Here is a 72,089-nt window from a genome sequence, read left to right on the forward strand (position 1 = left end):
AAAATTGTTACTAATATAAGGAGCCGATAGCATGGTAGCTAAGTCCTTCGCTATGTAAGGTCACTCCTTGGACACACTCATCGCGGATCAAATTCCTTGTAGCGCGTTCCATTTCCACCAAACAACAAAAAAATTACGGACTTCATTGAAACCTTAAATAATAAATCTACTAATTTTCACAACAAACCAGACACTTTGTGAGTGTCTACGATTTGACATTTATCAAATTCTTAATTTTTCATAACCTACTTTAGGCTAAGCTAACTTTATTAAACTAAGCAAAAAATGAGGATACATTGATGAAAAATATGGCTAGTTGTTAAAGTACCTAACTTTTTTTATTATCCAACATAAGCAAAGCCTAGGGCTATAGTTGGGTTTTAATTTCAGTATTTTATAAATGCTGGAGTATTCCACAGGCTGTTGCGAAGTTTAAGAAAAAACACAGTTTGATTGGTTCACTCGGTATACAATGACAGCTTACCTGTCTAGCAACAATATTATTACAGCGATATTGGTAAATACTAAGGCTATATTAAAAAAATCATTTAAATCGGAAAACAGGTTTAGGAAATTCGGAACATCAAAAATGACCAATTTTTAAGGTAGTGCGTTAATTTTTTGGAGAAGTTTAGATCAAAAGTATCCACCATAAATTACCTACACAGAAAACTAACAGGTAGGAAATGGAATGCATGCCTTGGTGTCTTAGAACAATGGCAGAGGCAGTATGCTACTTAACCATTGGAGTAGATCTGCTCACACCATACATGTAGACGTGGCCCTCAATGAGACCTTTAGTATAGTGACGAGGTGCATGAAATCCTGATATCCATGAAACAATTACAAATCTCTACAAAGCAGCAAGTTTTGAAGATCACACAACTCGTAGAAGAGCAACAGGACATGTTAAAAAATTAAACTAATCGCAGATGACCGGCACATCCTTCATAAAGCTCGTAAACTGAAATTTCTAGGAAGTATCCTTAAAACAATGCAGGCTGCACCACATGAAAATATCCTCATTCCACAGGCTTGATCACCGGCCAAACATCGACTATTTAAATAAAATATAATTAAATTGGGGAAAATGAGCCAATATTTTGTAAACTACGATTGTGGAAAAATGCAAAATATGGAACTCCTCAAATGTCAAACTGTAGATATACAGTGTGTCTGCGTAACTTGGAACCATATGAGAAACGTTTTTATTAATAATCATACGACTAAAAGTTGTTCTTTATAAAATGCTCTCTATGGTCTAAAACCTAAGATGCAGTCATAACTGTTATAAGATAACAAATTTTATCAATAGTATAAGAGATATGTCAAAAAATATGAATTTAGCTCAAGCGTAAAGATACTTTATATTTCACACTATCGAAAATTGTTATTAAAAAAAGTTTATTGAAATTAAAAATTGTGTTAAAATATGCAATTACATATTTTTTTTCAAATTACGAATACCCAACATTATATTATTTAGAATAACTCCGTTATTATTAATTTTACGAAAAGAGTTATTGTTTATAAAAAGTTTTTCATGGTCTAAAAACCAAGATGCAATCATAAGATATCAAATTTTATCAATTTTATGAGGTACCTATGTCAAAAATATGAATTTCATTCAAGAGTAAAATAACTTTTACAAGTTCACAATATTTCAATTAGAACAATGTAGTTGCATATTTAAACATAGTTTTAATTCCGAACAATTTTTTATGATAATAATTTTCAATATTGTGAAAAATAAAGATACTTTACTCTTGGCGAAATTCATATTTTTTGACATACCTCGTATACTAATAATAATAATAATAGAGTCGGTATTTAGGAGGAAGAGGACTTATGGATATAGGTGAGCAATTAGATAAACATATTGCTAATTTAAGAACTTATTTTCAGATGCAGGCTGAGACATCTACTCTACACCACGCTATTTGCGCAGTAGATGACACAACACCGATCAAACTGAGGGAACCAGAAATCCGCATAAACCACCTTACTAAGGACGAAAAACTGCGCACCTGGATGGGCAAACCTCTGCACGGGCGACACCCCAATGAGGTCAGCCAAGACTATGTCGACAATACAGCATCGAAATATTGGTTGACTTCGGATAAGATGTTCCCTGAAACAGAAGGTTCAATACTAGCCATTCAGGATCAGGTTATACCAACTAAAAATTACCTGAAACACATCGTCAAAGACCCTCAGATCCAGAACGAAAAATGCCGATATGGATGCCGAACCCAAGAAACCAGCCAACACCTTACAGGGGGCTGCCAGGCATTTGCTGCAACTGAATACAAGGAACGGCATGACGCAGTGGGAAAAATTCTTCATCAAGAGATAGCTATCAAGCTGGGACTTCTCCAAACGGACCATCTCCCATATTATCAATACGTCCCTGAGAGTATGCTTGAGGATGGCAACTACAAGCTATACTGGGACCGTACTGTGCTCACAGACCAAACAGTGCCACATAATAAACCAGATCTCGTACTAGTTAATAAATTAACAAGACAAACAACACCGACTGATGTGGCGATACATAACAACAATAATCTACGTAGTAAATTTACTGAAAAGATCGCCAAGTACAGAGATCTGGAAATTCAAATACGATGACAATGGAGAATGCAAAGTACCCAGACGATACCTATTATTATGTCTACTACTGGAGTCATTCCGAAGAACCTCCTCGAAAACATAAAAAAGCTGGGTCTAAATGAACAACTTTATAAGACCATGCAGAAAGCTGTACTACTCGCGACGGCCAGATGTGTACGACAATTTCTGGGAGATACTCCAGCATACCAAGTCACCTAGGGCTCGATAACACGGAAAGATTCCCACCATAGCTCAACCCTTTTGATACCGTAGTTATCTGGGATGAGTCAATTTTCCCCTTAGAGGGAGTGTGAGCCGTATGGCTAAATCTGGATAGAGTTTATTTGTAGCAAATAATAACATTATAAATAAACCCAGTTTCTCACTGAAGTTGTTTGTCACATGGACTGCAACTTGTGCGTGAGGGTTAAATTTTGATTATGTTAAACTACATTAATTTGTCTTAAAGTTTACAAAAAGGAATCAAATATTTTTGCTCATCTGTCTTCAAATTTGGGCTACTCTTCTCACTAATTCATGTACTGTTAAATTTTGTTTATGGGACTTACGAAACTCTCATAAAATTCAAGAACGGATTCCGAAACATTTCTGATGGGATTCTTCTGGCGGACTTCGTTTTCTATGAGAATTATCATGACTTTTTGAAAGTGTTTTATCCATTTTTACAATAATTTTTACAATTTAAACATTTATAATATACTACTAATACAATTTGATATCTGATTGCATCTTAGGTTCAAGACCATTCAGAGCATTTTATAAAAAATGACTTTTTCGTAAAATTCATAATAAAACAGTTTCCCATATGGTTCCAAGTTATTCAGACACACTGTATATATTTCTGTACATTTTCTACTGTATGTAGTGTACTAAACTGTACTTTTAAATATTAATTTTCGTCTTCGTATTATCAATCAACTCCCAAAGTTTTCTATTCGACGTTCACATCAATTCTCTTTTTAATTTGTTCAAAGATAATTTGTATATTATTTATTATCTTTCATTTAGAGTTTATATTCATTTGTATAAAAACTAGAGTAACATGTTGGGCTACTTTGAATTTTTTCTACTATTATAAATATTTTTAAAAACCTAAAAAAATCACAATTTTATATACCGCCTCATACTCATTATCAAATTAATACATTCATCTAATAAAAAATTTATTTCAAATAACGCAAACACTATTTAAATTCAAACAATAATACATATACTGACATTGGTCAATTTTATAAGAATTTAATTTAAACCATTTGGAATTTTTGTGGTCCCACAAAAAGAAAGGAATTTTGTGATCTGTTTTGGTTCAAACAGCAATGGCTAGGCCTAGGGCGTAACCTCCTCTGTCTCCGTTTGAACCAAAGGATCTGTCTTTGTTAGATGACGAAGAAAAATCCATCGGCTGATCTTGGAGTCCAATATTTGCTCCATATCTCGTAGCGTTTAATATCACTGAGGGATGTTTGATGGTGGAGTAAAGAATTCTCTCTGGATTAGGTGATATTACTGTAGACCTAAAAAATATTAAGTTTTAGTGGAAAACGAAACAATTGCAGGACACAAGATTGTTCAAAAGTTTAACTTCCTCTTTCGTGTTTAACCATATTGTAAAGACGAAATAATAGGAAATAATTACACTTTTATGAAAAAGAACTTTTTGAAATACCACGTTTTATTATTTATAGGACACAATATAAAATTATAAACTATTTTGTTGTTTCAGTTCCTATGTCATGAAAGAATTTTGTAATCGATTTTAAACTCAAATAAATCAAAGAAAATGTTTAAAATGGTAAAAAAATAATGAAACATGTTTCGAAAGAATAATTATTGTGATATACCTTAATATAGCTAATATTATATTAACTTAACAAAATATGAAATATTAAAAGTAAACTTAAAAAAAGTAAAAAAATAGGGAACTATATAGAATAGTCCCCGGGTTTGAACCGGAAACTTGTCTCTCAGCAGTCGAATGCTCTGCGTGCTATATCCGCTGTTGACTAACATACTTTATAACAGGATCTAAATGTCATTTCATTATTTCTATTTAAGCTGGCTTCAAATTCAAAATAAGACTTAATGTATCCATGTAAAATCTGTTGAGTATTGCATTGTCATCGAGTTATGAGCTACTCTAAAAATTTCAGATGTCTAGCTTGTCGAGATGTATATTTAAAATCGATTACAAGATTTTTCGGACACAGTGGCAAAGACACAGACAAAGCACAAATGAAGTATATAAAAACGTTTTAAAATAGAAAAAAGAACCAAAAACTACAGCTCATCTACTAGCTTTTAAACTGTGGAACCGTTTATTATTATTCTATCTATCTGAATATTTTTGAACAATCATTGATTTGGGAATAAAAATAAAAACACAAAAACTTGTTTGAGGTTTAATATTTTTATATTATACAGGGTATTTCATTGGGAAACGGAAATACTTTAACGGTGAATAGAGGTCACCGAGCCGGTTTTAGATATACTACATTTTTTGCCCTACCGACTTTTATAACCGAGTTACAGGGTGTTTTATCGATTCTGCCCATTTCTTTCCTAAGCCATAACTTTAGAACCACCCTGTATATTTTTTTTGATATTTGGTACACATATCTCTCATTCAAAACCCAAACGATCGACATACGACCCATAAGAAATTCCAGGTCGGGATTAGCAAAAAATTATAAAGTAATTGTGACCTTAAAACAACACCCTGTATATTCAAATTTTCAAAATCTGGTTGCATATTTGAAAATAGCACAAAAAACTAAATTTAATGGTTCGCTTCAATTTTTCGGCCAGACAATTTTGTGACTTTAATTTTGAAATTATATCGAATTTTTTAAGAACTCTGACATTTAAAAGCAGATATTATTAACTTTTAGTTATAAATTATTAAAGTTAATGAATAAATACTCATTTTAAAAATAATCAATAATTATTTACCACATTGGAACGACCTAATTACTAATGACAAGGAAAATCCAGGTCCGGATTAACAAAAAAATATAAAGTAATTGTAACCTTGAACCAACACCCTGTATATTGAAATTTTGAAAATTTGTCTGCGCATTTTAAAAGAGCCTCAAAAACTGTGATTAAAGATTTATTTTAATTTTTTTTTCGCCGTTGATTTAATTACATCAATTTTGAAATTGTTTTAAAATTTTAAAGAATTCTGAGATTAAAAACCAGGTGTTATTAACTTTTAATAATTTAATGTTAATGAATCAATACTTATTTTAAAAATACTTAATACTTATTTACAACGCTGGCTTCATGGATTCTCTGGATTTGTAGCTGTATGCACATCATTAAAAATTAGAATTGAGAGAATTGGGATATTTTAATGATTTAGTAAATTATTAAAAAAACAGCTATATCTAATAAAAAAATTCGCTTAAACAATTCAACAATTTAACATAAATTAAAAATATTTGAACTATAACAGTTACTCAGAATGTCGGCCATTTTGTTCGATGCATTTCCTTGCTCGTTTTAAAAGATCTCGAATCGATTTTCTAATTACATTGGGATTGTTCTTAATTTTTCTGGCAGCTTCTTGTCACCTTGACAGAATTAATCAATATGATTTCAAAATTGCCGTAATTAAATTATCTGCGCAAATATTTGACATGCACATTTTAACGCAGTGTTTTATGTTCTTTTATAATGCGCAAACAAATTTTCAAAATTTCAATATACAGGGTGTTGTTCCAAGGGCACAATTACTTTATATTTTTTTGGTAAATCCGGACCTGGATTTTTCTTGTGATTACTAATTCGGTCGTTCCAATGTGGTAAATAAGTATTTATTATTTTTAAAATGAGTATTTATTCATTATCTTTATTAATTTATAACTAAAAGTTAATAATATCTGCTTTTTAATGTCAGAGTTCTTAAAAAATTCAATATAATTTCAAAATTAAAGTCATAAAATTGTCTGGCCGAAAAATTGAAGCGAACTATTAAACTTAATTTTTTGTGCTCTTTTCAAATATGCAAACATATTTTCAAAATTTGAATATACAGGGTGTTGTTTTAAGATCACAATTACTTTATAATTTTTTGTTAATCCGGACCTGGATTTTTCTTATGGTTAGTATGTCGGTCGTTTGGGTTTTGAATGAGACATATGTGTACCAAATATCAAAAAAATATACAGGGTGGTTCTAAAGTTACGGCTTAGGAAAGAAATGGGCAAAATCGGTAAAACACCCTGTAACTCGGTTATAAAAGTCGGTAGGGAAAAAAATGTAGTATATCTAGAACCGGCTCGGTGACCTCTATTCACCGTTAAAGTATTTCCGTTTCCCAATGAAACACCCTGTATATTAGTCCACAGTATGTACCTACTGTGAACTATATCTGGCGGTCTGATAAGTAACCTCCTTTATCGATTGGGGCGCAACGATTCCCCAAACGTTGCCATAGGAATTGGATGCAAGAGGCCAAAGATCGAAACAGATAGAAAATTTTGAGGCAGATCTATGCTCAGCAGTCGACAAGCGAATATTGAATGATGATGTCAAATTTAAGCGCGATGCAGCAGTTTATTTTTGACAGCCTCATAAAGTTGGCGTGTTTGGAAAAATGATGCATATGGAGACAAACGATTTTCGATCTCTTATTAAATATCACTATAAGGTAAATAAAGTGATTAAGCAAACAAAGAAAAGTAAAGACTGAAATAGTTTTGTACACACTTATGACTACAGGTAAACAGGGAGAAGCGTACTTTTGAAGTGTGTAAAATAAATAATTCCTAGCTGAGCGCTTTCGGCTTATAAAGCCATCTCCAGAGCTATGGTCAAAAAGTTCAAAATACCATTATGAAGAGAGATGGATCCCATGTACGATATAAAAATACTTCTATTTCTTATGCAGTTTTTTTAAATTACGGAAAAAACCTTGTCTGTCTGTTGAAAAAATTTCTCAATTTTGCTGTTGATTTTTGTAGGAGGAAAAGTTAAAAACATGAAATAAGAGCACATATACTCTGCATGCTGACACCGTACACTTCAGATGTTAGGGTTTCTTGAGCTTACCATGATCAAATATTCGTTATATTGTAATGTAATTTTTTGTGTGAAAGTCCCTGTGCTTGTATTTGATGTTTTTAACTTTTCCGGCTACAAAAACCAACAGCAAAATTGAACAATTTTTTCAACAGACAGACAGTTTTTTCGATCATTTAAAAAAAACTGCATAAGAAATAGAAGTATTTTTATATCGTATATGGGATCTATCTCTCTTCATAGTGGTATTTTGATCTGTTTGACCATAGCTCTCAAGATGGCTTTATAAGCCGAAAGCGCTCAGCTAGGAATTATTTATTTTACACACTTCAAAAGTACACTTAGTCCATTCTTTCACGGTTTTTGCTCTAAATTTTAAAGAACCGCTTGGATTGACATTAAATTTGGATACGCATAGCTTACATGTCAAAGAAAAAAAGTGGTATTGTGCCGACGTGTGCTTTTGCCCTGGGGGTGACTTTCACCCCCTCTTGGGGGTGAAAAAATATATGTCCAAAACAACTCCGGAAATGGGTAAACTGACTAATTTTAAGTAACTTTTGTTCTATAGAGCTTTTTCGCCAAGTCAACACTTTTCGAGTTATTTGCGAGTGAATATGTTCATTTTTCAACAAAATAACCACATTTTTAGACGGTTTTTCGCAAATAACTCAAAAAGTAAGTATTTTGTCGAAAAAACCGTTCTTAGCAAAAATATAGTCTATAAAAAGTAAAAAAAATGGTGTACGCGTTAGATCTCTGGATCTCGTAGAACCAGAGTTATAGCCAATGAAATATAGATTCATATTCACCAAATTTCAAATAGAATATTTCGACGTGAAATATCCAAAAAATTAAGCACTTTTTGGGGAAAACCCATTTTAACTTTTTTAAAGTGTTTAAAAAAAGCTTTATTTCTGCTTTTACGAAAAGTTTCTAGCATTAAATTTAAGCAAGTTACGCTCAAAATAAAGTTGGTCCCTTTTGTTTTTGCAAAAAAAAATCGGGAAGACCACCCCCTAATTAGCAACTGAAATGAAATTAATCGTTACCGCTCCATAAATTATTTTACTTATATTGTGTTTATATGATCTGTAAGTTTCATCGATTCAAAGTGTTTATTTTGAAAAAATTTGGTTTCAAAGTAAAATTTTTAAGAATTTTAATTTTGAAAAATATGCTTTTTTTCAAAATAACTTAAAAATTGTTAGAGATACCAAAAGTCTCGAAATACAAAAAAAGTCAGATTTGCTTTTCTGAATATCATGTATTTTTTTGTTTTTCTGTTAGACAAAAATTGATCAAGATTTGGTGTTTCTAAATTTGCATACATTTGTGATCAGTGACTCGTTCAACCCCTTTTAACTACAGCCGTTTCAATAATAAGGACTTTGAACCGATGAAACTTACAGATCATATAAACAATATATACACGAGTCAAGAAACTTGTGAAGTCGTTACGATTAAGTTCATTTAAGATACTAATTAGGGGGTGATTTTCTCGATTTTTTTACCAAAACCAAAAGGGACTAACTTTATTTTGAGCGTAACTTGTTTAATTTTGATGCTAGAAATTTTTTTTATAAAACAAAAATGAAGCTTTTTTTAAACACTTTAAATTAGTTTAAATGAGTTTTCCCCGAAATGTGCTTCATTTTTGGTTATTTAACGTTAAAATATTCCACTTGGAATTTGACGAATATGAACCTATATTTCATTAGCTATAACTCTGCATCTACTAAATAAAAAAACGTGATATATTCACTATTTTTTTAAATTTTTTATAGGCTATATTTTTGCTAAGAATGCTTTTTCGACAAAATACTTACAATTTGAGTTAGTTGCGAAAAACCGTCTAAAAGCGTGGTTATTTTGTTGAAAAAATGAACATATTCACTGCCAAATAACTCGAAAAGTATTGACTTAGTGAAAAAACTCTATAGAACAAATGTTACTTTAAATTAGCCAGTTTACCCATTTCCTGAGTTTGTTTGGACGAATATTTTTTAACCCCCAAGAGGGGGTGAAAACCACCCCCAGGGCAAAAGCACATATCGGCACAATATCACTTTTTTTCTTTGACTTGTTAGCTGTGTGTATGCCAAATTTCATATCAATCCAAGCGGTTCTTTAAAATTTAAAGGTTTTGCAATATTTTACCGTTAATGAATGGACTAACTTCTCCCTGTTTACCTGTAAACAAATAAAAAGCTAAATAAATATTATGGAAATAATGCTTTGTCAAACTACACTGTCAAATTTTGGTTCCATGAATTTCGTAATCGTGGTAAAGGATGAACCATGTACTGGACGGCCCACCAATGTAGTGTAGTTATGGTTAATTGTAAAGTAAAGGTGCGGGAATTGACATATTTTGAAGTTTTGAATATGAAAAAATTATCCTGCTTTGGGTGCCGCGTTTGCTGACCATTGACCAAAAACATGATCGTGTGACCACTTCTTCGCAGTGGTGGACCTTATGAAGCGCAATCTGTTGGACTGTTGACATTGATTGGTAACAGCTGATGAAACTTGGATCGACTACTACACACCAGAGAACAGAATAAATACACAGCAGTGGACTAAATCCGGCAAAATTGCTCCGAAGAGGCCAAGAGTCGGTCGATGGTTCGGAAAGGTCATCGCCTCTGTTGACTATTTTGAAAAAAGTCATCATCATCATTCTATTTGCCTTATCCCTATGTGGGGTCGGCTTCTCTAATTGCATTTCTCCACACAATTCTATCTTGGATCGTATCAATATTAATTCCCTTTACCAACATATCCTGCCTAATCGTCTCCCCCCACGTCTTCTTTGGTCTTCCTCTCCTACTCCTTCCAGGAATCTGCACTTCAGCAATTCTTCGTATTGGGTGATTAACGTCTCGACGTTGAACATGACCAAACCATCTCAACCTATGCTCTCTCATTTTGGCATCAATTGGCACCACTCATCCATCTAAGCATTCTCATTTCCGTCACATGCATTCGTTGTTCCTCTTTCTTTTTCACTGCCCAACATTCAGTTCCGTACATCATAGCCGGCCTTATGGCTGTTTTATAGAATTTTCCCTTCAACTTCATTGGAACTTTTCTGTCACACAGCACACCACTCGTTTCCTTCCACTTCATCCATCCAGCCATAATTCTACTGCATGCATCTCCATCTATTTCTCCATTATTCTGTAATACCGATCCCAGGTACTTAAAACTATTGCTTTTTACAGTCAGTTCACCATCAAAAGATAACCATTTTATTTGTAGTAACTCCATTTTTAAATGAGCATTCCAAATACTCTGTCTTTGTCCTACTAAGTTTTAAACCTTTTTCCTCAAGAGCTTGTCTCCACTGTTCCAGTTTTTGTTCTAGGTCTCTTTCACTATTTCCTACTAACACGACATCATCAGCATAGATTAAACACCATGGAATGTTACCCTGTAGTTTCGCTGTTATCTGGTCCAAAACTAATGAGAATAAATCCGGACTAAGCACCGAGCCTTGGTGCAATCCTACTTCCACATGAAATTTATCAGTCTCTCCCACACCTGTTTTAACACTAGTCGTTACTCCCTCATACATATCCCTCACAATATTTACATATTCACCAGGGACTTATTTCTTATTGAGTGCTGACCACAGAATCTCTCGAGGAACTCTATCATATGCTTTCTCAAGATCAATGAATACCATATGAGCATTTGTTTCTTTACTCCTGTATTTTTCCTTTATTATCTTGAAAAAAGTAAAATGATCAATATTATTGTGCGTTGTTAAACAAACTGGAGCAGCAACTAAGTGAGAAGCGGCCTCATATGCAGAAGAAAAGTGTTGATTTTCCAAGTCAATGAAAGAACTCAAAAGAACCTTATGACAATGACAAAAATTCATGAGTTAGGCTTCAAATTCATTTATCATGCTGCTTATGCTCCTGATTTGGCTCCCTTCGATTTATGTTATTCTAAATCTGAAGGCATTGCACGTAAATAAAAAATCAGCTCGAACGAAGAGATAATTGACGAAACATACAGTCGTTCAGGGTAACTTAATCTTTCAAGGTAACATTACCCCACTCGTCATTATTGGATATTTTAATATTTTTTAATATTTTACTGTCAAATTTCAGATGTTTTTTCAGAGTTTTCCAAAAATCAGATGTGATACCACTGAAGAATGCAAATCGGTTGGTATTAAATGAATTTGACAAACCGTTAAATGAATAAAATAATTTTTGTTGGAGCAGAATTGGTAATCACGTTGAGAGCAGAATTGGAAGTGTCTAAAAGTGACAAAGTTATCCAAATACTTAAAACACCGAATACACATGAAAAATGACATAGAAAAGAAGGATATAGCAAAGTTACCCTTTATTCCAGTTAGAACGTTGACAACAGCAGGGTCAAAGTTACCCATATACTTAAAACACCGAATAAATATAAAAAATTACATAGAAAAGAAGCATATGGCAAGTCACATCTGCTTCTAGGCACAAGTGAGATTTGTTTCAAAAAAATAAATAGAAAAAATCAACAAAAGTGGGTCAATGTTACTCCGATTGACTGTAAATGTATTTTGCAAAGCTTCTTGAATCATATTATTTGGACGTTGGTATAAAGAAGTTGTAAAATCGCAGGAATTATTGTATTAAGCTAAAATTAAATAATTTTTTGGATAAACATGTTTCATTTGAAAGGAGGTTACTTGTCGATCATCTAGTACAACTTAAATGTTTTTAATATTGATATAGTATGTTATTATCAGATAAATTGAATAGAAAACTGTACATATCTCACCTGTACAGCATAGGAGTCCTTATTACATTGGGTCCCTTGATCACCGAGTCCGAAATCCTCTGAGACAAAGATACAATGACCGGCGTCGGCGAAGATGTAGACAACATTTTGTCTGGAGTTGCTTCCCTGGAACTGTGTCTAGCTCCATTCATTCTCATGCAAGATGATTCTTCATGCTTATATAGATATGATTTAAGGGCAAAGGCTTTGCCGCATCTGCCGCAAATATGCGGTTTCGTGTTGGAATGGGTTTGGATGTGGGCTCTGAGATTGGACTTGTCCGCGAATGCTTTGTGGCAGATGGTGCACTTAAATGGTTTCTCGCCTAGAAGTAAAGAGGATATTTATACATTTTTAAATGTTGAATTTTATTATCCCAATTTTGAATAAAAAATTTATTGGTGATATCAAAAAATGACATATAAAAATGAGAAATTGTTGATCAGGATAGGAGCAAATTATATTTCATCATGCAACAGTGTATTAAAGGCTTCATGCAACAGTGTCTTTTACTTCATTCAAAATGAACTCTCATATGCAACCCATTCAAGATTATTTATTTATTTAATTATTAACTAGGTAGGGGTTTTAAGATATCTTCCAAAAATGTGCAAAAAGATAGACATCATGCCTAAAATTCTGATGTTAAAGAAATTGAAACATACAAAGCAAAATCATATAAACCAATATTAATATTTAAAGGGTGTCGAAGGCGAATAAGAATATTTTTAACTAAAATTTATAAAAACTCATTTTAAATTACCTGTATGTGTTCGGATATGGCCTTGAAGCAACCAAGGCCTCGAGAAACACTTGCCGCAATACTGACATTTGCAACCTTGGTTATGGGTTCTTACGTGCATCGAAAAAGCTGGCATACTGACATAGATCTTATCACAATGCGGACATCGTCTTGCCTTTTTGTCGGCTGGACTTCGATGTGTTTGACGATGTCTGGCCAAATTGCTGGAGGTACTGTAGCGTTTGCCGCACTCAGAACACTCATGTTCATGATGCTCCGACGATGATGAAGTAGATGACACCAGGATGTTTTGTGGTGACTCTGAGTTTGATGGTTCTGGTGGCGAAGGTGAAATGGATTGTTGGGGTTTGGAAGAAAGATCGAATATAGTGGGTTTGGAATCTTCATCAGTCTAAAAATAATTCTTTGATATAATAATACAAAAGACATATTTGTTTCAGAATATTTTTTAACCCTGTATAGTTTTCTTTAATATCGAAATACATGGGATTAAGAGGAAACAGTAGCGATCAACAGGTAGCGAAAACGCGTTCCAAAATTGCGGCTGTAATTTTGAATATTTTTTCGAGATATTTGGCACACGTATTCGTAATATAATAAAGAACGGCGGTACAGAGCCCAATTTGAAAAATATATGAATATGTGGAAATTACTCTGTAATTAAATACAATATTAAAAAAACGAGCCTGTACCGCCATTAAGAAGAACAAAAAATACACTTTCTTCAAATAAAGTTTTTTATCCGATGCCTAGATTTTGTGTCATTTTGGAATTACTAATGAAATAAAAATATTTAGTAGTTCCAAAATGACACAAAATCTAGGCATCGGATAAAAAAGTTTATTTGAAGAAAGTGTATTTTTTTGTTCTTCTTAATGGCGGTACAGGCTCGTTTTTTAAATACAGTAGAACCCCGCAAATCCGAACTAATTGGGGGGACAGCCTGTTCGGATTCCGAAAAGTTCGGATTATCCGAAAGTTAGCCTTAACTAGTAGTTCAAAGTTTTCATTGTGATTTTGAGTATCCAAACGTTCTCGCAAAAGTGTGGACAATATTTTTGGACTCAAGTTGACTACGAGAGAACCAAAGTAAGTTTGTGTTTAACCTTTATAAACACTTTATAAACCTATATATTAAAGTATAATATTTATTTTTAAGAAATTTTAAATGTCAAAGTCCTAGTAATCCTACATTGTCCAATTTTCTGGCTTTACTATGTATAATAAACATGTTTTTAAGTTTTTGTCTTGAATTTTTAAATTTTTTTCACTTTCCGTTGGTTCGGATTTGCCGAAAGTTCGGATTCGCGGGGTTCTACTGTATTGTATTTAATTACAGAGTAATTTCCACATATTAATATATTTTTCAAATTGGGCTCTGTACCGCCATTCTTTATTATATTACGAATACGTGTGCCAAATATCTCGAAAAAATATCAAAATTACAGCCGCAATCTTGGAACGCGTTTTTGCTACCTGTTGATCGCTACTGTTTCCTCTTAAAAATGTAAATGCAAAAAACTGAATAGGTACCTACTTTACAATTGCTTACTACCTATGATATTCACTACTCACCTTAGTTAGGTGTGGTCTTGGTATTCGAGATGACTTGTCGAATAATTTGTGGGTGTATATATAGGACGGCGGCTCCTCTTCAGTACCAGGTGAGGAATTAAGTCTTCTTTGTTCCAGTATTTGGCCGGTAGCAACGGCAACTTCTGCTAATTTAGTCAAGTTGTAAAGTTCGTCTGGACATTCTGAGCTATTTTCTGTTGATTGCATGTCACTCAGTGATTCGGCGGTGCTGACGTTGTGTTCAGGACTTTGACCTGCAAAGAGAGGTTTAGATTGATAGAAACGTTTCTGAATAATATGAAATCGGGAGTTTATCCTTATACTCCCAATGAGATGACTGAACTGCTGATATGAAAATTAAAATTGTTCTGATGCTATTTCTTTGTGGCATTTAATTAATTTAGTATTCTAAATGGGAAATAAGCCACAATTTAACTTAATACATTATTTTATTGACTTTTCGACATCCACCTCGGACGTCGTTATCAAAATACAAAATATTACTAAATTAAACAAATATGTTGTTGCTTAGGAAAATTAAAATTGTCAAACTGTGGATTTTATGTAATTTAGGCTTGTTCAATTGAAACATATCTTTGGCCAGGTTAGCCTTGTAAACAATTGTAATCACTCTACTGACATTCTGAAATGTTGGCTATGTTTGTACATGTCACGACACTGATCAGTTACTATCATTTGTATTTGACTACTATTTTAAGTATACTGACTTCAAAATGGCTTTTGTTGTTAACAATATTTCAAATATAATCAGCGAGCGGCCATAACAATTTCAACCGTGTGAGTGGCCATAGTTGTTGCTGAGCACCTAAATGTAAAATAAAGAAAAAGACCTAATTAAAACAGTAACTGGATGTGTGTTTTTTCGAAAAATATTTTAATAAATTTTAGGTCAGCCGGCATATTATTCAAAAATATATCTTTCAAGAATTTTTACACTGCGTCGAGAGTTTGAAAAATATGTTGCTATTGAGTTACCAATGAAAGATATCCGTTGAAATTTTGGAATAGCGTCAGAAAACTGATGACGGGAGTAGCGTCATAAAGATTTGTATTGAGGACAGGAAAGGGGGGCTCTACAAGGTGTGATCGGCAAATTGCCAGGATCGCAACAAGTCGTTATTTTGTAAGCATACCACTTGAATAAAAGTAGAGATGTGAAATGCTGCTGTTTTTTGGGATCAATGTTTCTTTGAGTTCTGTATTACTAGAATTAGGGTATTAATGTACGTATTAGAATACATTTTTTTACTACAATATACAGAGACAATAAAAACAATATTAGAGTTTATTTCTTGTGCAAAAAATCTTCTGAACAATATCAAAATAGGTTGCGAGTGCATCCTAACACCCTGGCACACAATCTTCTCAACAATCAACAACCGAAGAGATTGAAGCGATATGATCCCTTGTACCTGCCTACCGATCCTGACAGAAGCTACAGCAGTGGAAGCTGCGTACGCCTTCAACCGCGTCCAGCCATTGTGTTCTGTGCCAGTTTTAAATCGCGTATATCCCGTATCAATGTATGCGCGTTTGGTCACTGGACCTTGCATCTCTCTGTCATTGTAAAGACAAACAATTTTACTTATTATTTTCATTTTAAAAAAGATTGTAAAAAATTTCTTAGCAATGGTGAATACGACGTATAAAATAAAAATAATGTAAAATACAGTGAAACCTGTCAATAACGGTCACTAAAAATGACAGAACTATTGGCCGATATAAAAAGGTGGCCGCTAATACCAGGCTTCGTAGTCCAAAAATTTTGGTTTTGGGAACTTTGAAACTGGCCGGCTAGTACAGGTGGCCGGTTTTGATAGGTAGCCGTTAACACAGGTTTTACTGTAGTTGTTTTAAAGCATGTAACACAAAGAGAAATATGGATATAAGCTGATGCTTTTTTTACATTTTCCAGATTTAGCTAGAAAAATATATTGTTGATGTTACTTGTATTTTCCAATGCAAATGAGTGATAGTTTACTGACCAACAGAAACAAAACTAAACACAGGTATCAAGAACAAACCACAGAATGACCCACAATTGTGAGATGCTGTAATATTCGCGAATATGATGTCAAAGTCTAAGACAAAATGTAAACTCCTTATCTTGGATCTTTCCCCGATTTCTCTGTATATTACTTATATACAACTAGATTTCGAATGATTCCAGTTTTTTCATTGACGTCGTATTCAAGGTTCGCACTTGGACAGGGCTGAACACGAACTAGGAAAAATATAAGCTATACGATGCATACTAGTTGACGAACAATTGTTTCCTTACAGAGGATACACAAAGTTCACACCCTACATACCTTCAAAACCTGCAAAATATGACATAAAAATGGTTTAGGCTTGCGATGCTTCCAATTCTTACCGTTTACAAGGAAATTTTACACTGGAAAGCCATCTAGTGAACGCCGTCAGTACGCTCACCAATGTTGGTGAACTTTGGTGAGCGTACGGTTTTAAAATATTTTCTTCCTATAAATGTTCTAAAAAAAATTTTACAAAGGATGATTTTTCCACAAGTTTACAACTGGCTTGTACCTCTAAGTTATGAATTTTGGGGTTAGTGGGAACAGTGAGGAAACACAAAACGTTTCCTTTTTAACTAATGCAACCAATTTTGCATTTACAAAAGGAGAAACTATATGTTCAGATGTGCCAGAAAAATATAAACTAATAATCCTCTTATGATCAATTAAAATGAGAGACGAAGTAGAGCAAACCGCTACTACCAAGTATTATCAAACACTACAACCAATCGAAACAAGGCGTTGATGAGATGAGCAACCTGTTAACGCCACTGACAAAAAGCTAACAAAAAGTATGAACAACATGGATCAACAACATGTCAGAATGAAAAAAATACAAAAAAGCGAGAAACAAAGCCAACGCAACAAACAAAAAGAAGAAAAACGACTGGTTAAATCAAACTTTGGGGGATATTAAAAAAGACAGAAAAAAATAAAATCATTTTGCAAAAAAGTCAGAGCAAAAAAATGCCTCCAGCATTAAAACAAGAGGACCAAAAAACCAAAAAGAAGAAGCCGTATTTAAGGAGAAACCGTATTTGAAGATAAACATATCAGCAAAATTTGGGAAAATATCACGAAAACATGCTACTCACTGCGGAGGAAACACGCTGCGATGAAGAAGTAAGACCAATAGTACAAGATAACGATCAAGTAGAAATTCCCACAGAAGAACTAAAAAAAATGAATTAAAAAGCTGCGAAACCGAAAAGCAGCAGGAGAAGATAAATAGAAGTGGAATTAATAAAACACGGAGGAAGACAATTACATAAATAACTAAACAGGCTACTAGAGCAAATATGGACACAAAACACACTAAGTACCAGACGATTGGAACAGATATATGATAGTACCTTATACAAAAAGGAGATCGGGAGAAGTGCGAGATTTACAGTGCAATATTCTTATTAAACACCACAAATAAAATTTTAGCAGACATACTAAACAGGAGACTTAAATCATGCTGTGAACGAACATTAGGAGAATACTGGGTTCAGACCTGTGAGATCGACAAGTAACTCCATACATACAGTGAAGCAAATTATTTAAAAATCGAAAAAATACAACAGAGAAATGCACCTAATATTCATAGATTTCAATAGCGCTTTTGATACAATTAATCGGACATTTGGACAGAAAAATTTAGACATATCTTAACAGTGAGCCTAAAGAAAACCACAGCAAAGATCAGTTTCAACGGAACAACTTTTAAGGAGACCAAAGTAATCAAAATCGTGAAACAAGGGTGTCTCCCCGACACTATTTAACCTGATATTGGAAGTAATAATAAGGAGGACAAACTTTGCAAACAAAAACATAATTACAGATCAACTTCAACCAGTAGCATATGATGATGATCTAGTAATCATAGCGAAAACGAAGATGACACTTATAAAAGCAGTTGAAAAATTGGATAAGGAAGCGAATACAATAGGGCTAGAAATATAATAAGGCTAAACACAACAAAATACATGACGATAGGGAAGGACGACAAAATAACTCAGAAATATCTAATAACACAGAACCATAAATTTGAAACTGTATCCACCTTTAGTTACTTAGGAGTAACAATGGGGAAAACCAGAAAAGAGAGAATAGAAAAAAGAATAATTATGAAAGGCAAAAAACATGGAATGAATAAATATCTGCTGAGGAGCAAGACTTTAAACAAGAGAACAAAGATGAACCTATATAAGATTTTAATAAGACCTGTAATACCTAAGGGATGGAAACAACAACAATTAACAAGAAAGAGGAAGATACCCTTCTGACATTTAAAAGAAAAATAATGAGAACGATACTGGGCCACAATGTAACAAGAGAGAGAAAAAGAGAGAAATAATAGTCACGTATATAAAATCTCTTCGCTTAGAAAGGATAGGACATACACAGATGCGCCCATACTCAGATACAGAGCGTATACTTTGTAATTAGATATACCACATTGAAGGAAGCGCTAAAATCGGCAACATTGCTTATTATTCCACTACACTACAGTATCGATGTTTAATCGTCCATCGGCAGGTTCAAACAAATAATTTAAGTTCGGAAACTACTCATTTACAAGGAGTAGGTAACGTAATACCATTGTTAAATTACCGGCAGTGGTTATCTACATTAGTTGCTTATTGCTTACTATTCCTCGTTCAGTGCGCCCTCTCTTTAACTTTGGAACCACACCGCTCAGCAAGAGTAAGAGCCCGTTCACATGAGAGGCGCTTAAGAGGAAACAGTAGCGATCAACAGGAAGCGAAAACGCGTTCCAAGATTGCGGCTGTAATTTTGAATATTTTTTCGAGATATTTGGCACACGTATTCGTAATATAATAAGGAATGGAGTTACAGAGCCCAATTTGAAAAATATATTAATATGTGGAAATTACTCTGTAGTTAAATACAAAATTAAAAAACGAGCCTGTACCGCCATTAAGAAGAACAAAAAAATACACTTTCTTCAAATAAACTTTTTTATCCGATGCCTAGATTTTGTGTCATTTTGGAACTACTAAAATTTTTTATTTCATTAGTAGTTCCAAAATGACACAAAATCTAGGCATCGGATAAAAAAGTTTATTTGAAGCAAGTGTATTTTTTTGTTCTTCTTAATGGCGGTACAGGCTCGTTTGTTTAATATTGTATTTAATTACAAAGTAATTTCCACATATTAATATATTTTACAAATTGGGCTCTGTACCGCCATTCTTTATTATATTGCGAATACGTGTGTCAAATATCTCGAAAAAAATTGAAAATTAGAGCCGAAATCTTGGAACGCGTTTTCGCTACCTGTTGATCGCTACTGTTTCCTCTTAACGCGCGTTTTGATAACGCGCGATTGCAACTACATACATTTTACTTGATTTTAATGACCTAAAACGCACGTTAGCATGTGAACGGTCTCAAGTAACTAGGATTTCAAGTGACTATGCTACACTCTTAATGTTTATAAATATGATAATCCAGAGCTGATTGAATTTGGGTTGGGAAGCCTGAAATGAAATTGATACTCTAAGATTGGTCATGCCGCCGACCCTTTTAAATGTTGACATGTCTATAACTTATAAAAATATGTAGCTTATCGTATATGTAGCCATGTAGCTTATTGCATGTGGGAAGCCGGCAGTATTGCCATTTTAAGAACCTATATCTAATAGGCAAGTTAACACAGTGTATGTTAACAAGGTTAACTAACTAGAGACCACTGTGGCCAGGTGTAGAGGAAGACCTAGAAGAAGTTGGCTGGATGCTGTAAAAGAATACATAAGAACAATGAGTGTTAAAGATTGGAAAGTTAAAGGAAATACTCTGGTTAAATCGGAGAGTACAGGAAGAGTCTATACCGGTTTATGGTCTATACCGGATATGGGTTTACTGATGAGGGGAAAAAGATGTCCGAAACCGGTATAGACTCTTCCTGCACTCTCCGATTTAACCAGAGTATTATGCAGCTGTTGCATTTTCGTTTTGCAAAGAAATTGAGAATGTCTATACATTTTTAATTCATTTACTCTTTTGTTTGAGTACTAAGGAATCTTTCTTGTTGGAGTTTTACCACGCTGAGTAGATGAGTTGTGAATTATTTAAAATTCTCTCATCTGAATTTCCTCGGCACCCTCTATGATTTATAAATTTTGAAAATCTCAGGAGGTGTAACCAAAAAAGTATTCCACCTGTTGTCAATCTGGTGGTACGGAGGCGATATTTATTGTCGTTTTCTGTGCTACTTCGATTGATAACTTAGTTTGTTTTTCGGCAGATGGCCCTATTTCATCCGTGACATTTCTTTCTTTGCAATTCGGGAAGGCCCAAGCTATGGTAAATGGTTAAAGCGGAGACAAGAGGATATGGGTTTACTGATGAGGGGAAAAAGATCTCCGAAACCGGTATAGACTCTTCCTGCACTCTCCGATTTAACCAGAGTATTATGCAGCTGCTGCATTTTCGTTTTGCAAAAAAATTAAGAATTTTTATACATTTTAAATTCATTTACTCTTTTGTTTGAGTATTAAGGAATCTTTCTTGTTGGAGCTTTACCACGCTGAGTAGATGAGTTGTGAATTATTTAAAATTCTCTCATCTGAATTTCCTCGGCACCCTGTATGATTTATAAATTTTGAAAATCTCAGTAGGTGTAACCAAAGAAAGTATTCCACCTGTTGTCAATCTGGTGGTACGGAGGCGATATTTATTGTCGTTTTCTGTGCTACTTCGATTGATAACTTAGTTTGTTTTTCGGTCGATGGCCCTAGTTCATCCGTGACATTTCTTTCTTTGCAAATCGGGAAGGCCCAAGCTATGGTAAATGGTTAAAGCGGAGAGAAGAGGATATGGGTTTACTGATGAGCGGAAAATATCTCCGAAACCGGTATAGACTCTTCCTGCACTCTCTGATTTAACCAGAGTATTATGCAGCTGCTGCATTTTCGTTTTGCAAAGAAATTAAGAATTTTTATACATTTTTATTTCATTTACTCTTTTGTTTGAGTATTTGAGTATTAAGGAATCTTTCTTGTTGGAGTTTTACCACGCTGAGTAGATGAGTTGTGAATTATTTAAAATTCTCTCATCTTAATTTCCTCGGCACTCTCTATGATTTATAAATTTTGAAAATCTCAGGAGGTGTAACCAAAGAAAGTATTCCATCTGTTGTCAATCTGGTGGTACGGAGGCGATATTTATTGTCGTTTTCTGTGCTACTTCGCTTGATAACTTAGTTTACATATTTTTATCTCCTATGGTATAAGTTACCTATTAGATTATTTAATCGACACTGATTATATTTATTTTATCTTAATTTAGGATTAATCACATAATATATTTCGTTCCAAAAAATAGCTCCCACAAAAGCGAGTCTCTAGAACTATAAATTAACAGCTTTAACTACTCGATTTTTCTGCTGTTGTGCTCCAGTTTCTTTAATTTGGCAGACCGTTGTTTGCTTTTCCTGATAATCTACATGTGGTCAATAAAAGTAGTAAGGTCTATGCTGTCGATGCCAAATTTCGGAATATGAGAACAAATTTAGACGGCTGTAATGTAAATTGTTTTCAGAAATTTAAACAACGGTTCGTTGGAACTACTTGTAAATCTGAGAGTAGAAAAATACAATGAGTCATTTGTAATATCTTTCAAAGAATAAATAAGAGTTTCCTGGTCTGGACTGTGTTATATAGGTCAAATAGCAAACATTGTCAGATTTTCTTTTTGACTATGATTACTAAATATTTATAGAACAATACGTGTGGTCTCATAAGTGTTTAAGTAGTGCTTTCATTAAAACGGAAGTAAAATCATCAAAAATCCTTTCTAACTAAAGGGAAACAGAATTTAAAATAATATTTATTCTTGTGATTTATTAATATATTTTTTTTTGTACAATAGAAAAAAAACTTTTTTTTAAAAGCTCTAATGCTTTATGAGACCTTTAGAATTAATTTAGCGATCTGATTTACTTTCCGCCTGTTGTCTTTGATCAAATTCTATTATCACTTATAGGCTATTGATTATGTATTTTAGAAAGGAACTACAACGTTAACGCGGTTTTATTGTTTCATATGTCAATGGACCTCTAAATATGAAAAACCCGCGGAGTGCTACCCTTTAAAGGGTGCGTTTTTGAGAAAGGGGAGAATTAGTCCCTAGGCACAAGGCGAATTAGAGTGAGTTCTATGCACTTTTGGTACAAACACATCTACAGGAAAATTCTTCTAGGTTAAATGTACTATCCAAACATCACATTTTAAACTCAAAAATATTTTTTTTACAAAAATATATTCAAAAGAAAAGCAAGAAAAAACACAAAAGACAGCAATTTTGCTTTTTGGTCCATAACTTTTTTCCACGGGGATATAGGTATAGGCATTGCTTCACAGAAGAAAAACTTTCCCTACTCTTTAAAATGACGTTTAGTAGAAGTCTATAATTTATGGTTTCCAAAATATGATTTTTCAAAATTCGCCACTCACAATTACCTTTAAAACAGTCTATCGTAAAAGGCTGTATGACTATTTTTCAACAAGACATGATTGTTCAAAGTTTTATACTGTTAATGATTTTTGATATATTTTACGATTATTTTTAAATTTCTCAATATAACTTTTTTATTGTATAGTAGGTATATACATTGTCTAATAAAAAAGAAATCTTATTTTATTTCCTTTAAAATGGTGTGAGGTAAAAATTCTGGGACTATTTTTAAACAAGATATCAAAATGTGACATAATATATACATGCAATAGGTCCCACTAAGTTGAAACCATATGGAAAACTTTTTTATCATTAACTTTATGAAAAACAATTATTCTTTATAAAATGCTCTGCATAGTCTAATACCTAAAATATTAGTCTATATTCATCAGATATAAAATTTTATTAATAGTGTACGAGGTATGTTAACAAATATGAATTTCGCTCAAGAGTACAGTACCTTTATATTTCATAATATTGAAAAGTGTAATTAAAAATGTTATTTGGAATTAAAAATTATGTTATAATATGCAATCATATTTTTTTAATTGAAAAAAAAATTAAAAAGTTAAAAAAAATGTCGAAACCCAAAAGACTCCATCTTTAAACAAATAAATGTTTAAAAATAATAAAATCTTTGGATTTCTTAGTTCGGAAACAGATTCTCTCTTATACCTATTCCCATCCTTCTAAAAATTGCAAGGAAAAGGGTGATGAATGTAGAGACATGGGGAGTCTACATAGTTGCACTCCACAACATATCAATTCACCGAGGTAAAGATCAACAAATCTGCTTCCTAGTACTCGATACGTGAGTAAAACCGTGGGTAGATAAAAGGCATTATATTTAATTTCGATTCAGAGATCAGTACCATCATTCTATGGACCATTTCGAACTCTTTTGTTCTCATCAGGAAAGCAACTGTAATGATGCTCTAAAAAGTTAAAGTCTATAATATAGATATTATAGATATTATCATTATATATTGAGCTATTCTACAGTGCTAGTCAAAAGTCCGTACCCCCCCTCGTATCTTTTGAACGGTTATAGCTATAATAGTGAAATTTGGAAGGAGGAAATACACGGACGTAAGCTTCTTAACTAGTCATGACAGGTGACGTAACAGTGAAAGATGACTTTACAGCGCCACTGTGACAGATTATTTTAAATGGGACCTTATGGCAAGTGATACCTCGTTTGAAAGGTAATGAAAATACCTATCCAGTCATACTAATTTTGTTTGAGTTTAAGCTAATTTTGATGAATAAATGAAATAAATAAAAAATTGTAGTTTCGCATTTAATTAAAAAAATTCAAAATTCCGCCTATGATTACTTGTCAAAAAGGTTGACGTTGACGTAAAAACTACTAGAGAATTGAAAAACGTCATCTTTTTGACAAAAAAACTCATAGGCGGACATTTGAATTTTTATTAATTAAATGCGAAAGTACAATATTATATTTATTTAATTTTTTCACCAAAATCAAAATCAACTTAAACCCAAAAAAATTAGTATAACTGAATAGGTATTTTGAATACCTTTCAAATGAGGTATCACTTGCCATAAAGTCCCATTTAAAATTATCGGTCACAGTGGATCTGTAACGTCATCTGTCACTATTACGCCACCTGTCATGACTAGTTAAGAAGCTTACCTCCGTTTATTTCCTCCCTCCAAATTTCACTATTATAGGTATAACCGATCAAAAGATACTAGGGGGGGTACGGACTTTTGACTAGCACTGTATATCATTGCCAACACGAGCGGTAAAGTCACCCATAATGTTTATACATTCATCATTTTGGGTCTCGCTTATTGGGACCGTGCAAGTTCGGCAAAGCGACCTCTATTTCTACGCTCTGTACTTTTATTCGCACTTTTAATTATATTGGCCAATTATATTAGTCCTGGGCCCTGATTCTAAATCAAATTTCGACCAAAAACAAGTCGCTTTCAATATGGCGACTGTCGAAATTATTTGACACGGAGATGAATGAATGGCCAAAAGCGAGGTTAGGTTTAGTTTAGATGTGTTTTGTTTATTTCTTGCAAGGAAAACTAAATCAAAAGGTATTATAATATAGCTGGGTTTAATTGAAATTTGCTTGTTTTGAGGAATTAGATAGAATAGTATTAAATTAGAAATATAATAATTGAGAATGTCCACAACATGAATCATCAACTCAATGAAAGATGTGAGGTAATAATCTGGGAAAATTAGTAAAAAACAAGGAAAATTAATTACCAGCTATTTTATTGCTGGACATGCTGAAATCAAATCTTAAGATTTCCTATATTAGTAATATAGCTGTGCAAAGTCCACAGAAAGTGTGCTATTTTGTTTATAAACAAATTAGCACTCCGAAATCTTTTTTTTTATTATTGCTCTATAACTCCGAAAATTTTAACTTTAAACCAAAACACTCACATAAAAATTGACAGTAATTTAATTCTGCACATTGATAATTTATTCCAATTTCCTTCGACGGAAATTTTCTTCGGAAAATTCGGGTTTTCCAAACAAAATCTTTAATTTTCAACTAAAATTTGAGGGAAGTAATTATTTATCAATAATTAAATAATTTGGTGACAGTGACATAAATCTTTTTTGTTATGAGTGTCTTGAAGATATGAAAATTTGTATGTACAAAGAGGACCGGAATTAAAAGGTATCTAATGGTTCAAAGATTAAAATCCTGTTGTTTATAACTCTGTCGCAAATGCCGGTCAAATTTGACCGGTTATACCTGGAATCACTCCTCGCAATTCAATTTGTTTTTCTTCGAAAAGGACACAGAAGCCGTGCTCTTTTCAACAGCGTTAACTTAATTTAATTTAATCTAATATTTTCTGAGGGGTTCTATTTGTTTATAAGCCAAAAAATTGTTTCTTTATAACATTCCTGAGACCGCTCAAATGGTCCAATTTCAATCCTGTAAGGTACGTTGAATAGGTATAGTGCTTTTTTATATGAAAATCATAGTTATTCTGGTGTATCATAATCTTTCTGGTTATTATTTCGACCGAAATTTTTTAATTAACATTTTAATTATTGTTAAACTATTGGTTAGATTGTCGCCGGTCTCCTGATATACAGAGAGGGGCTAAATTATGGAATAAATTCATTTTCTCTAAAATGGACGATTTTAGAGAAAAATCCCGAAACAGGTCGATTTTTATTTTTAAATTAAATTTCTTGGCATATATTTCAAACTAGTGACGTCATCCATCCGAGCGTGATGACGTAATTATTTTTTTAAATAGGAATATGTGTTCGTGTTGTAGCTCATTTACAAAGGCGTTCAATGCTCTATTCAGTATTATAAACATTAATATCATTATTTATACAGGGAGGCCAAAAAAAATTTTGAATTAAATTAATTGACGCAAGGAGAAGAATGCATGTAATTTATTTAACTCAAAATACATTCTATTGCTGTCAGAAAATAGAAAAAAATGTTTATTTTGCAAATAAACATTGCTTTTAGCTTAAATTAAAAGTTCAAACTGCCAATAGGTAGGAGGGAGGCTGTTTGTGATTTAATTTAAGCGAAAAGAAATGTTGATTTGTGAAATAAACCTTTTTTTCTATTTTCTGACAGCAGTACAATGTATTTTGAGATAAATAAATTACATACATTCTTCTTTTTGCGCCAATTAATTTAATTCAAAATTTTTTTTGGCAACCCTGTATAAATACCTAATGATATTAATGTTTATATTACTGAATAGAGAATTAAACGCCCTTTCAAATGACCTACCACACGACCCCTATTCCCATTAACAAAATTATCGATTACGTCATCACGCTCAGATGGATGACGTCACTAGTATGAAATATATGCCAAAAAATTGTAATTTAAAAATAAAAATCGACCTCTTTCGGGATTTTGCTCCAAAATCGTCCGTTTTAAAGAAATGAATTTATTCCATAATTTAGCCCCTCTGTATAATCTACTATAATAAATCTTTCATGTCTTCAATTATTTAATTATTGATAAATAATTAGGTACTTCCCTAAAATTTTAATTGAAAATGGCAGATTTTTTGGGAAAACTCGGATTTTCTGAGTAAAATTTTTGTTGAAGGAAATCGGAAAAAAAATAACTTTGTGCAGAACTAAATTACGGTGAATTTTTATTTGAGTGTTTTTGGCTCAAAGGAAAAATTATAGGAGTTACAGACGACTAATTGAAAAAAAAAAGAAGATTTAGGAGTGCTAATTTGTTTATAAATAAAATAACACACTTTTTGCGGACTTGTCATACCCCATATTACTAATATATGCAATCTTAAGATTCGATTTTAGCAATAAAATAGCTGGTAAATAATTTTTCCCAAAAATGGTATTTTTTCGATAATTTTCCCAGACTATCAACAAAATCCAAGAAACCGAAGCGCCAACCCAAATTCTGAGCAGTCTCAACATGATAAGGTTAATATCCCCAAGAATCGCTATACTCTCCGGCTGTCATGGCGGTGTCGAAATGAAATTGCGACTGTCGAAATGAATTAGAATCAGGCCCCTGGTTGCTGGATAATTGTCAAGGCCATAGTCCAAAAAAATAATAAGAAGAAAAAATAAGATGCAGGTTATGCTATGCAAACGTAAACAATTGTATGTAGTAAATAAAATTAGTTATTAAAATGCAGTACTGCAAGCAAAATACAATTAATTAAATTTACCTTTATATAATAATTGCATATCATATCAATATTGTGGAGTAATATATAATTTTTCTGCTTCAATGACAGAAGGTATGAAATATACGTCAATTTGACAATTTCAATTGACAATATGAATTATTTAAGATAGTTGTAACATTTCTCCGCGACTCGCGCACGGTCGTTTCTCGTTTCCCTTCCAAGTACTTGCACACCGACAGTCTGGAAGTGTTCATAGAAGTTTTCTCTTGTGTGATGGTATCTCTGTTGTTCTCAGGTGCATATATTGCTCTGGCATTTGAAGGATTAGCATCCAGTTTCACTTTTACACTAACTATAAATCGTTATATATATATATACAGGGTGTCCCAAAAGTAGTGGAACGGTCGAATATTTCGTGAACTAAACATCGGATCGAAAAACTGAAAAATAAGTGTTCAATCATTTTCAATAATCTATCCAATGACACCAAACACCAACCCCCACTACACCCCCTGGAGGTGGGGTGGAGGGTAACTTTAAAATCTCAAATGGAAACCCCTAGTTTTTCTTGCAGATTTGGATTCGTTACGTAAAAGTAAGCAACTTTTATTCAGGACATTTTTTTGAACTGTGGATAGATGGCTCTATAATTGAGAAAATCGATTTATCCTGATACCATAGGTAAATTATAGAAACGGTCTAATATCTCGAGAAATACACTTCCAAATGAGAAACCAAAAAAAAGGTTTTTAATACTTTTCGAAAACCTATCGAATAACACTAAACATGACCCTCCAACCCACCCCCTGGAGGTGGGGTGGGGGTAACACTTTAAAATCTTAAATAGCAACCCCCACTTTTTATTACAGATTCGGATTCGTCATGAAAAATTAAGCAACATTTATTCAAAACATTTTTTAGAATTGTTGATAGATGGCGCTTTAATTGGAAAAATTCGATTTATTAGCTCCATCTATCTGCAATTTTAAAAAATGTTTCGAATAAATGTTGCTTAATTTTTCATGACGAATTCGAATCTGCAATAAAAAGTGGGGGTTGCTATTTAAGATTTTAAATTTACCCCCCACCTCGTCTCGAGGGGGTGGGTTGGAGGGTCATTTTTGGTGCTTATCGATAGGTTTTCGAAAAATATTAAAAACGTGTTTTTTGGTTTCTCATTTGGAAGTGTGTTTCTCGAGATATTAGACCGTTTCTATAATTTACCTATGGTATCAGGATAAATCGTTTTTCCCAATTATAGCGCCATCTATCCACAGTTCGAAAAAATGTCTTGAATAAAAGTTGCTTACTTTTACGTAACGAATCCAAATCTGCAAGAAAAACTAGGGGTTTCTATTTGAGATTTTAAAGTTATCCCCCACCCCACCTCCAGGGGGTGTAGTGGGGGTTGGTGTTTGGTGTCATTGGATAGATTTTTGAAAATGATTAAACACGTATTTTTCAGTTTTTCGATCCGATGTTTAGTTCGCGAAATATTCGACCGTTCCACTACTTTTGGGACACCCTATATATATAAATATATATATATATATATATATATATATATATATATATATATATATATATATATATATATATATATATATATATATAACAAGGAGAGGTTAGCGCGAGTTAATAGATATCGGCATGGCTCGCAATAAGTATGAAAAACAAAATATGCTATATCAGCTGATCATACTGATGACGACTGATGACGACTAATAAGTCAGAAACACGTGTCTATGGTTGCATTCCATCTTGTGCATATTTTGTTTATATATATATATATATATATATATATAAAAAAACAAAAGATGTAGATCTTTGAAACACACTCAGTGATCAAAAGATCCACAGGTACTGGTTTAACGACCACTCGTACGAAATCAAACAAATGAAATAGAGAATGTGGAAAAATCCCCTTACGAATAACTCACACATCCACTATTTCTGGCTGGGAAAAATTTTTCCCAGCCAGAAATAGTGGATGTGTGAGTTATTCGTAAGGGGATTTTTCCACATTCTCTATTTCATTTGTTTGATATATATATATATATATATATATATATATATATATATATATATATATATATATATATATATATATATATAAATAAATCGTTCCCAAGGCGAACAACTCCATTACACAGAAGTGAAGAATACATCAATGTTTAAAAAGAAAAATGCTTACTTGGAATATATGTCTACCAAGACACAAGAGTAATACAATAATTACAAGACAATAGAAAACGATACACATGCACTTGTAAGAAGAATAAAAAAATATCACTGGGAACATTTTTTGAAAGAAATGAGACATAATTTTTATGACCTGCTAAAGGTAATGTCGCAGTTTATAAGAGGTTAAAGAACGGATGTAAAGGGACTAATAAAACCTAACACATTAAACATGACACGCGGATTAACTAACTACAAAAGGTCTATGTGGTGAAAGAACAAATGACTCTAGAACCGGAAACGACAGAAATTACCATAAATTAGGTTAAAAAAACATTAAAAAAGCTGAAAAATAACAGCGTACTAAAAAACAAATTACTGAAATATTGTATAGAGATAAATAGTGTAGGAAACAGAGGTTGAACCTTGCAAAATGGACACAAGTCCGGTTCAATTTTTTTTCTGGTATATTAAGGGGTGCTTATTATAGGACTAACTTTTTCTGAAAAAATTTCGCCCCGGAATCCCCCTTTTCACCCCTTTAAATGGGGTAATTTGTGGTTTTTGCGGAATGTAGCCCTTCCTGTACCTTTTATAAAAAATTCCTTTTATAGAAATATAAAGAGGACTATATTTTCTACGATTTGTTTTCAACAGCATATGTCTATCATCTACCGTTTAGCGGGGGTAGCGCCCCAAAATGACAAGTTTTTAAAAAAGATGTTTTTAAAAAAAATATATTTTTCCGTAACTGTAACGGAAATTAAGAAGAAATCTATCCGCAATTATTCACAAATAATTTATTGATTTTTTGGTATAGGTTTCACTTAAGGGTAATTGCCCTTTTTTTAATTACAGGGTGTTACATTTTAAAAAACCCCTTTTTATACCATCTGAACCGTTTATGCTAGAGTTTAAAGACTTTCAACGATTACCCATGTACTGGTGCTATTTACAAATTTGTATAATGCACCCCCATTTTTCCCCGGAACCACCCAAAAAAAAAGAAAAATTAATAAATAAAGTGATTTTCTTGGAATCCTTCACACACAATGCCCTTTATTAATATGCTTCATACATCATTTTGTGCACGTTATTATTACCCATGCATGGACACCAAAAACGATTTCCTAGTGCAACCCCTGTAGCCAAAAAAAAAATAAATAAAGTGGGGGGTTGAATTTTTTTTTGTTTTTTGCCTTTTGATCCATATGGGCATATGCTTCATCAATAGTGCTTTTCAAAAATATATATGGTTCTTGCAATCTTCCTGCGGAAACCACCCCTATCCTTGAAAATATACTTCAGAAACTACCCCTATCCCTTGTCGAGCATGTTTTTACGATTTTCTCATTACCTATGCATTATTTTTAAACAAAACTTATACAATGTTAAAGACCACTATTTACTCTAAAAATTAGGTCCTATTCATTTTTTTCGTATAAGCAACCGTTACGGCACAGTGGCGCCGTAAAATTCATATATGCTTTGGCAGGCTCCAGTTTTTGTTTTTTTTTCGTCATCTGTTCGTTTTATTGATAAAGTACTTATGTAAAATAAAACAACACAGTGTAACCTACAAATTATGACTTATGCACATTTTACAATCTTTGCGCCCCAAAGCCACAGTGGTGGCCCAAAATCAATTTTTGCATATTTTCGCAACCTACACGCATTTTATTGCATTAATGCTACCTTAATAGCACAATGTTCACCCTTAAGTGGTCACTAAGTACTGGCGGATCCAGGAAGGGGTGATAAGGGTGATCACCCCCCCCCCCTCTCAAACCAAGTGATATTATATTTAAAGATTATAAAAATATTCATTTATTTTTATAGAAATACTTATAGTATAAGTATATAATTATATTATTATTTTTATAAAAATGGCGTACTTTTTATGCTTTAGCGACAGTGGCGGATCCAGCATCGTTAAGAGGGGGGTGCCAATTGGTTAAATTTCTATAAAAATAAATGAATATTTTTATAATCTTTAAATATAATATCACTTGGTTTGAGAGGGTGGGGGGTGATCGCCCCCATCATCCCTCCCTGGATCCGCCACTGCTTAGTGACCACTTAAGGGTGAATATTGTGCTATTAAGGTAGCATTAATGCAATAAAATGCGTGTAGGTTGCGAAAATATGCAAAAATTGATTTTGGGCCACCACTGTGGCTTTGGGGCGCAAAGATTGTAAAATGTGCATAAGTCATAATTTGTAGGTTACACTGTGTTGTTTTATTTTACATAAGTACTTTATCAATAAAACGAACAGATGACGAAAAAAAAAAACAAAAACTGGAGCCTGCCAAAGCATATATGAATTTTACGGCGCCACTGTGCCGTAACGGTTGCTTATACGAAAAAAATGAATAGGACCTAATTTTTAGAGTAAATAGTGGTCTTTAACATTGTATAAGTTTTGTTTAAAAATAATGCATAGGTAATGAGAAAATCGTAAAAACATGCTCGCCAAGGGATAGGGGTAGTTCCTGCAGTATATTTTCAAGGATAGGGGTGGTTTCCGCAGGGAGCTTGCAATAACCATATATATTTTTGAAAAGCACTATTGATGAGGCATATGCCCATATGGATCAAAAGGCAAAAAACAAAAAAAATTTTTCAACCCCCCACTTTATTTATTTTTTTTGGCTACAGGGGTTGCACTAGGAAATCGTTTTTGGTGTCCATGTATGGGTAATAATAACGTGCACAAAATGATGTATGAAGCATATTAATAAAGGGCATTGTGTGTGAAGGATTCCAAAAAGATCACTTTATTTATTAATTTTTCTTTTTTTTGGGGTAGTTCCGGGGAAAAATGGGGATGCATTATACAAATTTGTAAATAGCACCAGTATGTGGGTAATCGCTGAAAGTCTTTTTACTCTAGCATAAACGGTTCAGATGGTATAAAAAGGGGTTTTTTAAAATGTAATTAAACCATGTAATTAAAAAATGGGCAATTACCCTTAAGTGAAACCTATACCAAAAAATCAATCAATTATTTGTGAATAATTGCGGTAGGATTTCTTCTTAATTTCCGTTACAGTTAGGGAAAAATATATATTTTTTAAAACATCTTTTTTTGAAACTTGTCAACTTTGGGGCACCACCCTCGCTAAACGGTGGATGATAGACATATGCGGTTGGAAATAAATCGTAGAAAATATAGTCTTCTTCATATTTCTATAAAAGAAATTTTTTATAAAAGGTACAGGAAGGGCTACGTTCCGCAAAAACCACAAATTACCCCCTTTAAAGGGGTGAAAGGGGGTGTTACGGGGAGAAATTTTTTCAGAAAAAGTTAGTCTTATGATAAGCACCCCTTGATATACCAGAAAAAAAATAAAACCGGACTTGTGTCCATTTTGCAAGGTTCAACCTTTGTTTCCTATACTAAAAGAACAGAACAATAATTAAGTACATTAATTAACAAAATTATAAAACACAATAAAATACCGAAAGAATGAAGAACGATCTACTATTCAAAAAGGGCATAAAAGCACCCATAAAATTACAGAGGTAAAAACTTGTATAATAGGTACTACCCTAAAACTTAAAAGTAAAATTTTACAAGAACTAATGAATCAGAGGATAAGCTTAGCAGATGAACAAAAGGTTTTTGTAAAGGAAGATCGTGTACAGATCCAAAATTTGCCACAAAGCAAATTACTGAAAAGCAAATTACTAGAATATAATAGAGATAGCATTTCAGTCTCCAAGATGATTTGAAGGAAGCATTTGACGGAGAAAGACTCAAATATGTTATCTATTTTCTGTATAATAGAGAAGTTTCCCTAAGAATCATAAAAACTATTGCAAACATCTAGCAAAATAGAAATTTGAACAGATGGACAACTTACAGAACCTGTAGACAAAGGGAGCGGATTAATGCAGATAACTCTGTTACGAAGCAAACGACGCAATATTAATAGCCTAAGATGAAGGTAGTATGAAAGACTAGTGCGCATATTTAACATAAGAGCAAAATAATTTAATATGACAATCTCATCTCAGAAAATTAAAACTATAGTAGTCAGCCAAGAAAAAATCAGATGTAAAATATAAACTAATAGCATCAGTATAGAACAAGTAATGGAAATAAATTACCTTGGAATTACACTGTCCAAGAGAACACGTCACAGCCTAGATACAGCGAGACAGGAAATGTGAACGAAAATTGTGACACCTTATATTTCTAAACATCGGCTAGAAAAGCTTGGACATTACTTTGACTTTGATACCTGGAAGGCACTGCTCCACGCAAAGACAACCTATAACTTACTAATAATCCAAACGTCTTCGCTTCACAAAAAATAACAATATTCAGAGAGCAAAAGAAAAAGCCTACACGATTAATAACACGAATAGTCCTGCCACTAAATCAAAATAAGTACACTCAAGAAGTCCACAAAAGGGAGACAACATAATGCAGATTATCTTCAATTTTTGGACTTTATTTCTATATACCTAATATATCATGATATCTTTGTTGATTGAATTCTTGATAGAAAACTTAGGTTTGTTTAAAAATTTTAAAGTCACTTTGAGGTATAACCTTTACTGCATTGAAAGCACCATTTTCTTCTTGAATTATTACCAGTCTGCCCAGTTCTTCCACCATAATTTGAAGTATTTGGTGTACACTCCATTATTTTATCTCTAGAGAAATTTATTTCCTTATTCTACATTACAGCTTTTTAATGAATTCAATAAATATCAAAAATACGCGAAAATTGCGGAATCAACTAAGAATAGTAACCCGGGGCCTGAAGCCATAGGCGCCCAGGGAAGGGCCGTGCCCCCACTAGCTTTTCGGGTGCTTTAAACTCAATATTATATTGTCATCTTTCAAATATACAAAATGTAATGTGCAATATCTTCACGTCTCCCCAACCCCTAAAATTTTTTGAAAATTTAGTAAAAATCCCGTTAGAAAAAAATCTAACGTTTTATCCTTTTCCGTGATAACTTGATGACAAATTTTGCAACATAAATTTCCTCTCGTAAGTGCCTCGAAGAAGACTGGTAATACGTAAGTATTTTTTGTTTAATTAAAAAAACATTTTATTTTTTTTGTGTAATTTATGGCTTTGGTGAGAAAAAAATTAGCTTTAAAATTGTTAGAAATAAATGTTTTTAACATATCAAATAAATAAAAATAATATAAAATAAAAATGTGTTATAAATTCGTACTTAAATTCATATTGTTAGATTTAATCTAATCGCGCGACTGCTTACGTGACAGAAGTTAGCGCGACTGCTCCCGGGTTAAATGAAGAAAAAGTAAAAGTGCTAAACATGTAACAAAATAATAATATACCTAGTTATAGAGGAAATCAGCAGAAGTTAAAGACAATATACATCAAGGAGGAGGGATCTAAATCTAATAATATCCTGGAATTCTACAAAAAATATAAAAATAAAATAAAAAATATCGGTTTATTAATCATTCATTATTATAAAAATATAAAAAATTAATTTAATTTTGAAAATATTTGCAACATCTTTAGAGTAAAATTTTTAAAAAGAAAAGTAACATCACTTAAATACAAAAATAATATAACGATATTTCCTTCATCTGGGTCCCTTCCCATATGGCAATAAACGGCAGCAAGAAAGTGGACTCGATGGTGTATATCAAATTGTCTTCTTGATCCTCTTTATAAGCAATGTTGTTTATTCATTGGCGTATTGATACCTCTATGGAAGTTTATCACTCCATCTTTTGCGCAATCGTTCCATACTTCTTCTGCCGATTGGTGATTTATCTCTTGCTATTTTAATCAGGTGGGTCTCCTGATTCCTGATATCCATTTTTTTTTTCTATTTAGCGTCCATTGGTTTATACGATATAAGTTAGACTTTTTTAATGTCTTCACATCTCTGTCGATTATTCAGCTTATTTCCTGTAATTCTTCTCAGTACTCTTCTCTCTTTGAACATCATCTCAGTACTCTTCTCTCTTCTTCATCCCCTCTTTGTGAACACACACACACTTCTCTCTTTGAAAGGAAAAAAAAATCGTTATTTAGTAACCCGGCAACTTTTAGAAAACATCCTGAAACAGGTCGATTGTTAATTTTAAATTGTGATTTTTGACATTTATAATATCATCCTAGTTATAGTGTTCTAGCTCATTTGAAATGTAATTCAACCCTCTATTCAGTAATATAAACTTTAACATAAGTGTTTATACAGAGTGTCTAAAAAAATTGTTTAATTAAATTAATTGACACAAAAAGAAGAATGTATGTAATTTATTTAATTCAAGATACATTTTACTGCTCTCAGAAAACAGAAAAAAAATTGTATTGACAAATAAACATTGTTTTTCGCTTACATTCAATGTTCAAGTTGCCATCCATCTACCTCTTGGTAGTTTTGACATTTAATTTAAGCGAAACAGAATGTTTGTTTATTAAATAAACATTACGTTATTAAGCTGAGATGGATGACGTCACTAGTATGATATATATGTTAAAAAATCATAATTTAAACATAAAAATTGACCTGTTTTAGGATTTTTCCTTAAAGTAGCCGGCTTACGAAATGCCGAATGTATTCCTTTCATTTGCACTATACTGTATATGCCAATATTGGTATTAGACTGGCAGTCTATTTTCTTTTTATACTTGATTTCATACTTATTTGTCCAGAAACCCATAGATGGACAGTGTAAGTCCAAGATATTTTAATTTCATTACTTGTTCAATACTGATGTCATCAATTTCTATTTTACATCTGATGGAGTCCTTGCTGATTACTATTGTTTTAGCTTTGTGTCAAATTTGTGGAATAGTCTTTGCGACTACCTTCATCATGGGTTTTCAATATTGCGTTATCGCCTTATACCGCCTGCAGTTTCGTTAGATGGATCGAGTAACTCAATAGAACTGTTACCGGTCTCAAGCCCGGATAAAGGAGGAGGGGGTCAAGAGCCATGTTAGCACTCTACTGATAGACTTTAAACCCATTGAGCTCATAGAAAAAAGGAAAGGGTCAAATTATGCTGAATGACTTTCTGATGATTTACAGTGGTGTGAAAGAAATCAGAGCCAAAAAAGAAAATTTTCTATTCGTACAGAAACATTTTTTACACTAAGTACAAGAATATAAGTATATCTGCAAAAGAATCGTTCACTAAAAAATCAAACTGATAATGATAGAGTACATTCTGTTGGATATAATTACACCCCTCTTAAATCTTCACCAGAAATAGAAAAAAGCCACAAAAAAACTATACCTAGAACCCTTTACAACTTAAATCTGCAACACATTTCACTAAGTTCCGCAAAATGAAAAAAGTCTATCTATCTAAAAGACCATATTATTCAGTAGAAGAGTTTCTATGAATAACTAAGAAATTACAGTACCTCTATTTATATATGTATACCTATGTATAAATATATTGTATATTACAATAAAGCATATCTCAAATATTATCCTCAAGCGATCATAATTATTGTTATTGTGTAAAATCTGAATAAAAACAAATAGATATAATATGATAACACAACAGCAGAATATACCACAAAGATAAAAGTTGAAAGCTTCCAGGATAACTCCACAAGATACATGTTCCAAAAAAGAGTAACAAAAAGAATCAGAAACACATATTATCACATAAAGTGCTGAAATCGAAAAAATTTGGGCAAAAATTAAGTCTAATACCTTGGCCTCAGCCAATTGGTGAAAGAAATATAAATCGGTCCCATGGCAAAGCACTCGATTGTTTTGTACAGAAGTGGTTTACGATAATTACAAGAAAACTAGAAACGAAACACATAGGTACACTTGTAAGAAGAATAAAAAATAATCACTGGGAACGTTTTTTGAAAGAAATACAACATGATTTTTATGCTCTACAAAAGGACACATGGCGTTTTCTAAGAATTCAAAGGGAGTTAAAGGAACTGATAGAACCAAAAGGCTACATGTATTGACTATCTAAAAAACTCTATACAGAGGAAGACCAAATGACGTTAGAACCGGAAACACCAGAAATACAACAAATAAAGAATTTATATAATATATCCCCAGGAAGTTCGAAAAACACTTGAAAAGCTAAAGAAAAGCAGAGCTGCAGGTATAGACAGAATATCAAAGGGATTACTGAAATATTGTGGATCCGCACTGACAGAACAATTAACAACATTAATTAAAAAACTATAAAATACAATAAAATACCGGTAGAATGGAGAACTGGCCAACAAATTCGAGTATTCAAAGAAGGAGATTAAAATCAATAAAAAATCTAGAGAGTTTTTTGAAACTATGAATAAGATGGTTGAGACATTCAGAAGGGATAAATAAGAATGGGTACCGGTATAAATAAAAATATAGATGGATAATAAACAGAAAAGATTGGATTAACCAAGAAAAAATGGTTATATGAAGCAAAAAAATCTCAAAGAAAAGGGTCTTCAAAATTAAAAAGAAAAAACTAAGAAAAGTAACGAATCAAGAATTTCTGAAGCCTAAAACGCCTGCGTAAACGTTGTATATAATATAAACATATTAAATGAAAATAATTTCTATAAAACTGGAATATTCATAGCATACAACTTTTAATATTCGTATTAAATTTTACTATAGATATTTTGCACTTCAATTTTTTAGCCTAAATGCAATGTTCAAAATGTTACACGTCAGATTTTATTATTAACTCTACACTTTCTGTCAAAACTGGCAATTATGCTAAAATTAGTTTAGATATTTCACAAAAGTTTTTATAAAAAGCAAATTATTACAAAAAATTGTACATATTTACGAATAAAACAAAAACAATATAATTTAATTGAAATAATAAAAATAAAAAATAAATAGAAATAAGGCAGAATAAAAGCTACTGCGCATTATAATCTTACCTTTATGGTGTTCTTCCTCAAAATTGTACCTGCGATGAGTCATCAGGAAAGCTCGCGGCATAGTTGTAGTTTTTCACTATATTTAAATCAGTTACTGAAAATGTTCAAAACACTAAACTTAACAATACTTCTGATAATACACCTTGTTCCCTCAACAGGTAGTCCTCAAAAATTTTGACAATTTTGAATTGTCATCTGACACGCGCACTCTAAAAGTGACTTAGGTTTTTGAGTGTTTTCGTTAGTGGTTAAGGACTTACTGACTCTAAGTGAACCAAGTAGCTGTTCTATATTTACTCACATTGACGCGTGCCAAGATTTCAGGTAGTAGGGTAGGGATAACACTGAAAGTCTGAAAGTCTCCCGGTTGCTTGCAGGAGCGCTAGCGCTCTACCGCATGAAAAGCAGTTGCTGCTGCTTTGACACGAGCCATAGGGAATTTTATTGCGGCTTTGCAGGAGTTGGAATTTTATAGATAGTTTTATGCTAAAAGCTTTATGTATACAGTGTGAATTTAAAAAATACTAAAAAATAAATTGTTGATATTTAAAGTTATTATGGAACAAAAACAATTCAATTGTGAATTAATAAAATTAAACATAAATAGTTACAAAAGTAGTCATAAAACAATTTTTTATTTTTTTTATTTCGGTGATAATAACAAACAATAAAGTTTGCCACGCACGGGGAGCTTTACTATAATATATTATATTATATCATATCCTTGCTCATTACTATAGAGAACGACATGATATAATATGATAAATTATATTATGTATATTACAGCTCACCGTGGGTGACAAGCTTAATACTCCTAAATTATTTTTGAAATATGAAAACATCAGTTTAGAAACGTCAAAATTGTCATCACGGAATAGGGCATTCCAATACTTTGACGTTTATGAAACCGCTGAGAGTCAAACTGTCAAACATTGTATTCTCCTTTTCATGAACATTTTTCAGTGCGTCACAAATTATAGAAAAAAAGGTAAGTCCGTGATAATACACATTTATGACATTTATTTTAACGTGATATTTTAGTTAAATCTGACAGTTGTCAAATTTTATTTTCAATTTGGAATAAAACCAAATCAATTGTGTCTATTGCATTTATAAAATGGTATTTTCTTTCATTTGTATAGTCTTATAAATTGTACAGATTATATTGATAATAGTATTATTTTATTTAATAAATAATTCTTTTTTGATTATGGCGCCATCTATCGACAACTAGAATAATCACCAAACTAGAATAATTACCAAAGTATTCACAGACGTGCCTTTTTTTCTGTCACATACAATTTAGTGCGTTAGAGAGAAATCGAAAAACTGTGACGCACTGAAAGGTGATCATGAGAAAAAGAATATTTGTTTATGCTTGTACCACATTGTTTCTTATGTTTTTTAGCTGTATTTTAAACGACTTTATTTAGTTTTAAGCAGTGAATAAATAAACATGAGTGAATATTTTCGAAAGATGTTGGTAGACAATACAGATTGGCAAAATAAATAATAAAGGTCCACTTTTCCTCAAGGGGTCTGAGTTAACCTACGGTGGTGACAGTTTGACACAGGTGAAGAAGCTTAAGTAACATGGGCATTGTTCGTTATTTTGCATTTTTATACGACGTTTTATAGCATTTAACCATTATTTTTGTCTCTCAGTTATTTAGTCGTTTTATGTTAAAATGTAGCACAGATGGTAACCGATAACACTCAACTTTATCATGATTACTTCACATTCCACACTTCAAAACACAACAAAAATGAGGCGTATTATATTCGTAAATCAATTCTTCCAGTGAATTAATTAATCTTTGTACAAAATAAAATTACAAAGAAACGCAACTTAAATAATCTAAAACACATTAAGAACTGATACAATAACATTTATGTTTGCCTTCCAGCCGCCTGTTAGGAACTTTTTGACTTTTTTTGTTATGTGACAGTTTCGTAGAAGATGAAAAGAAAATAAAAAGAAGATTTATATTTGCATGGTGATGCATGCACCTTGATAAACAATATAGAAATAATTGAATTTTTACTAAGTTGTCAGAATAAACTTCAAATTTAAATATAGTTTTTTTAAATGCAATATATCCATACCAGCGCAAATAATTACAGTCCATACCAGATTTAAAATCTAACATATTGGTCCTACATCGTCGAATTAAGGATTTATTCATTAAGAAAGGTGCCGACAGCCACGTTTCCAAGTGGGTTTGAAGTTACCATATATTGGTATATTTTCAAGTTATTGTTCACCAAGCAACTTCCAAGACTAGAAGATATAAGTAATTCCAATATATTCCTTTATTTTCAAGGTACCGTATACCAAGCGACGTCCAAAACTTGAAGATAAGTCTATCCTTTTTTGCTATTATATCATAAACCTATATTTTTATTTCTGAATTAAGCAAAACAGTGCATTTTAAAGTTTTGTTTTGATTTAATATAGAATAAATTTAATTTCCGTTAATATTAATTTGCTAACAAGTTTGTGGGATTGCCATAAATTGCCAAAAAATGACTTTAGCCAATCATATAAGAACAAGGGGTTCTTACAAGGGAAAATTGACAAATTTAGAGTCTTATATTAATATAATAAAAGCTGCTACGCCAAGTAGTAAACCATCTCTGTCAGAAATTCAACTAAGATATGAAACGAATGCCAGTTTATTAAAAGAATTTCAAGATGTACAACTGCAAATTGAAATTTTAACACCGGAAAACAAATTAAAAGAACAGTACGAGGAAAATGAATTATTTGAAAATAGGTATTTTAAAGCTATGGGTTTTTTGAAAGGTTATATTGAAAGTAACACATTTCAGTTTTCACATGATACTAGTTTGAGTTCTAGTCCTCAAGTAGACTCCTTAAGTCACCTTTTGTTACCAAAAATGAAAATCAAAGTCTTCACTGGGGAGTTAGAAACTTGGTTAGAATTTAAATCCACGTTTACTAGTGTCATTCATAACAGTCCTTTGTCAAACAGTAATAAGTTTCAGCTTTTGCGACAATATGTGGATGGATATGCAAAACGTATAATAGATAAAATTGAATTTTCTGGTGACTATTACCAAACTGCCTTTGATGCTCTCTGTCAGAGATTTGACAATAAAAGGTTGTTAGTAAACAAACACATTAAAACCATTTTTAGTTTAGAGTCAATTAATAAAGAGTCTCCAAAGCATCTAAGACAATTGTTAGATATTGTGTCAGATAGTGTCACTTCAATTGAAAGTTTGCAGATAACAAAAGAGTGCCTAAGTGATTTATTGTAGTAAAACTTCCACTGAAGTTCTCTGCTTATTTGTTAGGAGACTCCTTAGATACTGCTGTCAGCAGATTTCTATTATTAGAAAAACGATTTACCAAAAATCCAGAACTTAGTGATTTATACCATGACTTTATTAAAGAATATCAAAACCTGGGACATTTATGGTTAAGGTCGATATGAAAAATATATCTTCTAAATCCTATTTTTTACCCCACCATGGAGTTCTAAAAGACACCAGTCTTACTACTAGACTCAGAGTAGTTTTTGATGGCTCCTGTCCTAGTACTTCTGGTTGGTCTCTCAATGATCTTCAGTATACAGGACACAAAATTCAAAACGATATTTTTGACATTCTAGTACGATTTAGACAGTACACCCACGTTGTTTCTGCGGATGTGTCAAAAATGTACAGACAAGTAATGGTACATGAAGAGGACCAAACCCTTCAACAAATTGTTTGGAGAGAAAATCCAGCTGATAGTCTTGACACATTTAAATTAACCACAGTAACTTATTTTATTTATTTTTTTATTTATTTATTTATTTAGTACCCAAATAACAGTACTGGACCAATTACAATCTGGGTTAGTGTATTAAGCGTATTAGTAAATTTACCGTTTACAGATCATAAACATAACAACAAAACAGTATAAAATACATAGACTACATAAACGCCGTTTATATGTAAGTGTGTGAAAAAACTCAAAATGAGAAAAACACACTCACATACGAACAACGACGAACAAAAACTTATAAAGTAATTAAAGAAAAACAGAAAATACATAGTATGTAAAACAATTAAATACAAAAATACAGAATAAATATATAATATAACAGCAAGATGCTAAAAAGTGACTGGTTGCAACCTAATATCGTTAGCAGAATTCTTAATGATGCGTAAATTAGAATTGAAGATGTCAAAGAGATCAGAGTTCGCATTGTAGTGAGCTTGCATTTGTACTAGAGGTGACTGCACCAAAATATTTGATCTGGCTCTGTTAACATAAAACGTTTGTGAAGTACGAGAAGCAACACGTGGTACGTGGAGATTAAGAAGTTGCAATAACTCAGGAGTATTTACTTGATTGTTAATAATTTTAAATAAAAAGCATAAAGATTGAGTTATTCTACGACGCTGAAGACTTTGCATCTTAAATTTATCGAGAAGTATCTCTTCAGAAAATCCCCTAGCAGGATAAATGCCAGTGGATTTAAAGTGCATACTTTTTAAAAACCGCCTCTGTACTGATTCCAAAACAGTTGTGTGATTTTGATAAATTGGAGACCAAACTATCGATGCATAATCGAGTTTGGGGAGAACAAGAGATGAATATAAAAATTTGCAAGTGTCAATATCGGTAAGTTCTTTCGCATTTCGTAAAATGAAACCTAGAGTACTAAACGCACCCGCAACGATATTAGTGATGTGTGGAACAAATGATAGTCTGCAGTCAAATATGACCCCCAGGTCCTTAACAGAGCTGGGGCGACAAATGGAAGTATTATGTATATGATAATCGTAGTGTGTTGGAGAAGGGCTTCTAGAAAAAGACATAACATTACATTTAGATGCATTTAGCTGCAAACAATTAGTGTCACACCATATACTGATTTTATTTAAATTTTCTTGAAGTCTAATGCAATCGGAGGGTGACTTAATTTCAAAAAATAATTTTAAATCGTCCGCATAAATTAGTGAATGAACATCTAGGTCATCAACAATATCATTGACGAATATCACAAACAGTAGCGGCCCTACAATTGAACCTTGAGGTACTCCGGATAAATGAGGAAAAGGGGTTGATTTAAAACCTCTAATTTGTGTATATTGCCATCGATCTGTAAAATAAGAGTTAAATAATTGTAACAGCGTAGGTGTGATTGAAATAGAACTGAGCTTATTCAGTAGAATTTTATGACTTAAGCGGTCAAAAGCTTTGGAAAAGTCAGTGTATATGACGTCGACTTGAGCATTTCTGTCTAATGCTTCACACAGGAATTGAGTGATATTAACAAGATTTGTTAAAGTAGATTTACCACTGATAAATCCGTGCTGTTGGGGAACTATGAATGGTGAAATGTGGGTGTAAAGGTGTTTATTTATACATATCTCGAAAATTTTACTAAAGTGATATGATAGCAATAGGCCTATAGTTTTGGATAGAAGTTCGATTTTCTTTCTTAAACACAGGGACAATTTTAGAAACTTTCCATTGTGTTGGAAAGACCGAACTGGATAATATGCAGTTAAATAAAGTACACAGAGGAGTTGAAAATACGTGGGCACAATCTTTTATGAGAAATGCAGGAATATTATCTGGTCCCATCGTCATGTTCGGCTTAATCTTCCTTATGGCCTGTTCAATTTCAGATTTTGTAAAAGCGGGAATGTGCAATTGTTCGGCAATATATGTATTTAATTTGGGAGTGATATGGTCGGGAGGAGAAATATCGGTGTATGACTTTGAGAAGAAATCGGCAAATGATGAGGCAATATCCTGTGAAGTCTCTAGCTTTATATTATTATACGACATAGTTTCAGGAATAGAACAATTTGTTTTCTTGGAGTTTATGAACGACCAAAAGCTACGAGGATCTTGTTTAAGATTGAGTTCTAGTTGAGACACATAACGCTTGTATATTATTTGATTAAAGTATTTGAATTCTGAACGAATTCTCTTGAATTCAGTGTAATTTTGAATATTACGAGATTTTTTGTACGCGTTCCAAGCTCTATTTTTAGTATTCAGAAGATTAATCAGATCACCATTGAACCAAAACGGATAACGTTTAGTTTGCTTCTTTTTAAGAGGAATATGTTTAGAGAAGATGCTGTGAATATACTGATAAAAGGCATTTAGGTTGCTGTTGATATCAAGATCAGTGGAAAGAAAAGACCAGTCAGATAAATAGAGTTCATTATAAAGTTCTATAAAGTTGGCTCTCTTAAAGTTAAAATTCTGCTTACTGTCGATTTTGATTTCATTAAATTCTTTTTTAATACTAAAATCAATGATGAGCGGTGGATGATGGTTATCCATGGGAACAACATAGTCAATTGCCTGATATACGTTACAAAATATATTAGAAAATACCAAATCTAGGATTCGTTCATTATGATTAACTACATGATTATATTGCGATAGATTAAAGAAATTTGCAACATTCTGCACGGCCACTGATTTACCGGTAGTAATGCCTTGAGTATATTCCGGTATATTAAAATCACCCAAGACTAATACTGTTTCGTTAAAAAGGCATTCAACTGTTTCTAAACACTCTAGGAATAATTCTAGTTCAGCTAGAGGTGTTTGCGGAGGTATATATACTAACACGAGATAAAAAACTATTTTCTTTGATACAACTTTGCTTATGACTACATCAATTAATTTGACTTCAGCAATAGCAGCACATATAGAGTAGACATCAATAGGAATAACATTTAATGCTTTATTAACTGCTAATAGTACACCTCCACCTCTAGTTGTCCCAGTGGCTAAAAAATCCCGATCTGAACGAATCACAGTAAACAATTCAGGATCAAAAAGTTCCGAATCATACACACTAGAATTTAACCAAGTTTCAGTGAACGCAAAGATTTTATGGGTACCAGGAACGGAGCCGTGTTTAGTGTAACCCAATTGAGTCCGACCTAGCAAACTGCGACAGTTTTGGTAATATACTTCAATATTTAGTTTTGGGCTTCCATTATTCTTCACCTGGGGCTTAATAAATTGTTTCTGTGGTTGCTATTTAATGTCAAGTATATTAGCCTTAAATGAGTCCAGCGTATGCTTGAATACATAACATGAGGATTTATCCCATGTTGCATGGTCAGTATTAATCGTCTGAACTCCATCACGTTTGTTATAATTAACACAGTTTATACATTTTAAAGCAGTAGACTTACATTCAGAGACTTGATGACTTAAAGAACATTTTGGACAGACTACTTGATTTGCTTGACAATTATTTGCGAAGTGATGAAAACCGCAGCATTTGAAACATCGCCTAACCTCCACAGCATCATATACTCTACAATAATCATAACCCACAACAACATGCTCATAATTTAAAAGACGATGATAGGTAGCCAGATCTACTTGAAGTATAGCTTGAAATACATTTTGATTTTTCTTTAAGGGACTGACCGATATTACATCACAAACGCAGTCACTTGATAGCACGCTATGATTTTGCTTTTTAAGCATATTTAACAGGATAACTTTATCTAAATTTTCAGAAATACCGACAATACGTACACGAGGATTAAGAGGAGAAATTACTTTAATATTATATTTATTGTTCATTGTAGAGTTCATTAAATCTTGAAATTTCGAATCGTTACCACAACGGATCGCTATACCGCCTTTGTTGATTTCTTTTACTTGTGTAACCTGGATATTTTCTTTAATAGGATCAATTTTACGGATTAACTCGGATTTGGTAGAAGAAGAAGATTGTTTTGGATCTTTGGGTGTAATTAGCACAGTAGGAGCTTTCTGGACTACTTTCGCAAATGACAATTCAGGCGAGCTGCACGAAGGTCTTGGGACATCATGAATTTGATCTTTTAACATTTTTAGCATCTCGTCTTTGAATGATTTAAACATCACATCGATCTTCTTTGCCATTAGATCTGGAAAACTGTTTAATTGCGTCATAACAGCAGCGACAGACTTCTCAACTACTTCACAATTACCATTGCAGAAATCACACAAGAAAAAGACATTGTCTTTCTTGGAGAGAAATCGGAATTCAGAGTCCGATAAATTAGCACAAGGTCCATGAAACCAGCGACCACAGGGTCCTTCACAGCCAATTAAATGAGAGTCTTTTTTATACGTTTTACACTTGGCACAATCCGACATTCTGATCAGACTTGCTTATATGCAGGACATAAATTAGGAATAAACTGTTTTAAGATCCTGGCCTAACATCAAATTTGTTATTATTTTTTGCTGGACACTACTCGATAAGATAAAACAACTTGATCAAAGTCAATGAAGATATGAAAGCCAGACATGCAGTTTTGAGACAAAATCCACAAATTCTGTTTACAATAGTGTGTATAGAAAGTTCAAAACTTACGGTAAGCAAAAACACAGAATTTTCCACGTACACTATACCCACAAAAATAGAAGTCAAAGACAGAGCACACAACTTTCACAGGCATATCAATAGGCCAGAAAATGATGAAAAAAAAAGAAAAAAAAAAAAAAAAAAACTTATGGACAAAAGGCAGCTCCATTCTTAGCCATGAGATGTATGCGCCAATTGACCCTAGACTTTCAATCTCAGTTTCCTTCAGCTGCAAAATCTGTGATACAAGACTTTTATGTAGATGATCTACTCACTGGATCAAATGACTTAGAAGAATTGCAGTTGAGATGCAAAACCATTTTTAAAATATTGAAATCTGGAAATTTTATCTTAAGAAAATGGATTTCCAATACTCCTGATACCCTTGTTCACGTTGATAACAATGATATTTCCAATAATATTATTGATATTGGAAGCTCTGAGAGTACCAGAACTCTTGGAATTCAATGGATGAGTCGCCAAGACCTCCTTTGTTATAAAATATCACAACTATTATTGTCACTAATCAGACAAAAGTATTGGCCAATATCAGGAAAAGTATTAACCAAGCAAATAGTGAGACAATGTATTAAGTGTTTTCGAGTAAAACCACCTAATACTTCAATGACCATGGGTCCACTTCCTAATGAACGAATTACTATATCACACCCTTTTGAAAATGTGGGATTAGATTTTGCAGGACCGTTCCCTTTAAAGGAGAAAAAGGGACGAGGAAGCAAAATTCTAAAAGGTTATGTTTGCATATATGTCTGCTTTGTTACAAAAGCTATACATTTAGAATTATTAACTGATATGACAACTGACTGTTTTTTATCATGTTTTTAAACGATTTATATCTCGCAGGGGTATTCCCACTAATGTTTACTCCGACAATGGTTCCACTTTTAAATCAGCCAATAGAGAATTAAAGTCTATTTATCATTTTTTGGAAACAAATAGCCATACCATTCACAATTTTGCTTTAACTAAAAATATTGCATGGCATTTTTCTCCACCATATAGCCCAAATTTTGGCGGATTATGGGAATCGTCTATAAAACAAATGAAATTTCATATGAAACGCACACTTACCAATATTAATTTAACATATGAAGAATTTTTTACTTTATTAACCGAAATAGAGTGTATTTTAAATTCAAGACCACTTTTTGCTAGCTCAGAAGATCCATCTGACCTTGAACCCTTAACTCCTTCCCATTTTTTGACATTACGTCCTTTAACTTCACTTCCTGAACCCAATGTTCTATCAATTCCTACAAACAGACTTAATCATTTCCAACAAGTTCAGCAACTTCATCAACGACTCTGGGCTCGCTTTTCAAAAGAATATGTCAGCCAATTGCACCAGTTTTATAAATGGAACCAGAATTCATCGAAACCTCTCAATCCAGGTGCTTTAGTGATTATCCATGATTCAAGTTTACCTCCATGTAAATGGTCTTTAGGACGAATAGAGAAGGTATTTCCTGGAAAAGATGGAAAAATCAGGGTTGTTCAAGTTAAAACCTCGAAAGGCATCATCACCAGATCCTCCAGACATCTAGCCCAATTGCCTTTAGAAGAATCTCAGTGATCCTCTAACTATTATAACAACTTCCCAATGTATTACGTGTCGTGGATTTGTTTGAAGTGTACTTCAACGCGGGGAGTATGTTAGGAACTTTTTGACTTTTTTTTGTTATGTGACAGTTTCGTAGAAGATGAAAAGAAAATAAAAAGAAGATTTATATTTGCATGGTGATGCATGCACCTTGATAAACAATATAGAAATAATTGAATTTTTACTAAGTTGTCAGAATAAACTTCAAATTTAAATATAGTTTTTTTTTAATGCAATATATCCATACCAGCGCAAATAATTACAGTCCATACCAGATTTAAAACCTAACACCGCCATATTAAGTTAATTTTGACAACATGTTGAAATTATCTATAGAATTATTTAAGGTTTTCTTCTTCTTCTTGTTCTTTTTATGGGATATGTTTTTAACAATTCACTCATATAAAATTTGAGGTTTAAATACTGTATTCACTGATCATAAAGCTTGTTACGCACAAAGAGCTATACTATCATATATATTATATCTTATATCTCATATCTCTCACTATGGCAGTAAGTGAGCCTGCATGCACGGAACCATAATATATTGTAATATTATAGTATGCAGGATCACTCATTCTATAGTGAGAGATATGAGAGATCATATTATCAGATATACTATATATTATAGTATAGCTCCCCGTCTAAATAAGTAAATTTAGCAATCTCTTTTTTTGCATCGTTGGTCAAAACTTGTCTTCGACTGGCAGTGGCTGGAAATTACGAGACAACTAGGCACATGTGCTCATAATTAGTAGGAATTGTAATAAAGTAAAAAATTAATTAAATGCAGTTTATTAGCAAAATACTTTTAAAATAAAATTATATTTTATTTTAAACGAGGAATTTTTTTTTATTTAAACAATATAAATGCACCAAATCTACAAGATTAATCAGTATTTTTTCTTTAACCTAATTTCCCTAAAAATGTTTGTAAACTAGATGTCACCTGGTCCATCCTAGTTTTTTTTTAATGAAATGCCCACTTCTTTGTTGTGGCTAGAACGAGGAGTAATCGGGTATGGGCCATTCCACGAACATACGCCTGTTTTGGATTACTTCGACAACGAATATTTTACTGTGCAACATAAGAAGTACGAAAGTAAATGGCGCTAATAATTATTCCAATAAACAACAATGTAATTTGTAATTTACTTTCGCTCTTCTTATTTTGCACAGTAAAATATTCGTTGTCGAAATAATTCAAAATAGGCGTATGTTCGTGGAATAGTGATAATCCCATTGCCAGCGTCAATTGGGTCAGAATTCTGAGTCCTTTATTGTTCAACCTGATCATGGATGAAATAATAAAGATATCAGAACTAAAAAATATTACCAGTTGGGCGAAAAACAGCTAAATATAATCTGCTGTGCAGACGATGCAATATTAATCGCTCAAAGTAAATAGTCCATTCTTTCACGGTTTTTGCTTTAAATTTTAAAGAACCGCTTGGATTGACATGAAATTTGGCATGCGTATAGCTTACATGTCAAAGAAAAAAAGTGATATTGTGCCGATGTGTGCTTTTGACCTGGAGGTGACTTTCACCCCCTCTTGGGGGTGAAAAAATATATGTCCAAAATAAGTCCGGAAATGGATAAACTGACTAATTTTAAGTAACTTTTGTTCTATAGAGCTTTTTCGCCAAGTCAACACTTTTCGAGTTATTTGCGAGTGAATATGTTCATTTTTCAACAAAATAACCACATTTTTAGTCGGTTTTTCGTAAATATCTCAAAAAGTAAGTATTTTTTCGAAAAAAACGTTCTTAGCAAAAATATATCTTAAAAAAAGTAAAAAAAATGGTGTACGAGTTAGGTCTCTGGATCTCGTAGAACCAGAGTTATAGCCAATGAAAAATAGATTCATATTCACCAAATTTCAAATAGAATATTTCGACGTGGAATATCCAAAAATTAAGCACTTTTTGGAAAAAAACCCATTATAACTTTTTTAAAGTGTTTTAAAAAATCTTTGGTTCTGTTTTTAGAAAAAGTTTCTAGCATTAAATTTAAGCAAGTTACGCTCAAAATAAAGTTGGTAACTTTTGTTTTTGCAAAAAAAAAATCGGGAAGACCAACCCCTAATTAGCAACTTAAATGAAATTAATCGTTACCGCTCCACAAATTATTTAACTTATGTTGTGTTTATACGATCTGTAAGTTTCATCGATTCAAACTGCTTATTTTAAAAAAAACTTGGTTTCAAAGTAAAACTTTTAAAAATTTAAATTTTGAAAAATATGTTTTTTTCAAAATAACTTAAAAATTGTTAGAGATACCAAAAATCTCGAAAAACAAAAAAGTCAGATTTGCTTTTCTGAATATCATGTATTTTTTTGTTTTTCTGTTAGACAAAAATTGATTAAGATTTGGTGTTTCTAAATTTGCATACATTCGTGATCAGTGACTCGTTCAACCCCTTTTAACTACAGCCCTTTCAATAATAAGGACTTTGAACCGATGAAACTTACAGATCATATAAACAATATATACACGAGTCAAGAAACTTGTGAAGTTGTAACGATTAAGTTCATTTAAGATACTAATTAGGGGGTGATTTTCTCGATTTTTTTACCAAAACCAAAAAGGACTAACTTTATCTTGAGCGTTACTTGTTTAATTTTGATGCTAGAAATTTTTTTATAAAACAAAAATGAAGCTTTTTTTAAACATTTTAAATAAGTTGTAATGAGTTTTCCCAGAATTTTGCTTCATTTTTGGTTATTTCACGTTAAAGCATTCCATTTGGAATTTGACGAATATGAACCTGTTTTTCATTAGCTATAACTCTGCTTGTACTAGGTGTAGAGACGTAATGTATACACCATTTTTTAAAATTTTTTACAGGCTATATTTTTTCTAAGAATGATTTTTCGACAAAATACTTACTATTTGAGTTATTTGCGAAAAACCGTCTAAAAGCGTGGTTATTTTGTTAAAAAAATGAACATATTCACTGCCAAATAACTCGAAAAGTATTGACTTAGTGAAAAAACTCTATAAAACAAAAGTTACTTAAAATTATCCAGTTTATCCATTTTCTGACTTTCTTTGGACGAATATTTTTTCACCCCCAAGAGGGGGTGAAAACCACCCCCAGGTCAAAAGCACATATCGGCACAATATCACTTTTTTTCTTTGACTTGTTAGCTATGTGTATGCCAAATTTCATGTCAATCCAAGCGGTTCTTTAAAATTTAGAGGTTTTGCAATATTTTACCGTTAAAGAACGGACTAAAAGATGATTTACAACGTATGATGCATCAATTTAATATAACTGCCAGAATATTTAACATGCTAATTGACCCATAACAGACAAAATGCATGGTTATAACAGCAAAACTACTAAGATGTAAATTAGACCTGGAGGGTCATAAAACAGAACAAGAGATAGAGGTTAAATATCTATGCATCACACTATCTAACTACGAAAAACTCGAAACAGAAGTGAAAGATAAAGTGAATATAGCAAATGGACCCGCAGATTGAATAAAACAGTAGGAAGAAATAAAAATATTAGGAAAAAAATGAAAGGTAGAATTTACAAAATAGTCATCAGACCAATAATGACACACAGAGCAGAAACACGACCTGACACAAACAGGTCGAAAATAATGATAGAAATAGCAGAGATGAAAACCCTTCGAAAAATCGATGAAAAGACACTATGAGACAGAGCTAGAAATACAGATATACGACTGAGATGTATGAATGATAACATTCAGAACTGAGTAAAAAACAAAAGAGTATATTGGAGCGACTACATAAGCCAAATAACAACAAAAAAAAAACCTTTATAACAATATTTTGAGTTACTTTGGAGATAGGTTATGTCCAGAACAACATGGTTTCTTACCAGGGAAGTCCACTGTGTCAAATTTGTGTGTTTTTACAAGTTTTGCAGCAGAGGCCATAAATAATAAAACTCAGCTGGATGTAATTTTTACCGACTGCACCAAAGCTTTTGATAAGATTGATCACTCTATACTTATTGAAAAGCTAAGCAAATTTGATTTTGATTCAGAAGCATGTATGTTTCTGAGGTCATACCTTTCTGATAGGTTAAATCAAGTCAAAGTAGGGAATAGTTTATCTAAGCCATTTATGTCGACATCAGGGGTACCACAACGTAGCAACTTGGGTCCTCTTCTGTTCGCTATATTTATTAATGATTTGCCTAACTGTGTGAAGTTTTCGACAAGCCTGCTATTTGCAGATGATTTTAAGATTTTTCGAGAAATTTCAACTCTACAGGACTCTGAGATGCTGCAATGTGATCTGAACTCAGTAAGTCAATGGTTTGATGACAACAAAATGTTTCTAAATACTTCTAAATGTCATGTTTTTACTATCACTCGAAAAACACAATACGTAGAGAACCAATACAAAATTTCTAACACTGTACTTGGAAGAAAGAACACTTGCAAAGATCTTGGAGTAATGTTTCAGCAAAATTTGAGATTTAGTGAACATTATCGGATCATCATTGGAAAGGCATACAGAACTCTTGGCTTCATAATTCGTAATTCAAAATTTTTTAAAAGAACTGAAACTCTAATATCATTATACAATGCCCTGGTAAGACCTCACTTGGAGTATGCCTCTATTATATGGGCACCACAAGCCGAATTCAATGTTGATCTGATTGAAAAGGTTCAAAAACGATTTTTGAGGTTTCTTTATGTCAGAAAGTTTGGTATCTATCCCTACATGATTTCCTATAATGCTATGCTAACTTGTTTTAAAGTTCAGCGACTGGATAAGAGAAGACATTTTCATTCAGCCCTTTTTATATACTATGTTGTAAATCACATTAAATATAAAGATTGCTTTTTTATAAATAGTATTAAATTTTATGTTCCAAAAACACATTTAAGAATTAATAACAAACGACTGTTCTCAACTAATAAGACTGATTGTTCACCCATATGATAATTAACTGTGATATAGACTTTTTAAATTCTTCTGTGAAACAAATAAAAGTTGCTTCTGAAACAAATTTCTAGTATACAAAACTTTATTTTATACATTTTACAAAACAAAATTTTATTTAGATGTATTTATTTGTATTTAGATGTATTTATTTGTATTTAGATGTAATTATTTGTCTAGATGTATTTGTAGTGTTTTTTTTTACTCGTTCTATTCTGTTTAGGTTTAGTACTTAATATAGGAATGAGTTTTTAGCAGTAGTAAGCACTCTTTTAATGTAATAACAATTATTTTGTGTATTAAAGGGGGTTAAATAAAAAAAAAAAGACGGCGTACAGTAGTAGAGATGGTTCCCCAATTGGAAGATTACGAAGACTACAACTTATTGGAAGAAGTCAGGCAGAGTCAAGTCTACACAAAAAGAAGAAGTTGTACTGTATATACTGTTCTACACTGTGCTTTATGTGTTGGTTTTTCAATAGACTGATTGAATTGATTGAGTTCATTCGGAATACTCCCGATTGTCTCCTAACAACCTTGGCATTTATATCATAATAAACAAAGTTAAATCCTTTTTGGGCAGGCTTTTTAAGGTATTAGATAATTCACTATATAATGAATCACTTATAATATAACCTATTTTGTCAGCTGTTAGGGAAATACCTGGTTAATACCAGTTTCTTGATTTAAGGTTATAATAAAAATAGTCTCTCATTTTATACCGCTGACGCGGCTTTGGGATTATAGCAGGGTAGTCTGCTATATCCTTTATATAAACAAGTTAGGAAATAGGTACAACCTGTCTGGTGGAACTGAAGAACGCAACTGATAAAGAAAAGATAATGGTAAATCAAAACCAATTTCAAAAGGTTGGCCAGGAAAAGATATACATTAATGAGGGTATGAATAAAATAGAAAGGAAAATACAAGGAAGAATAAAAAAACGTCCACAACGAAAAAGTTTTCCTGTAGTTGGCTGTATACCATGTGATACAAAAAAACAGTAAAGTCCTGTATAAAAGGTATATTTAAAAACCCTCGAAAGGGCCACATCAAATTCACATAACTAGTTTTCGACTGGTTTACCAGTCATCATCAGTGCTTACGTGCAATGTACATGCTAACTTCCTTGACGGACTACTTTTACTGGGCTTTGACCCACATATTTTTGTATAATAATATTATCTTGGTGGTTAGCATGTACATTGCACGTAAGCACTGATGACGACTGGTAAACAAGTCGGAAACTAGATATGTGAATTTGATGTGGCCCTTTTGAGGGTTTTTAAATACACCTTTTATACATGATTTTACTGTTTTTTTTTAATAAAAAAACGAGCAAATAAAGAGAAAGAAGAAGGAAAGAATGTAAAAATTGGTTTCCAGAAACTGACAGTAAACGACGAAGTCTGGAAGTGCAACGCCAAGGTGAATCGCTTTGAGGTGCAGCAATATTTAAAAAAAAAACTAAAAACGGTATGTAACAGGAAAACGACCGAGGCAACGATTAAGGCAAATGAGAAATATATACAAATAGTATGGTATAGTTAGACCCAAACCCAGACATCCAAAGTGAAAGTTATCCTCCAACACCAAATTGTTCTATATGGTCCACATAATGTTCAGAAAAAAGTCACACCAGTTTGAGCGTCGGGTTTGGGGGGGTGATGGGGGAGAAATCTGCAAATTTGTAGTTTTTTAAGTTTTTCGTCAATATTTCTAAAACTAAGCGGTTTAGCATGAACAACTCTCTACACAAAATTATTCTACATTAAATTTGAAATAAAAAAGGTTCTATGCATAACCCTTCTAAAATGAACGGTTCCAAAGTTACGGAGGTAGTATAGTATAATTGGTCCAAAAAAAGGCCTAACCCAGACATCCAAAGTAAAAGTTTTCCTTCAACACCCAATTGTTCTATATGGTCCACATATTGTTCAGTAAAAAGTTACACCATTTTGAGCATCCGGTTTGGGGGGGGGGGGAGGTGGGAGAGAAGTCGGTAAATTAGTAGTTTTTTACGTTTTTCGTCAATATTTCTAAAACTACGCTTTAGCGTAGGAAATGTTCTATAGAAGAATGTTCTACATAAAATTTAAAACAAAAAAGGTTGTATACATAATTGTTATAAAATCAACGGTTCCAGAGCTACGGAGGGTGGAAATTGGAGGTTTTCGATACTTTTTATATTTACCGATTTCTCCCCCTCTCCCCCCCTCCAAACCCGACGCTCAAAATGGTGTGACTTTTTTCTGAACATTATGTGGACCATATAGAACAATTTGGTGTTGGAGGATAACATTCACTTTGGATGTCTGGGTTTTTGGTATAGTTATATCATAAATATTGCCCAAAAAATATAAAAAGTATCGAAAACCTTGACTTTTCACCCTCCGTAACTTGGAACTGTTGATTTTAAAACAATTATGTATCGACCATATTTTGTTTTATATTTCATGTAGAAGATTTTTGTATATAACATCGTTTACGCTAAAGCATAGTTTTAGAAATATTGACGAAAAACGTAAAAAAACTACTACTTTACCAGCTTCTCGAAAGAAAACGATACGATAGTGGAGACGCCAACAAAACAAGAGGTAATGAGTATAATCAGCGAACTTAAAAACAACAAAAGTCTAGGAGTGACAGAAATAACAGCTGAAATGTTAAAGGCAGGAGGAGAACAACTGTACGAGCAACTATATTGGCGGGTGAAAAAGATATGGGAAAAGGAAAAAATACCAAATGACTGGATGCTGGCTAGAATCTGCCCCATACATAAAAAAAGAGATAAACCAACATGTGAAAATTATAGGGGAATAGCACTCTTAGAGACAGGGTATAAGATATTAGCACAATGCATACGTGGAAGAGTGAACGAATACATGGAGGATACGGCGGGAGATTACCAGGCAGGCTTTCGATCCAACCGTTCGGTAACAGACCAGATTTTCACGCTAAAAGAATTACAAGCAAATTGATATGAGTACAAAACGACCCTGTATGCGCTGTTCGTAGATTTCAAGGCATATGATCGTATAAATAGAAAAGAAATTTACTCATTGTTGATCTTTTCCACCTGTTGTTTGGTCTTCCTCTTTTTCTTTTCCCCTCTGGTTGGTATTCAAGTACTTGATATTTTGCTTTGATTTTTCCTCAAAGCGTGGCCAATCCATTTCCATATCTATGTACTACAGTCATCATTGACTGTAGTAGATACAGTCGGAAAAAATGAAAGAATACCCATGAAGGAACATATAAAACACGCTGTATGTTCATGTCACCGTGTCACAAAGAAAATTGCCCAGCGCAAGTACATGTAAAAATAATTATTACATGTACTTGCGCTGGCCAATTTTTTGTATGACACGGTGACAGGAAAATACAGCGTGTTTTATATGGTCGTTCATGGGTATTCTTTCATTTCTCCTACTGTATGTTACTTTGCTTTTTTCTTTCCCATAGTTCTGTATTAGTTGTCATTTTGAGCCCGTATATTTTCAAGATTTTTCTTAAAGATTTATTTACAAAAGTTTGCAGTTTTGAATTGTAATTTCATCCTGTTTCCATGTTTTCGCTCCGTAGAATAGTATCTATACTTTTGATGCAACTATTAAAGGCAACAAAAATTAACATCTTTAATAGTTTAGTAACTGCATATTCTAGTCGCTTGCGTTCTACCTACTGCAGTTCTGCATTTATTATCATACCATTCCGCATTTCTTTACATTTGGCTTTTCCAACAGGTTCCTCTGCAGATTCCGTTATTATTGTTTTAAATATTTAAATCACTTATCACCTACAGAATTAAAAAACATACAATATGCAAGTGTCCGTATTTTTTACTTGGAGTATAGAATAAAAATACATGCAAGGCACGTAACAAAAATATATTTCAGAAACTTTAGTCTAATTTAGAGCAAGAATTTTTATTTTTCACTAGTACAAAAACTATTTCGTAAGTATTACATTTATTATTGGGATTGAATTTTATTTCAGTATAAATCTTGCAAACAATAAACTGAGAATAATATCTGTTGTACGATAATTTTTATGTCGCTGCAACGTTTAAAAGCAGACCAAGGTACTGCGGCGAGAAATATTTTTTAAGTGAGTGTATGGAACATCTATAAATACACATTAGAACTCGTTTCCTGCCAGAATCAATGACGCCTCTGGCAATGATCGTTTTAAGCATCGTTCAAAGATCCCAACAGCGAATAACGTCAAAGAAAACCTGTTGGAAATTTTGGCAAAAATACAAGACCTGTGAAATATTGTTGACCACTGACTTCGAAATGATTCAAGGAAATCGGTCCCAAGTAGTGAGCTTGTGATAGGTTGGAATTTTTATTTTGGTATCAGTTAATAAAGACTCCTAAAAATATCGAATAGTATACAAAATACGGCAGGTTAAAATCCTTGTATTTTGGCAATATTCACAAAAAGTAGCTAGTTTGTCTTTACTTGTCATAAATATTTACAAAAAAAGCTAATGAAACAATTTAACAAGTGTAAATCAAGTAGCGGATTTAGTTAATTTTGGTAAATAAAATAACAAACAGTTTTGTTTTTTGAACATAATAAATCTTCTCTCAGTATAATTATTGTTCTTCGTTCCGGCTGTTGTAATTCGCACTTTAGTGGTTGTTGTATGGATCAATTTCATGATTGTATTTAAGACGTTCTTAAAATTTGGATCCAGAAAATTTGTCTTCTTAGTGGCCCCTTTTTTCATAAATGTTAGCTTTTAAAACTAACTACAGCTCTTCATATCGTTGATCGTTTCTCATATCTGGACCAGAAATTCATTCCTGCGTATTTTATTTGTGTTCAAAATCTTACACCCCCTTTTCTGTTTTGCTAATACTTTCATGTTAGTGATGTGAAAACCCACTCAATTTTCAGAATTTGTCTGTACCACACATTTTAAATACCTTAAATTTCTTAGTCGATGACTGAGAAAGTGTACAGGGTTATTCACTATATTTTGACCCCCCTGTAAACTGCTTTATTTACAGAATTAGAAAAAAATGTAAAATACAAAAGTTATTCGATTTTTAAATTATGATTTTTTGACATATATATCGTACTAGTGACGTCATCCATTTGGGCGTGATGACGTAATCGACTATTTTTTAAATGGGAATAGGAGTCGAGTGGTAGCACATTTGAAAGGTTATTTAATTCCCTATTCAATAATATAAACATTAACATGATTAATTATACAGGGTGTCCAAAAAATTGTTTTTAATTAAATTAATTGACACAAAAAGAAGAATGTATGTAATTTATTTAATTCAAAATACATTCTACTGCTGTCAGAAAACAGTAATAAATGTTTATTGAACAAATAAACATTACTTTTCACTTAAATTCAATGTTCAAGCTGCCACCCATCTGCCTCTTGGCAGATTGAACATTGAATTTAAGCAAAAATCAATGTTTATTTGTGCAATAAACTTTTATTTCTGTTTTATAACAGCAGTAAAATGTATTTTAAATTAAATAAATTACATACATTCTTCTTTTTGTGTCAATTAATTTAATTAAAAAAAATTTTTTTGGACACCCTGTATAATTAATCATGTTAATGTTTATATTACTGAATAGGGAATTGAATAACCTTTCAAATGAGCTAGCACTCGACTCTTATTCCTTTTTAAAAAATAGTCGATTACGTCATCACGCCCAAATGGATGACGTCACTAGTACGATATATATGTCAAAAGATCATATTTTAAAAATCAAATAACTTTTGTATTGTACATTTTTTCTAATTCTGTAAATAAAGCAGTTTACAGGGGGGTCAAAATATAGTAAATAACCCTGTACAAGCCTCAGCTCCGTAAAACAAAACTGATAACACATAATACTGAAGAATATTGCATTTAGTTTTAAGATCCATTTAAGTGGCTATCAAGTTTCTTATATCTTCTTTGCCTGTCTTAGTTGTGAGGTGAACTCAGTGGCTTTATAGCCAATGCAACCAATCCCAAGCTCTGAAAAGGGATAGAAGGGTAACACCTCTATAAAAAAAAACCAGAGTCCAGCTGGCCCTGCTGATAGCCTTCTGTAAGATTCCTTTGTCTAGGGTTACAGGTGAAGACAACAACGACGAGGGAGGTGGATAATAAGGAGAGTCAAAGCGGCGAATTCGCGAAGGCATGCCGGGTATTTAGGCGTACTTAGTAGAGGAGCATATTAATTCACAGAATGATTGCCGGTATATGCCCCAGGCTTTGGGTGAAAAAACGTGATATAATTCAGGAATTTTTGAAACCTATCAGGTGTTGTAAAGGACGATGCCAGGAATAACTTCTATTAAAATGTGACCAAAAATATTGTGAGCTTTTTTTATTGCGATTTTCATTTTTTAAATTTGCAATTTTTAAAGATTTTTAAATTTGCAGCTTAGGATATTCATTTTAGAGAAAAACTTTTTAATAAAAAGTTGTAGTAAATTAAAAAACCTACAATTTGAGCTATGGTACGTTTAATTTCGTTTATTGGTTATTGCAAAACAGCCTGCGAAATGTCCAAAATGGCCGTTTTTTACAATTGCGTTATTTATTGTACAAATAATCTTTTTTATTTTTTAAAGCTTTAAAATGAATATCTTTCAATTCCAAACATAAAAACAAATTGTATGGCCGGATTAACGAATTTGCTGCTTAGATATTATAAATTGTTTATCCCAAGAAGTCAAATGTCGAAGGCTATAACTTTTTGACAAAAAATCGTAGAGAGTTGATGAAACATCCAATCTTCTCCTAAAGAGTTATCTTTTCATATTCTGATGTAAATAAATAAGTAAAACATTTTTAAACCTCTAATTTTTGGGTTTGAAAATAAGGGGGCAAATTTCGTTATAAACATTTAGAGCTGAAGCGGCCCTGTATATCTTATGAGTTTCTAACTTACAGATTATTGTTTCTGGAGACGAAACAAAGATTCATAAAAAATAAAAAAATTTTACAACTAACTGAAGCAGAGATAATTGTTTCTTTTTTCTTAAATCGTAGTGCCTTTATTTATAACAATTAAGAAATTATTTTACAGTCATTGACTAAAGAATGACTTATATTATCTTAAAATAAAAATTATAATAAAATACAGTTACATTTAATTATTAAAAATTTTTTTTTAAATCGGTGCTTTTGCGAGCGGCCGAATTTTGCAAATCGCCCGGCTCTCTTCAAATCCGCGCGCTCGGGAAATTCTTACGTAACTTATATTAAATTTTGACCGAAAACAATTTAATAATATTACCATTATAATATACAGTCTATTTACCACTGCATTTGTTTTTCTTGATAAACTTTTATATGTGAAATCTCATATTATATGAAATATATTACTATATTTTGAATTTTTTCATTGTTATATAGATATAATAATAATAAAGTTACTTCTTATTATACAATATAAAACTTTTTCTTCTTGTAGTGACTATCCGTTTTGGATGTTGGCGACCATCATGGCAATTTGGCAAACCACATTTGGAAACTGAGAACCTGGAAGGCGAAGGATTACCTTGCTAGAAAATTTACGTACGTCGTTCAACACAACAATTATAAATCTTTTTAGAGCAGCAGTACCGATTTAGTGTGCAAGTACAGATTGCCATGATGGTCGCCAACATCCAAAACGGATAGTCACTACAAGAAGAAAAAGTTTTATATTGTATAATAAGAAGTAACATTATTATTATTATATTTATGTAACAATGAAAAAATTAAAAATATAGTTATATATTTCATATACAGGGTGTAACAAAAATACAGGTCATAAATTAAATCACATATTTTGGGACCAAAAATAGTTCGAATTAACCTAACTTACCTTAGTACAAATATGCACAGAAAAAAAGTTATAGCCCTTTGAAGTTACAAAATAAAAATCGATTTTTTCGAATATATCGAAAACTATTAGAGATTTTTTATCGAAAATGGATATGTGGCATTCTTATGACAGGAGCATCTTAAAAAAAAATTATAGTGCAATTTGTGCTCCCCATAAAAATTTTATGGGGGTTTGGTTCCCTTAAACCCCCCAAACTTTTCTGTACGTTCCAATTAAATTATTATTGTGATACCATTAGTTAAATTCAATATTTTTAAAACTTTTGTGGCTCTTAGTATTTTTTCGATAAGGCAGTTTTTATCGACTTGCAGCTTCTTTTTTAATATGTTTACATAAAAATTTTATGGGGGTTTTGTTCCTTTAAACCCCCCAAATGTTTGTATACGCTCCAATTAAACTATTACTGCGATACCATTAGTTAAACAAACTGTTTTTAAAACTTTTTTGCCTCTTTGTATTTTTTCGAGAAGGCACCTTTTATCGAGATATGGCTGCTTTTTTAATACGGTTCAAAATATACCTAAAAATGTAAATCATACATAAATTTTCATCTTATTACCAAGTCTCCGTAATCGTACTTAACCATATACAAATATGTGGTGGATTTGACAAATATTCAAAATATCTCGATAAAAACTGACTTTTCGAAAAAGTACTAAGAGCCAAAAAAGTTTTAGAAATATTGTGTTTTTAATTTTTAATTTAATTTAATATTTAATTGGAACGTACACAAAAGTTTGGGGGGGTTTAAAGGAACTAAACCCCCATAAAATTTTTATAGGGTGTCCAAATTTCCCTATAATTTTTTCTTAAGATGCTACTGTCATAAGAATGGTATATGTCCATTTTCAGTAAAAGAACTTTAATAGTTTTTGATATATTGAAAAAAATCGATTTTCATTTTGTAACTTCAAAGGGTTGTAACTTTTTTTATATGCACATTTGTACTAAGGTAAGTTAGGTTCAATCAAACTATTTTTGGTCCCAGAATATGTGGCTAAATTTATAACCTGTATTTTCGTTACACCCTGTATATATACCATTTTTGTAATATTATTTCTTCAGAAATGAGATTTCACATATAAAAGTTTATCAAGAAAAACAAATACAGTGTTAAATAGACTGTATATTATAATGGTAATATTATTAAATTGTTTTCGGTCAAAATTTAATACAAGTTACGTAAAAATTTTCCGAGCGCGCGGATTTGAAGCGAGCCGGGCGATTTGCAAAATTCAACCGCTCGCAAAAGCACCGATTTTAAAAATAATTTTTAATAATTAAATGTAACTATATTTTATAATAATTTTAATTTTAAGATAACATAAGTCTTTCTTTAGTCAATGACTGTAAAATAATTTCTTAATTGTTATAAATAAAGGCACTACGATTTAAGAAAAAAGAAACAATTATCTCGGCTTCAGTTGGTTGTAGAAAATTTTTATTTTTTTATAAATCTTCGTTTCATCTTCAGCAATAATAATCTGTAAGTTAGAAACTCATAGGATGTACAGGGCCGCTTTAGCTCTAAATGTTTATAACGAAATTTGCCCTCTTATTTTCAAACCCAACATTTAGCTCGGCTTCAGTTGGTCGTAGAAATTTTTTTAAATCTTCGTTTCGTCTTCAGAAACAATAATCTGTAAGTTAAAAACTCATAGGATGTACAGGGCCGCTTCAGCTTTAAATGTTTATAACGAAATTTGCCCCCTTATTTTCAAACTCAAAAATTAGAGGTTTAAAAATGTTTTACGCATTTATTTACATCAGAATATGAAAATATAACTTTTTAGAGGGAGATTGGATGTTTCACCAACTATCTACGATTTTTTTTCAAAAAGTTATAGCCTTCGACATTTGACCTCTTGGGATAACCAATTTATAATATCTAAGCAACAAATTCGTTAATCCCCTTACAATTTTTTTTATGTTTGCAATTGAAAGATCTTCAATTTAAAGCTTTAAAAAACAAAAAAAATATTTGTACAATAAATGACGCAATTGTAAAAAACGGCCATTTTGGACTTTTCGCAGGCCATTCTTCAATAACCAATAAACGAAATTAAACTTACCATAGCTCAAATTGTAGGTTTTTTAATTTACTACAACTTTCTATTAAAAAGTTTTTCTCTAGAATCAATATCATAAGCTGCAAAATTAAAAATCTTTAAAAATGGCAAATTTAACAAATGAAAATCATAATTAAAAAAAAGCTCACAATATTTTTGGTCACATTTTAGTAGCAGTTATTCCTGGCATCGTCCTTTACAACACCTGATAGGTTTCAAAAATTCCTGAATTATATCCTGAAATCGACCTATTTTTCACCCACAGCCTGGAGTAATAATGAATCTTGGCACTTACTGGCCAACGGCGGAGGAGCTGATAAGTGGAAGGGCACTTTTTGTTCTGAGATTCGAAAATGGGTCTCAAAGGCGGAGGAACCTATTAACAATAGTCATCGGCATAAAAATGTAGTCAGCAACGCGGAACTACTGCAAATAAGATACAGAGAGTGCTTCTAGTGCAATTGGCATTCTTCTTCGTTTGCTGCCTATTCGATTCGAATATTGGCGATCATTCTGGCTATAATTATTTTATTAGCTGATGCTTTAAATACAGGGTGTTTCATTAATAATTGTCCATATAGTAACTGGACAAACCTTAGCACAAAATATGAAGATTTAACCTAAAACACTTAAATAAAATGTGGTTTCTTACTGAGTTACAGGGTGTTTTAATTAAAAATTTAAAAACTATTTTGGCTCAGAATTTTAAAACTATTCGACTTATCCTTTTCATACTTGGCAGAAAGTGCGACTACTATACACTCTACTAAATTATGATAAACAAACGTTTCTAGCTACTATCAGAGGCGTACGACAGGGGATAGTGAATGGTTGACCCTTCTCAAATTCTACGCCACTGAAGGAATTATCATTTTAGTGCCATATTTAGATTCTCCAATACTTTCTACGTAAACAATATACCCCTCATTGGTAACGATAAAGTCATTAGTTTTCGAGATATTTGAAGTTAAATATGAAACGGCACAGTTATTTTGATTATTTATGCTATGATTCATATAATTAAAATTTAAAAATTATTTGTACCCAGTACTTTAAAACTATTTGGCGCATCCTTATCATACTTGGCAGAAAGTGTAGGTACTGTTAACCCTACTAAATTAAGATAAATAAACGTTTCTAGCTACTACCAGAGGCGTACGACGGGGGATAGTGGCTGGTTGACCCTTCCCAAATTCTACGCCACTGACGAAATTGCTATTTTAGTGCAATTTTTTGATTTTTCAATACTTTTTCTGTAAATAATATACTCTTCATTCGTAACGATAAAATGATTAGTTTTCGAGATATTTCAAATTAAAAATGAAGCGACACAATACAATAATCAAAATAACTGTGTCGTTTCATTTTTAACTTCAAAGATCTCGAAAACGAATGACTTTATCATTGCGAGTGAAGAGTATATTATTTTCATAGAAAGTATTGGAGAATCCAAAAATTGAACTAAAATAAAAATTCCGCCAGTGGCGTAGAATTTGGAAAGGGTCAACCATTCACTTTCCCCCGTCGTACGCCTCTGGTAATAGACAGAAACGTTTGTTTAACAGAATTTAGTAGTTTGTATAGTACCTATACTTTCTGCCAAGTATGAAAATGATACGTCGAATAGTTTTAAAATGCTGAGCAAAAATATTTTTTACATTGTTAGATAAAACACCCTGTAACTCATTAAGGAACCACATTTTATTTAAGTAATTTAGGTTAAATCTTCGTATTTTGTACTAAGATTTCTCCAATTACTATATGGACAATTATTAATGAAACACCCTGTATATTAGCTGTTGTTGTAGAGAACCATTTCCTCAGGTTATTTAACCTTCTTCTCGCTATACCTCGCTTTCCGAATACTTTGCTTTAAGTATTATTTTCAGTAATCTGTATTTAGTGCCGTTTCTCATTATGTGTCCGAGATATTCTAACTTTCTCTTTTTAAAACAGGACAAAATTTCGCAATTTTTACAGAATGGATCGATGTGCTTGAAAATTTGAGGATAAGTAGTGGATCAACATTATATGATGCCGAAAGGCGCTTTTACCATGGGGGTGGAAACTTTTTATTATATTTCAAAAAATGTTCTATACACTTTTTTAATAAAATTAACAGTATATAAATTGTAAACGCCGAAACCGGTCACCCGCAAACTGTTATAAATAAAAACCTTCAATAAGATTATGAGCATTAGACTCTTTATATCTTAACATTTACATAATGTGCTCATACCAGCAACAAGTTCATCATTTGAATGCAAAAGGTTTCATAACAACCCGTCTTACTTTAAAAAATTAGAGGTTTAGGCAATTTTAGTGCTTTATGTCCTCGGCTACATAGGCTATTGATTATGTACTGTAAAAAGGAACTACAACGTTAACGGGGTTTTATTGTTTCTTATGGTCAATGGACCTCTAGATATGAAAAAACCGCGGAGTGCTACCATTTAAAGAGGTGCGTTTTTTGAGAAAGGGGTGAATTAGTCCCGAGGCACAGGGTGCATTAGGGTGAGTTCTATGCATTTTTGGTACAAACACGTCTACAGAAAAAATTTTCCAGATTAAATTTACTATTAAAATATTAATTTTTGAAGTAAAAAATATTTGTTTTACAAAAATTTATTAAAAAAAAAAAACAAAAAAACACGAAAGAAAGCAATTTTGTTTTCTGTCCCATAACTTTTTTCCACGTCCACGATGATATAGCTATAGGCATTGGTTCACAGAAAGAAAACTTTTTTCCTTTCTCTTTATAATGACGTTTGGTAGAAATTCCTAGAGTTTATAGTTTCCGAAATATGATTTTTCAAATTTCGCCGCTCACAGACAGAATTTTTGGGCCATTTTCCCCGTTATTTCGAAAAACATTGTTCTGTAACCTGTTTTTTAATTTTTCAAAATTTTATAATTTTAACGGTTTTTGATTTTTTTGTGATTATTTTTGTATTTCTCATTACAACTTTTTTTCTTCTACATTTAGGTAGGTACCTATCTATATTGTCAAATACAAAATAATGCTTATTTTTTTACTGTACTATTTTTAAACAAGATATCCTTAGGATATACAAGGGTATTCGTAATTTGCGAAAAAATTTTATTTTTTTCAATTAGAAGAATATAATTACATATCAGAACATAATTTTTAATTTCAAATAACTTTTCTTAATAACACTTTTCCATATTGTAAGGTATTTTACTCTTGAGCGAAGTTCATATTTTTTATCATACCTCGTATACTATTGATAAAATTTGATATCTGATGATCGCATTTTAGGTTTTAGGCTATGCAGAGCATTTTATGAAAAATATTTTTTTTTCATAAAATTAATAATAAAAAAGTTTTCCATGTGGTTCCAACTTAGTTAGACATATTGCATGTGTATGGTACATTCCATGTCAAATCACTCAAAAAATTTTGGATCTCCGATTTGTCTGAAAATTGGTATATAGCTTCTGCGGGACGTAAAAATAAGATATTTAAGGTCAAAAAATCTTCTTTTTCTTTTTTTCTCAAAATGTTATTTTATGCGATTTTACAGTGATTTGGTGTTTATCTAAACAAATTTGCATTTTCTGTCGTAAAGTAACAATGAAAAACATAATATTTTAATAGAAAGGACTCAAAAATGTCATTATATGGCATTATAACAAGTTATTTTGAATCAAAACAAGTTTTTGATCAAATTTTATAGTGTAAAACACGTTAAAATACCGTTTTTTAAATTTTCCTCCATTCCCAAAATACATCATCATCGATTTGACTGAAAATTTGCCCACAGATAGTCAGAAGATAGAAAGGACTTTAAGTGGTTAGAAGGATTTGAATTATATTACAATACCAAAAAAGTTACATGTAGTAATATCAGACTCAAAAGTATTTATTAGTCCAGTCGGGATAGCATTTGACCTTGAGTGCCGAGCTGCCCAAAATTTTATTTTTCTGATCTTTATTGGAGTCAATAGTAGTCTAAATTTAAAATCACGAATGAATTCCTCCGTTACGTTAGCCGCCATCTTGATTTTAAAGGAAAACCTGTTTTGCTCAATATCTCCGCCATTTTTAACTTTTCGACAAAAATGGTAGGAACTGAAATTGTTCCAAATAAATCGTATTTACAATTATTACAATTTTTTTTTAACAATTTTTGCCGTGAGGTCGATATTTTCGAGTTAATTGTACTTACAGTAGACGCCTATATTTTTGACTATAATATTGCATGTAACTTTTTTGTTATTGTAATATAATTACTTTATTATTTTATTATTGTAATATAATGTAACCACTTAAAGTCCTATGTTATGTCTATCTGTGAGCAAATTTTCAGTCAAATCGATTATGATGTATTTTGGGAATGGAGAAAAATGTAAAAAACGGTATTTTAACGTTTTCTATACCATAAAATTTGATCAAAAACTTGTTTTGAATCAAAGTAACTTGTTATAATGCCATATAATGACATTTTTGAGTCCTTTCTATTAAAATACTATGTTTTTCATTGATAATTTACGACATAAAATGCAAAATCGTTTAAATAAACACCAAATCACTGTAAAATCGCATAAAATAACATTTTGAGAAAAAAAGAAGAAGATTTTTGGACCTTAAATATCTTATTTTTACGTCCCGCAGAAGCTATATACCAATTTTCAGACAAATTGGAGGTCCAAAATTGAGTGATTTGAAATGGAATGACCCGTATAATATGTCACATTTTGAAAAAGCATATCTTGTTTAAAAATAGCCCTAGAATTTTTTAGAATACACCATTTTAATGTAAAGAAAATAGGCTTTCTTTTGTGTTCAGCAATGTATATACCTAAATGTAGAAGAAAAAAAGTTTTAAGTAAAACATATCAAAAATCGTTAATAACTAATCGTTAAGTATAAAACTTTAAAAAACTATATCTTGTTTAAAAATAGTCATACAACCTTCTGCAATAGACCATTCTAAAGAGAATTAACTTCTCTTCCTACTGAATGTTCCATTACATGTACCTAAAACTGCTTAGAAAAAAATTACACAACAATGTGTGCGAAATAATAGCGAAAATGACCCAAAAATGCTGTGACTGTCGATTTTTGAAAAATCACATTTCGGAAATTGTAAATCCTAAATACTTCTACCTAACGTCATTTTAAAGAAGAAGGAAAAAAATTTTGTTTCTGTGAAGCAATACCTAAACCTGTATCCCCGTGGAAAAAAATTATGGGACAAAAAACAAAATTTCTTTCTTTCGTGTTTTTGGCAAAATTTTTGAAGTAATACTTACTTCATTTTCGCACGAGGGTGAATTTTTACATTCCCTGGCGCATGCGAACACCAACAGTATGTTGTTAGTTGCTTTCATCCCAGTTATGTATGTATCAGCGCAACTAAGGTTTGAAAATAATACAGGGTGGTTCATCTTATTCGCCTCGGTCTCTGTACGGAAAACCACTTGATATTTTAAAAAAATTTCTTCACAAAAATATATAGGGCCTTTAATACTACAATCTAAAAATAATGTGAATTATACAGGGTGCTCCAAAAAAGAGTGGTGTATCAAAGTTATATTTTTTTTATGGAATGCCCTATATCTGATGACATTATTGAATTGACCTTAAAAAATAAGCTGTACTTTTATAAGGGTTCCCTATACCTAAATACAGGGTGTGTTGATTTATTTCGATTTTTGTAAAAATGTAAGGGTTTAGAAAAAAATAAATATGTACGAATTTAAGAAGCAGTAACAAATTCTTTCTTGGATCTTAATAACAGACTATTTAGTGTACTTAAACAGATGCTTATTGCAACAAAATTTCTTACAGGGTGGTCAAAATATGAGATTGTTCTCTTAACAAACTCAAGCTGTAATAACTTACTTATTTTAAATAGAACACCCTGTATTGTACTAGTCTATCGCGTAGAAAATTTTCTTATCTTTCAATTTGTATTAGGGTTTCCTACACCTATCTTTTTACAGAGTGGTCAAAATATTAGATTTTTCTATTAACAAATTCAAGCTGTAATAACTTACTTATTTTAAATGGAACACCCTGTATCTTACTAATCTATCGCGTATAAAATTTACTTAGCTTTCAATTCTTATTAGGGTTTCCTATACCTATCTCAACATCTTAGTCAAGATAGTTTCATTAATAAAATTCACATTTTTATCATTTAATCACACAGAGTGTTCTTATTCAAAATGACATACTCGATATTCCATTCTTTATAATGGAAGATATTTAAAATCTCTTCGATTCCATGTAAACATTCTCAATACACAAGTTATTCTGTAAATATAAATTACCACGTTATTCTGTAAATACCCATTTTTACATATTTTTGTACAATAGGCTCGTTTTCGTCAAAGAAGCCATTGCATTTAATTGTTTGTAATTGCGATTTAAAGATTCAAACAAAAAGTGGCATTCTTAAATTTACTTAATAACCGTTGGGTTAAGATATGGAAAATACTTATACGGAATGAAATATAATTTAAATATCTTCCAGCATACGGCATCTAATATAGGGTATGCAGTTTAAAATAAACATATTATTCAATTTCACATGGAGGCCAAAATCAACTAAAATAATACAACACTCTGTGTGATTACATGATAACAATGAAAATTTTATTAATGACAGTATCTTGTCTAAGAATATATCCGGTGTTGGTGATGTGTTGTACATAAACACGACATAGGTACTTATGTAATTCTAATTTTTAAAGCTTACAAATTAGGAAATCTTTAAATATTTAAAAAATGAAGGGAGATAGGTATAGGAAACCCTAATAAGAATTGAAAGCTAAGTAAATTTTCTACTCGATAGACTAGTAAGATACAGGGTGTTCCATTTAAAATAAGTAAGTTATTACAGCTTGAATTTGTTAATAGAAAAATCTAAGATTTTGACCACCCTGTAAAAAGATACGTATAGGAAACTCTAATATAAATTGAAAGCTAAGTAAATTTTCTACGCGATAGATGATTAAGATACAGGGTGTTCCATTTAAAATAAGTAAGTTATTACAGCTTGAATTTGTTAATAGAACAATCCCATATTTTGTCCACCCTGTAAGAAATTTTGTTACAATAAGCATCTGTTTAAGTATACTAAATAGTCTATTATTAAGATCCAAGAAAGAATTTGTTACTGCTTCTTAGATTCGTAGATATTTATTTTTTTCTAAAACCTTACATTTTTATAAAAATCGAAATAAATCAAAACACCCTGTATTTAGGTATAGGGAACCCTTATGAAAGTATGGCTTATTTTTTAAGGTCAATTCAATAATGTCATCAGATATAGGGTATTCCATAAGAAAAATATAACTTTGATATACCACTCTTTTTTGGAACACTCTGTATAATTCACATTATTTTTAGGTTGTAGTATTAAAGGCCATGTATATTTCTCTGAAGAAATTTTTTTAAAATATCAAGTGGTTTTCCGTACAGAGACCGAGGCGAATAAGATGAACCACCCTGTATATTAGTGCTTTTAGTAAATATATTTATTATAATTTTTGTGTCTTTGGATTTGTCTTCCTTGGGAGTAAGATAATAAGTAATTTTTACTTATTATCTATTTATACTTATTATTTACTAAATAAGTAAGGTAACCATTTTTATATTTAATACTTCACTTGATCTATTTGCCACCGTCATTTGTAATTACGTCCCAGAAGCCGTAAAAACACAACCCTGATGGGTTATTGGTAGAGCATTCTACTACATAACGCGAAGGTCCCGGGTTTAAATCCTGACACGGACGATTGTTATCTTTTTTTTATTTTTGGTGTTGTTTTCATAAAAAAATTTTGAAAGTGGTAATATCAAAATTAGTTTATTAACTAAATAAAATACAAATAAAATTTTAAGTATCTTTATTTCGTTGAAATCATATAATAGAAATATAACTTCTTACGTGCGTACAAAGTACACACACATTCTTTTTTTAATATATTTTTGAAAAAAAAAATTTAACATTAAAAAGTGATATTTCTATAATAAATTTAACATCAAACAATTTTTCTGTGGTCCTTTTTGTACCAAAAGTGCATAGAACTCACCCTAATGCACCCTGTGCCTAGGTACTAATTCACCCCTTTATCAAAAACGCACCCCTTTAAATGGTAGCACTCAGCGGTTTTTTCATATTTAGATTGATTTAATTGACCATATGGAACAATAAAACCCCGTTAACGTTGTAGTTCCTTTTAGCTCT

At 32.0% G+C, this 72,089-nt stretch overlaps 1 protein-coding gene across 1 annotated transcript; it reads right to left on the reverse strand.

Annotated features, from left to right (window-relative positions):
* Nucleotides 1-3,780: 3,780 nt before the first annotated feature.
* On the reverse strand, nucleotides 3,781-39,266 carry LOC126887715 (zinc finger protein SNAI3-like). Its single transcript, XM_050655382.1, has 5 exons — nucleotides 39,014-39,266; nucleotides 14,786-15,039; nucleotides 13,211-13,601; nucleotides 12,448-12,772; nucleotides 3,781-4,148 (listed from the first exon to the last, which is right to left on the reverse strand). The coding sequence occupies exons 1-5, from the start codon at nucleotides 39,072-39,074 to the stop codon at nucleotides 3,941-3,943; spliced, it is 1,239 nt and encodes a 412-aa protein (XP_050511339.1). The 5' UTR covers nucleotides 39,075-39,266; the 3' UTR covers nucleotides 3,781-3,940.
* Between the last annotated feature and the right edge of the window lie 32,823 nt (nucleotides 39,267-72,089).

The sequence above is a fragment of the Diabrotica virgifera genome, chromosome 7 (assembly GCF_917563875.1).
Source record: "Diabrotica virgifera virgifera chromosome 7, PGI_DIABVI_V3a".
In the NCBI taxonomy this organism is placed as follows: domain Eukaryota; kingdom Metazoa; phylum Arthropoda; class Insecta; order Coleoptera; family Chrysomelidae; genus Diabrotica; species Diabrotica virgifera.

Coding starts and splice junctions, on each gene's coding strand:
- LOC126887715 (XM_050655382.1), bottom strand. CDS start 39,074: ATGCCGCGAGCTTTCCTGATGACTCATCGCAGGTACAATTTTGAGGAA. Junction 15,040..39,013: donor TGAGGAAGAACACCATAAAG/GTAAGATTATAA, acceptor CTCTCTTTGCAG/GTCAAAGTCCTGAACACAAC. Junction 13,602..14,785: donor CAAGACCACACCTAACTAAG/GTGAGTAGTGAA, acceptor AATTATTTTTAG/ACTGATGAAGATTCCAAACC.